The sequence below is a fragment of the Marmota monax genome, unplaced genomic scaffold, assembly GCF_021218885.2.
Source record: "Marmota monax isolate L192 unplaced genomic scaffold, Marmota_monax_Labrador192_F-V1.1 WCK01_AAM20220418_F8-fsc00145, whole genome shotgun sequence".
Taxonomy (NCBI): Eukaryota; Metazoa; Chordata; class Mammalia; order Rodentia; family Sciuridae; genus Marmota; species Marmota monax.
Window position 1 is genome coordinate 1,729,838 of NW_026695201.1, and position 72,089 is coordinate 1,801,926.

Here is a 72,089-nt window from a genome sequence, read left to right on the forward strand (position 1 = left end):
GTGGAAAGTTTAAATAACACAGAACCTGGTTTTTCAACAAACAAATTGTAATGAAAACTAAAAATGGAGAAGAAACATTCAGATTTAAAAAAAAATGTATCTGTTTAAACAAAAACACTGGATCAGGATTCAAAATCTTGTACTGAAGAATAAATATGAGACTAAATCACTTCAGGAGACAGGTGTTGTCTAGTATTGTAAACTATATCATTCTGGCTCAAACATAGAAACTATTATTAAAAAAAAAGAGTGAAGGATAGTACTTTCCATGTCCATCAAAAATAAAACCACTTACTGTGTTCTACTGTGAACATAAATATTCTAGAAATGACAGATGTTGAGTTTGGAACAAGAGATTGAGGGAGTATCCTTGCTCTTGAAATAGCATCCTTGCTGGAGAAGGTTGCAAAAAAACATGAAGAATCAAAATATGTGGGGGTCAAAGCTGAGAAGGGAATGGTAGCCATATCCACTCAGGAGACCAGGGCCCTGGGGGATGCCTGTGTGATGTTCTCTGCCTAATGAATGAGCTAAGCTGAGGATGTGGAAGACCTGATTAAGTGGAGCAGCATAAACTGAAACTTGGATCTGGGCCTCCCAGTGCACCACCTGCAGATTTGCAAAGATACCCGTGCACACCTGCCCTGGAGCCTGTGTTCAAAGGGAGCAGCATGGTTGAAGCACAGGGCTGTTTCTTCAAATTACTTACAGAAAGTACCTGGAGATTTTTGGAACTTTGACTTTACCCTTAATTTCTGAGAACCATTTCATCATCTTTCCTCATTCACCATTTTACCCACTCTCACTTTCTTCGGCAAATGATCCCATCAGTTAACTAGTTTATCAAGATCAAATCTTCCTTTGGATTGTGTCGTCATTCTTCCAATATAGCCAGGCACCAATGCCTCCTTATAAGTTGTCTGACCTTTCTCTCCCTTTATGATGCTGATCCAAGTGTGAACACCACTGTCAAAAATGGAACTCAAATTATTGACTCCTTTATCAATGATATAGTAATGATCCCATATTGAGCATAAACTCAATCATTAAAGCAAATGAGAGGTATCTCTTCTTTGGTTACAGCTGATTGAATAATAAAATTATTTGAATGGAGCCTCTGGTAGGTCAGATACTCTTTGCATACCTATTCATATCAATGCATGTTGTCCTTCTGATGATCCTGAGCAGGCACTATTATTCCCATATGAGAGATGGGGAGACAAAGGTCACATTACTACCAAGTAGTGAAGGCAATATTGCTCCAAAATTTCTTCTTTCACTATTATACTATACATCCAACAAATATGTATGGGAAACCTGTTACATGATCAGTATTATTACAGGTAATGAAATACAGCAGAGACTCAAGAATAATATACCCTATTTTTACAGAGCTTAAATTAATAGTGGAGGAGTATGGGAGACAGATAGTAAGTAAACAAAAATATTACATATGAGGTGGTGAGATATGCTTCGATTGAGAACTGAATCAAGAGAGAGGAACAGAGAGAAACAAGGGCCATCATTTTAAAGATCATAGACAAATGGGCACAGAGAGAATGTGGTATTTGACAAGAGACCTCAAGGAAGAACAAGAAGCAATCTGTACATATCTGGGGGAAACAGAATTCCAAATAAAGGAACAAGAAACGAAGTGTCATTATGTTGGGACTTTTCTAAATGTCATGAGGATTACAGTAGCTGCACTATAATTGGACTGGCATAAGTGATGAAAAACTTGGTAGCAGATGAGGCTGGTTAGTTGGAGTCAGATCATTTAGGGACCTTAAAGGCCACTGCACAGGTATTGAAAATTCTTGCAGGGCAAAGGAGATGAGTTCTTAGAAGCAGAGAGCAGAATCATGGTTTCCAGGGGTCACAGCAGGGAAGAAATACTGGGGGAGGGATGGTTAAAGGGTGCAAAGTTTCAGTTATGTATAAATAACATATTCTGGACATGTATTAGACCTCATAGGGTGTGCAACTAACAAAACTGTAAATTGGCTGAGAGGGTAGATCTTATGTGTTATTACCACACACACACACACACACACACACACACACACACACACACAATACTACTATAAATAATAAAGAAAGAAGAAAGAAATCTTAAGAGGTAATAAATATATGTGTGGCTTTGGTGGTGATTATTTCATAGGTATATCTTCTCAAACTCATTGAGTTTTATACAAGATGTATAGAGTTTTTTTCATGTCAAGTAGTTAAAAAAAAACACTAATTCTTAAACACAAGTATCACCTAGATTACAAAATGGGGCATGATTATATCTACACCAAAATCACTATGATCCCAATCAGCTTATCTGCACCAGAAGAAATTCAGAACCTCTAAATATTTCCACAACACAGCCTTCCAGCAAGTTACGAGTAGCACCTGCTCTGTGTTCTCTCGCCAGTACATACTTCCGTTTGCCAACTCTGTGCTGCCTGCAGTGCTCCTAACAGAGCTATTGTTATCCATGATGAGAAAGTGATATCTATACCAGGGGTTGCTACCAACTACTTCTTTCAAAGTATCTGAGCAATTATTAGGTGACTTTATGGAGGGATACTTCATAGGAAGACATGAAATATGGATTACTCCCCAGTTCCTAGCTCAGTTTGAAAACCAGTTCTAGGAGCTGCCTTGCTTGTGTTTAGTTTTCTGAAGTCTCCTAAGTGCAAGAGCATCAGCTTCTGACTCTCACCTATGTCTTGGGATGAAACAAAGAATGTCTTCATCATTTTCCTTTAAGCCGTTGGCTGGCCAAATTAGCTAAATTGTGGTAAGAAATCGAACAGATTTGAAAGGATTTGCATAGACTCGTTTGCACATGAACTGGATATGTTAAAAGAACTAAAAAGTATTTTCAATTTGTTATTTCCAAAACACTAGGAGTGGCATCTTTGTTTGCCACTAAATGCATATGTATTACCTCAGCAGGCAGATTTTACATTTAAAGGAAAAGGAGAAATTCCTTTTGGGAGAGAGTTGGTTCCATTATTTTTGGGGGGTCAAGAAAGCATTTAGGCTACCAATAGTTTTCAAATGAAGAACAATAATAATTCTCAAAATATGAAAGCAAAATAAACACTTTTTTAAATACAAAAATTCTAAAGTGTGTTTAATGCTCATCCTTTTTTTATCTTTCTCTTTTCTGTGTGTGCCTGTGTGTGTGTGTGAGTGTGTGTTTTGTATTAAGAACTGAACCCAGGCCTTTTGCATGCTAGGCTTATGCGTACCACTGAGCTATATCCACAGCCCTTTTTAACTTTTTACCTTCAGACTTAGTTTTGCTAGATCGCTCAAGTTGACCTTGAAGTGCCAATCCTCCTGCCTCAGACTCCCAAGTAGCTGTGATTTCAGGTGTACATCACCATGCCCAGTGATATTTATTGATTTTAATAGGACTTTTGCATAAAATATTCTAGTAATTATAAATTCATTTATATGTATGTTTGTATAAGCAGGCAAGACTAAAGAGAGGGAGAAATATAGTTAGTAGTCATAACAAAGTATGCATTGAATCAAATGCAGGAGGTTTTTATCCCATTTATTTATCTATGTATTTAATAATTGTTATTAGAGCACTTTAGTTATACACAGAAGTTTGGTGCACTTCAACAAAATCATATGTTCATGGAATTTAGTTTACTCCATTATAGACCTTATTTACCCTCTTCCCTTCCTTCCTCCCTGCCCATATTCTCCTTTCTCTACTAACCTTCCTTTTAATCATTTATTTATTTTTAATTGATGCTTTCTTCATGTACATTAAAGTAAATTCCTTATGGCATATGTATGTATGTGAATAATGTGATTTTTGTTAATTTGATTCCACATTTTCTCCCCTTTGCCATCTCTCCTCCCTCCTTCCTCAATCTCCTTCTTCTGCTCCACTCTTCTTTCCTATATATTTATGATATTATGTACCCTCCTGTCTTCTTTCCCTTATTTTATTCTAGCTTCCACATGTGAAAGAAAATACCTGGCCCTTAATTTTCTGTGTATGACTTATTTCACTTGGAATAATGCTCTCTATTTCTATTTGTTTACCAGCAAATACCATAATTTTATTCTTCTCAATGGCTCAGCAAAACTCTATTGTGTATATAAACCACATTTTCTTATTAATTTTCTGATGGGCATCTGTGCTGACTCCAAAATTTTCTTATTTTGAATTGTGCTGCTATAAACTTTGAAGTGACTATATTTCTGTAGTGTGCTGATTTTAGCTCTTTTGGATAAATACTGAGGACTGGGATAGCTGGGTCATATGCTGGTTTTATTCCTAGTTTTCTGAGGAATCTCCATCCTTCTTTCCAGAGTGGTTGTACTAATTTGTAGTCCCACCATCAGTGCATAAGTGTACCTTTCCCCTCACATCCTCACCAGTATTTTCTATTTATTATATTCTCGGTAATTGCAATCTAACTGGAGATGAAATCAAAATGCATTTTGATTTGCATTTCCTGGATTGCTAGAGATATTGAAAATTTTTCTTATATTTGTTAGATATTTGTGGTTTTTCTTTTGAGAAATGTAGGTTTAGTTCTTTTGACTATTTATGGATTGGATTATTCTTTTTTTATTAGTGCTGTTTCTTGAGTTCTTTTAAGATATTTTGGACATTAATCCACTGTCAGAGGAGTAGCTGGCAAAGATTTTATCCCATTCTGTAGGCTGTCTCTTCACATTCTTAAATACTTGCTTTGCTATGCAGAATCTTTTTAATATGATGTCATTCCACTTACTGATTCTTGGTTTTATTTCTTGATTTTTTACTTGTGGAGGAAGTTGATACCTGCACCAATATTATGGAGTGTTAACCCTCTGTTTCTTTCTAGCAGTTGTGATGTTTCTGGTCTAACCCCTAAGTCTTTGATCCATTTCGACTTGAATTTGGGACAGCGTGATAGATAAGGATCTAGTTTCATTCCTCTACATATGGATGTTCAATTTTCCCATTTGTTAAAAAGGCTATCTTTTTATCGACATGTATTTTTAGTACCTTTGCCAAGTACCAGATGTCTGTAGCGGGTCTGTCTCTGTGTTGTCCATTCTATTCCATTGGTCTTCATGTGCATTTTGATGTGCATACTACGCTGTTTTTGTTACTGTAGCTTTGTAGCGTAATTTGAGATCAGGTATTGTGATGCCTTCTATATTCTTCTTGCTCAGTATTGCTTTTGACTATTTTTGATCTCTTATTCTTTCAAATAAACTTTAGAACTTTTTTTTTAGTTCTGTCAATAATGCCATTGGCATTTTGATGGGGATTACATTGAAACTGTATATTGCTTTTGGTAGAATGGCCATTTTGCAATTGATTCTGTCTATCCAAGAACATAGGAGGTATATTATTTTACCAGTAATAATTATTTATTTTACAATCAAATAAAAAATAAAATAATAAAAATGGACTTATATTGTTTATCATATATATGGTCCCTATAGATCAAAGCACCACATACCAGTTTCAGTAGCCAGGAAAGGGATCTAACTACAAGGAGGATATCAAACATCATCACCATGACAACCACAGGGCATAGCAATCCAAACATTTTTGCCCATTGCATCTTGTTATCAGTTGCCAAGGAAACACAACACAGTTAAGCACTGGCTGGAATATTTTTTTCTTACATATAAAATAGAGAGTAAAATTAGCTTCAATTAGGTGCAGAAAACCCCTATGGCCAGTGGGTCCATCTCTACAATCAGTGCAGAGCAATTGACCTGGACACACTTCTCTTATACTATCCCAGTGGACCCTGTCCTCTCTCTCGGGGATTGAAATACCAAAAGCTGAAGATGTGCTTGAAGACTATTGATGCACATGCTTAAACACAGTGAAGGATCATTTCTTGCTAAGAAAATGCTCTAGGATTAAAGACATTATTCATTGGTCAAGTGGGGTAGTCAAAAGACCATGAGTATGAGATTGTCTTTGCCAAAATCTGGCTACTGAAGCAGGACATGAAGCATATCAATCCCAATATAGGACTTTGCCCACCTGGATTTGGAGGTGAAATTGCATATGGTGTTATTTTCAAATAACTCCTATGAATATGGCTTGCTCGAAGAGCCACTACTATTTTGAGTCACACTCTACTGGAGTGACAAAGAGAATAAAACCTAGTAGGATGGGCAGTCCTCCCTAAAGAATAGTTCTCATCCAGGCACCCCAAGTGCCTGTAATTAGGCAACTGAAGAGATGAAAAACGAGTCTAGGGTGACTATGGGCATAAAGCTGACATCCGTCACACCTGAACATGGATTTCAGCTAGATTATCTGCTTTCCCTGAATTTTGATACATACACAGCAAAAAGTCTTGCCAACAGGTAATTGAGGACTTTTTGATTATGCATCACCATCATGGTTACTGAATTTAATGAATCTTGTTGATCTTGAAGAGCTCGGGCAGTAATATTAGCTCTCTCTTCCACAGTCAGTAACACACAAATAGAATGCAAATAGTTTATCTTTCTGGTAGAGTGTCTTAGGTAACACTGCAATGTGTTAAAAGTTATGCCTTTTCAATTTGGAGTATAATTTTGAACAGAAACTCAAGTATCCTAAATTCCTATGTAGCATACCTCATTTGAGGGTGGCAGGAACTCCAGAACCCAGTATAACCACAGAGGAGCACATAACCCATGAACACCTCTGTAGTCTAATTGTACAAAGCTTACATCTGGTTTTACTCTGAATTAGGCGGCCAGATAGAATTGTACCATGTAAGAACATATCATCTGCAAAGTTTATATCGGCCTGTTATTTTATATCTAAGTTAGAGGTAAATTTGATATATGGAGTGGTAGGTACTCTATGAATCTTAACCTGCGCTAACTGTGTCTCTCTCTTATTAAAACCATTGAGAGTTGTTGGAATGCCTGTCATACTGGTTACAGGCCATGTATGAACTATTGTCATCTGGAAGGAAATGCCCTGACTACATGTGTGGCAGACCCAGCAAAACTTCAAACCTCCACGTATTGCTACTGCCGTGCCGATCTTTACCAGTGTGTTGTCAATCCAGGCACCACCAGGTATTCTTAAGATACAAAAGTGGGAGGGATTAGTTTCCCTAATGCCTGCCTCCTTACCAAACTTCCAGTGATTAGAGACAACTGTTTATATTACTTGAGGTGCTATGTCCAATTATCAAAATTTATGCTATTTACCCCAGTTCTGAGGCTACTAATTCTGTGGCCACCCATTGTCCTTGTTGTGGCTTGACCCAGACCTTTTGGATTTGGTTTTCTAGTTCGGGAAGGTAGTTCATATATTATGGAAATAACATGTTGGTTTATCCATCAGAATGGAAGAATTAGATATCTCAGGGGACACTTGAGAAATTTTAGAATGCTGGTCCTTCTTGCCCCATCCCTCTTCTCTGTGACATCTCAAAGAAGAGAGGTACCCGGGAGAAGAATTTCCTCCAGATAAGAGTTAGAGTTCTCTTTCTGGTACTATTGGTGGCTTGAAGCACAATCCACCTGCAAGACTTTTCCTCCAAAGGGGAAAAAAGACTAAATGATTGTGTATTCTCAGGTTGGGATATAGAAGGCATAGCCTTTTGAGGTGTCTGCCTGGTCCATTATGCCTACCAAGATAGTATTTCTCAACATGCGCTGCAGTTCTATTTCCGTGCTCTTGAGTACAGTTGATGTGTACACTGTGCTGGTCAGATGGGGTCACCACCACTGTACTAGCAGGCTTTCTCAGTGTCTGTTAAGTTGCTGTTTGAGTCCACTGCTTTGTTGCTCCGTGTTTCCATTGACTTCCAGATCATAAAGCACATGCAAAGCCCATCACTTTTGTGAGAATGTATGCATTGTTTTATGGCTTGGACAGTAAAATATGTATATATTGTTAAGTTCAGAACAAAGTCCTATAGGGGTTCTCTAAAAATGTGGCATAAGTGCTTTTGTGTTCGCTTGTTGAACTGAAATAATAACACCTCAGCCTGAGAAGGTGTCAATGAGACACCACCAGTGCTCATGGCTAGGGGCCAGGGGTCTGATGTAGTCAATCTGTCAGACTCAGGTCCTAGTCCTCATTAATGTGTATTCAGCTTCTTTTTGTATGATTTCGGTCCATTGTCAAGAATCAGAATTGTCTGCATCCTTAGTCTTGACATTTTTTAAGATCATTCCTTGGGTCTTGGCCCATTTTTAGATGAGGTGGATATCCATAACCAGTTCATTGATGTAGCCATTAATTATTGCTATCTCTTCAGCATAAGCTTGATCAGCAGAAGTGTTTTTATTTTAAAGGTGTTAGTCTTGGAAATTTCCAAGATCATCTCTTGAGTTTTGGCCAAGAGGTTAACATTCATGTTCCATCCATTGATGTATTCAGTGAATGATTTTTGCTACCTTTTGTGACCTATCATGATTCATGCTTGTTGAATGACTTCTAAGACCTGTCCCATTTGGAATGGGTAACTTTGAAGGCCACCTTGATAATGAGGACCAAGAGAACACACAGGTGGGGTGTGTTCTGTCTTTAGTACCCAAAGAGGGCCTCTAGATTTTGGTCTTCCTCTTTATTAACTGAGTGGAAGGTCAACAATTTTTGCCTTATTACATTGAGAACCCTTTTTTGGCTTCCTGCCCAAGTGACGCTTGGAATTGTAATTTCTGTGCCAGAATCTGGAATTTATCTGGATTCTTAGCCTTTATCATCCAAAATATCTTAGACTGGGTAATTTGCAAACAACCAAAATTTATTTCTCACAGTTCTGGAGGCTGGGAATTTCAAGATCATGACACAGCAGATTTGGTATTTGGTGAGCAACTGCTCTTTAGTGTGTTCACATGGTGGAAAGGAGAGGCTTCTTTTTATAAGCACATTAATCCCATTCCCCAGGGTTCTACCCTCAAACTGAGTCTTCTCCCAAAGGGCCCACCTCTTGATATCAACATGTTAGAGATTAGATTTTAAAAACACAATTTTGGAGGTACACAAACATTTAGACCATGGCATCTATCTTTGCCCTCCCTCACCCCCATATTCTTGTCCTTCTTACATGCAAAATGCATTCATTTCATCCCAATGGCCTCAAAAGTCTTTGTTCAACCATCAACTTTAAATCCTCATCCCAAAGTCTCTAAAGATCATCTTAATCAGATATGGAGGTAACTTAAGGTATGATTAACCCCAAGCCAAAATTCTTTATAGTTGCAAAACTGTAAAATCAAGCAAGTCTTGTGCTTCCAAAATATAAGGCTGAGATAGGTATAGGGTAGACATTCCCATTCCAAAAAGAAGAAGTGGGAAAGAAGAAAAAGAATAGTTTCCAGGTAAATCCAAAACACAATAAGAGAAATAATACTGAGTCCTGAAGCTTGAGAGTAATCTTTTTTTTTTTTTTAGTTTCATGTGAAACCAAGGGAAAACCCAAATAAACCTTTTAGCTTCACTAGCTTTCAGTTACATACTTTTTTAACCAATGTTAGAGGTCATCTAGCTAAGCAATGTCATAAATAACTACTTGGACATGAGGGTCACAACAGTAACTTCCCTAAGTTGTTTTTTCAGGAGCTCAACAGATTTTTTTCCAACTAAAATTACTTGAAATTACTTGAGCCTGTGCAGGTAACTGATAGATGACCTGTTTTAAAAGTGTTTTTTATTAATGCATTTTAATTATACATATTGGGGTTGGTTCATTGTGACATTCATATATGTACATAGTGAAATTTGCTTCCTTTTTGGTATCAGAGACCTAAAAACTATACCCTGAGATCACGCTAAAACTCCAATATTTTTAATTTGTATCCTATAAATAACAACAAATTTGATTATTAATGTACAGAGCACTGATTATTTCCCTTTTCATTACTTACAATCACCTTTCTCCATACCTCATACAATCGTTTTTTTAAATGCCATAAATACCTCTAAACCCTATCCTCAGGGAGTCCGATGTGAGACTTGAGTGTTCTGTCTTCTCATATTTGGACAACATGTGAATCAACTCCTTCTCTATTGCAGTTTTGTTGTTTCATGCTTATTACACAGCAAGCAAAATGGCCTGGTTTGGTGACACATGTTCTATCTTCTGTACAGGGAAGGGATATAAGGTCTCCAAGGCTCCAGGAATCCCTGCCCCAATGGCTTTTGGTGGGGGAAGTCCTAGTAGCATTTATCATGTTTTGGAATTACAGGCCAGGGATGGTGTTCCCAAGCTGAAGGTGATCAGTAGTGACTCTTCCAGTCTTGGGTTGTCTTAGGGGTAACCTTGCCCTCATGATTCCCCTGGGCATTACCTTAGTGAGGACTTTGCAGTGGCCCTGTACTTTTGACTATTCTTTGCCTGGGCCCCAAGGCCCTGAAATCTAGGTGGAAGAATCCATGCCTCCATAGCTCTTGCACTGTGAGCCTGCAGAGTTAGCACCACATGAATGCCATCAAGGTTTACTACTTATACTCTTTTAAGGGGTAGAATGAGCCACACATGGACTCGCTGGCGCTACAGCAAAATTGGTTGAGAAGCACTGCATTGGAGTATGTGGAATAGGGTCTCGAAATCTGTCTCCACCAAATATCTAGTATACTTGGTCTGCAATGGGCCAGGCAGTCCCAAAAGCCTTTAAAGTCATCCTCTCATTGTCTTGATAAATAGCACAGAGGATTCTGCCCATCTATACCAATTTCCTTATCAAAGAGTGGGCAATTTCTTTTGGGCCTCAGAGTCTGAAATAGGGAAAGATAATTCCACCAAACATGGTAAACATGGCAGGGAATGTGTTTGCTCTTTACCAGTAAACAAAGACTTAAATCTCATATGCATAAACTTACCTTTCCCAACAGGTTACAGAAAATAACTAAGCAAAAATTAAGTTCAATAGTTGCATTCCAAAATGATGAATTAGTCGAATATTCTACAAGGAATAACTATGCAAACTTAAGTCTTTGTATTCCAAGGAGACACACATTTTACTTGATCTTAATAAATATATTAAACTATAAGAATTTTTGTGTAATAACTGTAATGAATACTATTATGTACATTATGAATGTACATAATAGTATTCATTATAACTGTTATGAATACTATTATGTACTAACAATCACAAAGTAGTAAGTAAATATAGCATAATTATAGTAGGATAGCTAAGACACTGCCGGATCCTCACATTTTTAATGAAAAATGACCAAAATAACTGGGACTGTAATTCCAGTTGAAGCACAGGATTGAAAGTTGAGGCCTCAAACTTGCAATCCTATCTCAAAAAATTTGAAGGGCTGGGGATGCAGTTGAGTGCTGTGTTAGACAGCTCTAACACATCAGAGTACCTGGATTTGATCCCCAGTGCCGCAGCCCAGCTGGGACGAATAACTTGTGTACGTTGATACAGCAGGAGTAGGAGCCGTTTATTATAGGACAGGATCAGTATTTATACATTCCACACAGCTTATCTAATTAGCATAAACTAGATACATCAGTCAACCAATAAGAAATCCTCGCTGGCGTTACTTCACAAACCACTCCCTCTGGCATTTTGCCAGGCGCCATCCAGACTTGTTTACAGACTCTAACACCCCAGCACTGTGAAAAAGAAAAAAAAAAAGATGATGATTTTTAGAAAAGGCATGGTGTTTAAGAATTAAAATGATATGGAAGATATATTTAAATTTTCATGACAAAAATTAGAATTTTATTCTCAAACATGCTCAGCTGAATCTTTATTACTTTAGTTCTTATTCTCAATTTGTATTTTTATTCTTAGTTTCTCATAGGAGAAAGTAAAAAGAAAACTTATTTTGTTAAAGCACATACATGTATATAATGTTGTAACATAAAAATAAGCATAAACATATTAATATAATATAAAAGCTACTTAAATTCCTAGTTTATTTCCCTCTAGAAGTCGCCTTTCTAGTGTTTCATTAATTTTACCTGTTTATTTTCTATATTTTATAATTAGTCATGCCTTTTTTGTAAAAATGTATCAAAAAAAACGTGTTTGATGTTTGAAGAAATTCAGTTTGACATATTTATGTGTTACAAAAAATCACATGGAGCAAACTCACAAATATTAGTGAGTTTTCTCATCCACACACACAAAAAAACTTTATTGGACAATAAGCATATGCATCAACAGGTTCAAATTCTGTCCAAGGAAGTAGTCAGGAATACATGTGAAGGAGTTGATTCACATGTTGTCCCCTAAACATTCTGTCCAGGAGGACGGACTGGAATGAGGTTCTAAACATGTGAGCCTTCAGATAATTTACAGTGCTGTAGGTTACTTTGAGACATATGCCTTTTTCTTTAAATAGAATGGAGTTATTGGGAGGTTTTGATCTGAGAAGAGATTTATCTGCCTTCATTTTAAAGGATCATTATGACTGCATTGTCAGGAGTAAATCTGGGAACAAGAATAAGGGTGGAAGCAAATTTACTGTAATGATTCAAGAAGATGAAGACAACAGTAAACCATACAGCTAGAGGTGGATTGTGGTAAAAGGCAGTGAGCTGTGTGTGCTTTGAAAACAAGAATCAGCTAGGTTTGGTAGGGTGCACCTGAGGTCTCAGCTACTAGGGAATTTGAGGTAGGAGGATCACTTGTGCCCAGAAATTTGAGGCCAGCCTGGGCAATACAGCAAACCCCTTCTCAAAGCAAAGCAGGGCGTGGCACAACATAACAAAGCAAAACACAAGTCAATAGAATTTGATGATAGATTCCCTTTTCCCTGTTAGATAAAAAGAAAAGCTTAAAATGACTCTTAAGTTTTTGTTCTGAGCAACAGGAGCTATTTGGAATTACAAGGAACTGAGATAACACTGTGGAAGAAACACACTTGGAGGTAGAAGGAACAGAAACAGATTTCTGAGCATTTCACTTGAAATGCCTCTTACGATTTATAGGGGAGAGATAAAGCCGATTTTAGGTGCAGAACTGGGATACATTCATTCAGAAGATGCTTATTTGGAAAAAAAACAAGAAGACTGCAAACTATTTTGCAATGGTGGAGTTAATCATATAAAAAATAACTAGCAGACAAGGTTAGGGTTGCTAGTCAGGAGCAAGTGTTTGGTACGGCAGGATAGGTAAAGGCCCTATGGCAAGGGGTGGCCACTTCTTCCTGTTTGATTATAAAACAGGCTTCAGATTCAACTTAAGCTGACAGTTGACTGGTGATGAGCTAAGCGCACTCATGACAGGTCTCCAAATGGAGGAATTAAAGGCACAGAAGTCAGGTGTGGTACCACACACTTGTAATCCAGATACTTGGGAGACTGGCAGGAGGATCTCAAATTTGATGTCAAGCTGGGCAACTTAACAATAATCTTTCTCAAAATAAAAATAAATAAATAAATTAAAAGGTGGGGATATAGCTCAATAGTAGAGCACCTCTGGGTTCAATCCTCAGTACCACTTAAAACTTAATTAATTAATTAAAGATAAAAGAGATTGAGAATTTTCCAATTTTGAATGTTGGGGTTCTAAAGATTTGGAAATGCCTACAGCACAAAGTGATGTTTAAGTGTGATCCAAGAAACAGAGACAGACTAGGAGGCAATAGTTATTCATTTATGACCAGGATAGAAACTGAAAGTAAATTGTTAGAAACTTTATAGAATTTCATCACTATATTTTTTTTTGCATTTTTCTCTTATTTATTTTTACTTTATCAATTGACATAAATTTGTTTATATTTACAAAGCAAAGGATGATGATGAGGTTTTGACATATTGTATACATTGTGGAATGATTAATCAAGCTAATTAGCATATGAACTCACATACTTTGCAATTTTGTGATGAGAACATATAGAATCTACTCAGTAAATTTCAAGTATAAAATACATTTTTTAAAATTTTTTATTTTTTTTATACATGACAGTAGAATGTATTTAATTTTAGGTCTGTTAATCTAATAGTCAAACAAGTAAAGGCCATGTAGGTCCTGTTTTCTTTCTTCTTAAAAATAATTTGTTTTCATTGTATTTTACCAGGACTGTAATGTATTTTGAATGGAAGAAACAAGCAACTCAGTGAGGTTCCACAAAAAAGGGGGGGAAAATGAGGAGGAGGAAGCCAAATACAAGGCTAGAAATAAGGGTTGGACTTATAGGCTTTTGTATGTCATGCTACATTATTTTGATATTCTCTAATAAGAAACAGAAATCTACATGTTTATAAAATATTTAGAAAACTTTATATAAAGAACTTGTTGAAATGTACTAACATGTTAGCAAGGACATCAGCAAGCTGATGAAAACACATTTTTAAAAGTTCAGGTTTCAGAGATTGAATTCAATATGGAATTGAAATCGTTATAAATGTTTTTGGAAAGCCACATAAAGTAACAGTGCTTATAATTTCACCTCAAAGGTTCTTAAAAATATCATGGCCATGTAATATCATTTTTTCTATTTTTTACCCACAGAGGGTTTGTAAAAGAACAATCTGAGATGCCAGGTGTACAGACATTAGATAAGAAGGAAAAAATATCGGTGAATAAAGACACAGGAGCAAATGTGTCTAAAATTGAAACAACATCTTTTCATTCCCCAGCAACTAACATGATTCCGAGTTGAACAGAGTTCTGATTTCAAGCTTGCCTTTGCTAGAGAATTTATTTTTTCTTTGCCTGAACTATACACAAATACGCTATTGACTCAGTTCTCCCATTTTTTTCTTTTAGTGATATTTTATCATATTTTTGACACATGGAAAGGTTTTTCTAGGGAAGCTATAATATTTAAAATTTAGACATACAACCGAGTCTGCAATGCAGAGGATAGGTTTAAGGATGTTAAAAAAGACACATTTGCAGTAATCATGATGCAAATTGAGAAAGTACTGAACTAAAAAATAGTGATGATAAATCCTTGGTTACACAGTCTAAAATGCTAAACACTCTCGAAATTAAATGATACATCATTGAAAAAATGCCACATTACACCAAGATCAAGAAGAATTATTTTCTATGGATTTTATGTTCTCTCATTCCTGAAATTTGGTTGAAATCATACTGAGAGTTGCCATATGCTCACAGCAGTCACTGTGATGGAATTATGGGAAGGCTCTGAGACCGTACTTGGGCCCACAGTAAACTCTGCCTCTGTTTATGGAAACAACACTACTGAAGAAGAATTTGTCTTCAGGGGCCCCAAGATGACAGTTTTGAAAGTACCAACAGAAACAGCAAAAGGTTAAAGATCACTTGGGACTTTGCTTTCATTAAGGAAATAAAAAGGGAAATAAGACATTGGTGATGTGTTAAAAGTAATTTTCCAGTTACTTCAATTTAAGTCTTGCTTGTGATAAAGGTCATGGTCCCTATTCTCAAGGAAAGTTTTACAAGGACAACAGTACTGAACAAGGACAAGTGCCCAACAAATGGGCTGTTAGGAATAGGTGTATCAGGGGAAAATGGAAAAAGAACTAACATGTTTCACGTTTTTCACATAGAAATGAAAGAAATACAAAACACCAGAAAAGAATTGGTTACTAAAATGGATGTGGAGGCATGTGCCTATAATCCCAGCTACTGGAAAGGTGAGGCAGGATAACGAATTGAGTCCAGACTGGATGGTTTAGCAAAATCCTGTCTCAAAAAAAAAAAAAAAGAAACAAACAAACAACAACAACAATAAAATCTGGTTTCTGAAATGAACATTGCATATTTGTCAATGGTATGAAGACATGTTAAAGGTGCTAAGAAAGGAGTCTATCTTCATATCTTTAAAGTGGTTCCCATCCAGTCGGTGCGCCCTCTCACCCAGAGCTTTTGGTGTCTGCATTAATTCACCTTCTAGAGCTTTTTCTCCAAAGAATTTTCACCCATGGAAAGTTGCCTGTCGTCTTGAAACTGAAGACATTTTTTGCCTCAAGCTTGAAGAAGTTTTGCCTGAAATTCTTGTCTGAAATGACCTACTCCAAAATGAGAACTTGGATAGAAAGTCTGTTGCTTAACTTGGAATTGGGGGTGGGGATTTTTAACTTTTCATTTAAAAGGTGGTTATCTAAAATAACAGAAAATCATTTACTTGACTTCACTTTGGTCTTGTTTAGAAAATAGTGTCACTCTCTACAGTTCTTCGTTTACTTATTTGTAAAATAAAGCCACCTAGCAAAGTTCAGAAAATGTTTTGGAGGTTAACACATGCATGTGCATGCGCGCGCGCACACACACACACACACACACACTCACAAAGTGTATGCTCATGTACCTATACATACAAATGAACCACAAAAAAATTAAATAAGGCCACATAAGATAGTCTTTATTTTACAAAAGAGAAAAATAAAGAATCTTTCCTTTTTCTGAGAGTTGCCATAAAGGATCTTATGAGTGTGTGGTATTTGTGTGGTGCTGGAGATTCACAATACTTTTTAGTGTCTATTGAGTTAAACTCAGATAATTTACTTGTTACTTGTAGCTGGGTAGGAAAGTTTTGTTACAGGAAGATGTAAAGACATAAGAGAGAGGAGATGAAGAGATAACTTTGAGGTCTGAAGACCTGAGTGACTTAATCAACAGCCTTGACCTGGTTGACATAAACCTGGTTGCTCTTCGACACAGCACAGGGAAAGACAACATCCTGCGTCATTATACCAACCCTAACCTATTTAAAAGAATTGAAATGATATGAAAAATACAAACAAACAAAAAATGATAGAAAATTTCAGGAAAATCCTCATACAGTTCAAAATACAAATAACCCCTGACCTAAAGAAAATGCGAAGTGAAAGTTGGAAAGCATTTTGGAATGAAAAGATTGAAAAAACAACATATCCAATTTGTGGAATAAAGCTAATGCAGCCCATAAAGGAAGATTTAAGACTTTAAAATAATTAGGAAAAAGAAATATCTAAAATCAATAAGCTAAACTGCCAATTTTAGAAACTATAAACAGTAAGATCATATTATTGCTAATATTATTTTTCCAGTGCTGGGGATTCAACCCAGAACCTTGTTCAACACTATACTACCAAGTTATCCCTCCACGCCCAGGAGAATATATTGAATAATTAAAAACAAAAAAATGAAAGGAAGAGTATATTAAAGACAGTAGAGGAAATAAATGAATGTAAAAATGTTAGAATTAGTGCTGGGGATTGAACCCAGGGCCTTGTGCATGTAAGACAAGCACTCTACCCACTGAGCTATATCCTCAGCTGAGAGAAAATTAAATCAAAAGATAACACTTTCAATAGATTAATAAAATAGAAAAACCTTCAGACAGACTGATTTTTTTTTTAAGTGAGCTGGCATGTTAGCACATTCCTGTAATCCCATCAACTCAGGAGGCCAAGGCAGGACACTCTCATGTTCAAAGCCTGCCTAAGAAAGTTGGCAAGTCCCTGTCTCAAAATAAAATAAATAAAAAGGGCAGGAGTTGTTGTTAGTGGTTAAGCACCTACTTTGGTTTCAATTCCATGGTACCTCCTAAAAAAAAAGAACACACAAAGTTCTAATATCAGGAATGAAAAAGACTTCATAAAAATGATAAAGAGGGATAACATAAAAAACTTTATACCAATAATTATGCAACTCAGATTAAATAAACAACTCCTTCAGAGAAAACAACAAAGGCTCCATCAAAAACATATACATAACTTGCATAAACTTATATCTACTGAAAAATTGAAGTTCTGATTAAAATACTTAACACAATGAAACTTTATGTAGAGATGATTTTTTATATACCTGACAGTAGAATGTATTTTGACATATTATACATACACAGAGTATAACTCATTCAAATTAGGATCCCGTTCTTGCGGTTGTACATAATGTGGAGTTACATGGGTCGTGTATTCATATATGAACATAGGGAAGTTATGTCCAATCCATTCTACTGTCTTTCCTATTTCCATTCCCCTCCCTTCCATTCATTCTCCTTTGCCTAATCCAATGAATTTCAATACTTTCCCTCCCCACCTTCCTTATTGTGTGTTAGCATCTGCATATCAGAGAAAGCATTCAAACTTTGGTTTCTTTGGATTGGTTTCTTTCACTTTGCACAATAGTCTCCAGATCCATCCATTTACCAGCAAAAGTCATAAAGCCATTTTTTTATGGTTTATGGTTTACATGTATATATACCATATTTTCTTTATCCATTCATCTGTTAAAGGATACCTAGTTTGGTTCCATAGCTTGGCTATTGTGAATTGAGCTGCTATTAACATTGATGTGGCTCTGTTGCTGTAGAATGCTGACTTTAAGTTCTTTGGGTATAAAATGAAGAGTGGGATTACTGGGTCAAATGGTGTTTTCATTTCAAGTTTTTTGAGGAATTTCTATTCTGCTTTTCAGAGTGGCTGCATTAGTTTTCAGTCTCACCAGCATTTGTTATTTCTTGTATTCTTGATAATTGTCATTCTGACTGGAGTGAGATGAAATGTCAGTGTAGTTTTGATTTGCATTTCTCTAACTGCTAGAAAAGTTGAACACTTTTTCATTTCTTGTTGACCATTTCGATTTCCTCTTTTGTGAAGAGCCTGTTTAGTTCTTTTGCTTATTTATTTATCAGATTATTTGGCTTTTGGTGTTGAGTTTTTGAGTTTTTTATACATATGGAGATTAATGCCCTCAGGTGCTAGTGGCAAAGATTTTCTCCCATTCTGTAGGATCTCTCTTCATATTCCTGATGGTTTTCTTTGCTGTGAAGGTTTTTAGTTTGATTCCATCATATTTGTTAATTTTTAAATTTTATTTCTTGCACTTTAGGAGTCGTGTTAGGAAAGACAGTTTCTAAGCCGACATGATGTAGACTTGGGCCTATTTTTTCTTCTTTTAGGCATAGGGTCTCTGGTCTAATGCCTAGGTGCTTGATTCCCTTTAGTTGAGTTTTGTGCAGGATGAGATGGAGGTTTAATTTCATTTTGCTACATATGGATTTTCAGTTTTCCCAGCACCATTTATTGAAGAGGCTATCTTTTCTCCAATGTATATTTTTAGCGCTTTTGTCTAATATGAGATAACTGTATTTATGTGGGTTTGTCTCTGTGTCTTCTATGCTGTACCATTGGTCTATGTATCTGTTTTGGTGCTAGTCCACGCTGATTTTGTTGCTACGGTTCTGTAGTATAATTTAAGGACTGGTATTTTGATGCCTCCTGTTTCACTTACCTCTCTAAGGATTGCTTTGGCTATTCTGGACCTCTTATTTTTCTCTATGAATTTCATGACTGACTTTTGTATTTTTATGAAGAATGTCATTGAAATTTTAATATGAATTGCATTAAATCCATATAGCATTTTTGGTAGCATGGCTATTTTGACAATATTAATTCTGCCTATCAAGAACATGGAGATATTTTCATCTTCTAAGGTCTTCTTCAATTTCTTTTTTATTGTTTTGTAGTTTTCACTGTAGCGGTCTTATACCCCTTTTGTTAGATTTATCCCCCAGTATTTTTTTGAGGGTAGTATGAATATGGTAGTTTTCCTAATTTCTCTTTCAGCTGATTCATCTTTGGTGTGTAGAAATTCAATTGATTTATGGGCATTAATTTTGTATCCTGATACTTTGTTGAATTCATTTATGAGTTATGGAAATTTTCTGGTGAGGTTTTCTAGGTCTTCAAAACATAGGATCATGTGGTCCTCAAATAAAGATAGTTTGAGCTCTTTTTTTCCTATTCATAGCCTTTTAATTTCTTTCTTCTGCCTAGTAACTCTGGCTAGAGTTTTAAGGACTATGTTGAATAGAAGTGAAAGAAGGCATCCCTGTTTTCAGTTTTTAGAGAGAATGCTATCAGTTTTTCTCTGTTTTAGAATTATGTTGGTCTTGGGTTTAACTTACATAGCTTTTGCAATATTGAGGTGTGTTTATCCCTAGAATTTCTTGTGTTTTGAACATGAATGGATACACTATTTTATCAAACACTTTTTCTGCATCAATTGAGATAATCATGTGATTCTTGTATTTAATTCTATTAATGTGGTGAATTCTGTTTATTGATTTTCATATGTTGAACCAACCTCGAATCCCTGGGATGATCACCACTTGTTCTTGGTGCACTATCTTTTGAATGTGATTTTATATGCAATTTGCCAGTATTTTATTAAGAATTTTTGGATTTATGTTCATCAGGGACATTGGTCTGATGTTTTCTTTCCTTGATGTACCTTTGTCTGGTTGGTGATTCTAGTTTAATGAAATGAGCTTGTAATACACTTATCTCATATTAGAAAAAGGCACTAAAAACATACATTAGAGAAATGTATGTTTTCTATTTCAGGAGTAATTTGAGGAGTATTGATGGAAGTTCATCTTTGAAGGCCTGGTAGAACTTGGCTGAGAATCCCTCTGTTCTGGGATTTTCTTTCTTGGTAGGGTTTTGATGCTGTCTTCAGTTTCATTGCCTGAAATTGATCTGTTTAAATCTTCTGTATTCTCCTCATTCAATTTGAGTAGGTCAAATGTCTCTAGAAATTTGTCAGTGTCTTCAAGATGTTCTATTTTATTGGAGTACACATTTTCGAAATAGTTTCTGACTATTGTCTGTATTTCAATAGTGTCAGTCACAACATTTCCTTTTGCATCACAAATTTTTGGTTCTTTGTTGAATGGTGACTGGTCTGAAGATTTTAAATCAGTGCACCTCCAGGGCCCATCACTTGCTGTTCCGTTCTGGAAGACATCCCTCAGGGATCTCCCCTGGGTTCTACTCATGTTGTTCAGGAGCCAATCCTTAGTCCCCTCTGTCACCTACAGACCCTCTGTTTCCTGATCTCTCGTATTCAGTCTCCAAACTCAGCTCTCCAACCCCTGCCTTTTAAATTCCTAGCTGGACATGTCTCTCCCAGCTGGTCCTGAGAACCACAAGACTGTAGTGGGACAGAGCCAGGTGGGTTTCCATGACCTGTATTCCCCTGTGTAAACTCCTCTCCATGTTTGATTTTCTCCTGGTCATTTAGGCACACTTTATGCCATGAGTTGTGGGTTTGCCAGGCCTGTATTTTGGGCCAACCTTGATTTGCCAGGAACTGGTTCCCCTAGCTGACAGCCCGTCCACTGTGGCTGCCAAATGGTTCCTTCCTCTGTCCTCTGAGGGTAGCAGAGAGAGATGCAGCTTCTTTCCTCAACAGTACATTGTCTAGCACGCCTGCCTTTCCGTTTAGTTGAGCAGTGCCTTTGGTCTCTGATCTCACATACTGAGACATTGCTCAGGCCTCCTAAAAATGCAAGTTCCTTTCATTCCCTTATCCTTCCCCCTTTTCTTTTCTTTTCTTTTTTTTTTTTCTGTTGGGGTGGGGGAACTCTCTGGCAGGTGTCACTGGTGTTGGTGCTGGGGATTTCTTTTTTATTTTCTTATAACCTATCTCCTGAGTCCCTAATCTGTTTTGAATGTCTAGAATTAATTCTTAGTAAAATATCTCCACTTATTTTCCCACCCACCACAGAGAAGCTGCCTGTCTGATTTCTTGGTTTCATGCCTCAAAGCAATCAGGAAAGTCATCTCCTTTATTCTGTCATCTTCCAGGATCTTTGAGATGACTTTAATGTTGAGTACCACTAAAGATCTAAGAAAGAAATAATATCACTGGGTGTGGTGGCATGCACCTGTAATTCCAGCAACTTGGGAGGCTGAAGCAGGAGGTTTCCAAATTTGAGGCCAGCTTCATTAACTTAGCAAGGCCCTAAGCAACTTAGCAAGAACCTGTCTCTAAGTAAAAATAAAAAAGGGATTAGGATGTGGTTCAGTGGTTGAGTATCCAGGGTTCAATCCATACTACTACTACTAATACCACTAATATCAATTCTTCACAATATCTTCCAAAAAGACAAAAAGAGGAGGGAAACTTAACAAGAAATGTGTCACAAATTTATCAAAATGTATAAAATTATAAACATTCTACAGAAAAACAGTTTTAGTGATTTTGAGTTCCACAAAGTTTTTTAGATAAAAACAAAGAATAAGAAAATTTAAAATGTGTTCAATTAGAATTAATCAATATTAAAAATATTTGCTCTCCAAAGGACACTGTTGAGAAATAGGAAATACAAAATACAGACTGGGATAAAATATATGCAAAATATATAGCTTACACAGGGCTAGTAGCCAGGGTATATAAAAGCACTCTTACAAATCAATAACAGACAAGCAATCCAGTAAAGAAAAGCATGGCAAAAAATTCGAACAGATTTTTTTTTCCCAAAGAAGATATTTAAATGGCTAATAAGTTCATGAGGAGATACGCATCATTAGTCATTAGGTAAAAGTCAATTTAAACATCCACACTAGAATGATTAAAATTAAAAAAAAAAAAAGTCTGAGCTTGGGCTGCTATACTATATCAAGGAACTGTAAAATAGGCACTTATAAACAACAGAGATTTATTTATCACAGTTCTAGGGCTGGGAATTCAAATCAAGATGGCAGTTTGATTGGGTCATAGAGAGAGTCCTCTTTCTTTTCCATGAGAGAGAAAGAGAAGAATGAGGAGGAGGAGGAAAAGGAGGAGGAGAAGAAGTGAACTCTGGGGTCTATTATAAAATAATCTCATTCATGAAGACCCTCCCTCATGACCTAATTTCCTGCCAAAGGCCCCACATCTAATACCATCACACTGAGTATGAGAATTTCAATGTGTGAACTCCAGGAGGACACAAACATTTGATCCATTGTGACTCTTGTAGTACCCCACAGAAATGGTATAGCTCTTTCTGAAAACAGTTTTGAAAAGCGTTTGGTATATCTTCTAGAATTAAACACAAACTTAACATGTGACTGAGTAATCTCAATTCTTGTTACTTATTTAAGTGAAATGAAAACACACGTTCAAAGAAATGTAGGTGAATGTTCTTAGAACTTCACTCATAAAAGCCACAAACTGAAGAAAATCCAAATGTCTTCCTGGAAAACTTATAAATAAGTTAGAGCATATCCATATCACAGAATACTTAGCCATAAAAAAAGAAAAAAAAATACCCCAAACTGCTAATATTCCCAACAAAAATGGATTAATCACAAAAGCATTATGCTAAATGAAAGAACTCAGAGGCAAGAAACTGTACACTCTATACTTTCATTACATAAAGTTAGAAAATGTCTCAATTGTGACAGCAGATTGATAATATACTGGGACCACCAATAGGAAGAGATCCTTAAGGGTATGTGGGAACTTTAGGACAGCAGAAATGTCAAAAGACAAATTTAGTCTAGAAATTTTAATTGACTTTTACTTGTGATTTTAGAATTGGACATCTCACTGTATACAACAGAATGAGGCGTCAAATGTCTTGCAGAAGAGTTTAGCTTTATAGACAGAAAAGGCCGGAGGAAAGCAGAGAGACCCAAAAGCAGGTTGGTGATTTTGAAGTTATTCTTCCTGTAAAGGTGACAGCGGAGGAGTTTCCCTTAATATGCCGGTTAAAACTGTCTTGCCTGAGGATTTCTATGTCTCACCCTCCTGATTTCTTGGAAAGTCAGATTAACAACTTGACTTTCGGCTTGGTGGCATAGGACTATATCATGAGCGACTGCGTCTGCTAGGCCTGGTGTGATCCAAATCAGTGACAAAAGCTCTATATTTTGAGTGTGGAGTCATTTACACTTGCCAAAATTCAAACTTTACACTTAAAATGAATGAATTCTGTGTACTACTGCTATCAACTGAAAAGAGTAAATTTTGAATCTCAAGGTGAATCAATAATTCTTTTCTTTTGAGTAAATTCTACCTTTCTATTTGATCAGTGGATGCTCTTATTGAATATTTGAGTAGGCACAGATGAATACTGATTAACAATAAAAATGCATCTGAAAAAATTAGATGTCATTCCCTGTACAATATTTGGAGTTGTTTTTCTTCTCCATTGTGTTTAATGGCTGTGTGATATTAAATTATATGGTTATTATATAATATATTTTAAATATAATCTCTTGGGCATATTTAGTATAGTATTGTCTCTTATTTACTTTAAAATACTTTTTGCATAGCATATCATATTTGCAAATTAATTTTAGTCTACAGCTTAAAGACAGATATTTACCAATTCAATCATTCTAATTAGGAATACCATCAGCACTTATTAGCATTTTGAAAAATCTTATTGAGAAGTTCACATTACAGAGGAAGATTTGGTAATGGCAAGAACTTAATTGTACTGCTACCTAAATCTATAGAAAGCTTTTCTATTAATTTGTAACTTAAAATAACTTTTTTTTTTAATCGGGAATGTACTCAGGGGTGCTTTACCACTGAAATACATCCTCATTCCTTTGTATTTTTGATTTCAAGACAGGGTCTTATTAATTTGGTTAGGTTGCCCTTGAACTTGTGGGATTGTCCTGCTTAAGGCTCCTAAGTTGTTGGGATTTCAGGATTGCACCAATGTGCTTGCCTAAAATAATTTTTAATATGTGAAATAACTTTTGTTCCAATGTCAGAATGTTTAAAAACGCCTACCCAAATTTGTGGGATGATGCAGGAGAATTAGGGGAGCTTGAAACCAAACATTTTTATGAACTACCGTGTCAGGCTTAGGATATCTTCAGTTCCATATTTTACTGGATAACAGAATTTGTTCAATTTATTACACTAGAAGTTTGACTGAGCCTTGAGGTTACTAGGTTGTCCCATTTGTCTTGAGAGAACCTTTAAACATGACAGAAAGTTTACATACACTGACTGCAACAACAACAAAAAAATGTATTTATTTCTCTTTCAAGAAAAAGTCCATCCAGAGGGAGAAAACTCATGACAGTTGGCATAGCTTCTTTTATTTTTAGGAGCTTAGATTCATGATGTTTTATCTTCTGATAGACTTCACATGCACCTTCCTCCTCTTGTTTTAAGACCACTGTGTTTTGACCATCTGGTCCGCATGTTAGTTGAAGCAACAGAAGGATACATGAGACTGTGTCCCTCCCACTGAAGACACTTTCTGGTGCACATGATAATTTGCTTATATTCTACAAGGTGTCACTTAACTTCCTGGGAAATATCTTTATTTGAGTTCATCATTGGAACAATTAAACATCAAAGGGTTTCCTCATTAAGAAAGAGGAGAAATGAGACGTTTATAGACAACTGAAAACTTATCCCACAGTACAGCTATTGAAAAAAAGAACTACAGTAAAATTCATAAAAAAATAGGATTTCCCTAAAACTGATAAAGGTTATAAACAAAAAAAAAAATTATAGGAAATGTCATACTTACTGGAGATTCACTAGATGCGTTCCATTCAATATTAAGAATTAAAAAAGGATGATACTCTAATATGCTATTGGAAATCCTGTCAAACAATTAATATAAGAAATAAATATATGAAAATAATTCATTATTGTTGGACAGCTTGATCGTTTAGAATTGACTAAACATAATCAATAGATAAATGATTAGACTCATCACTTGGCAAATTGGCTGAAAGCTGTCAATCAACAGAAATAATATGCATTTTATGTAATAATACCAACTAGAACATAAGATAAAATATCAATATTCCTAGAAAACAGCAACACACTTAATTATCTAGAGTTTAATTTATCAAAGAATTCACAACCATTATTACATAATTATTGTTAGGCAAGACTATATTAAGTGGAAAGAAATGATTTGTGGTTTTGGATGATTGAGTTTAATAATTGAGTTTAATAAATTCCTCTAGATTTCAAGTGACTAATATATATGAGTGTGTGTGTGTGTGTGTGTAACTTGACAAATTGAAACTTAATTTACAAAAGAAGATACAAAGTAAGAAATTATTCTACAAGATACAAGATATACTGCAAAGACTTCACAATATAAAACAGAGAATGGAACAGCAGACTGGGAAGAACATCACAAATCTGTGATTTATAATTCAAATGATAACCTATCCTAGGGAACCATGCAATATCTAAATTCCTAACAACTTAATTACATTCAAATTTTTTTTTCTAAAGAAAATACTAAACTCAGGGGGTGGCATGTAGTAAAGGAATATCAGTACAATTTGTGGTTATTGCCTTCATATTTATGATAGCCAAGGGGTGATAGCAATCCAAATGTCCATCAATGGTGAGGTGATAAAGAAAACATGGATTTTACATACAATGTTATACTATTTGTAAAAGGAGAAACTCCTGTCACATGCATCAACAGGGATCATTCTGGAGGATTTTGTGCAAAGTAAAATAAACCAGTGAACTAAGGACAAGCACTGCACAGTTGCATGTACTTGGGGATTAAAGTAGTCAAAACTCCAAGAAATAGAGCAGAAGGGTAGTTAACAGGCTGTGGAAGGGGGGGAAATGGGAGTTGCTATTCCACGGGTTTAAATTTCAATTATGGAAGATGAAAAACTTCTAGAGATCTACTACAGCATTGTGCTTATATTTAATAATAATGTGTTTATCATAAATGTGTCACAGGTAGATCTCATCACATACATTTTTTTATCACAATTAAGAGAAGACATATTCACAAAAGCTGTTTCTAGAAGTGCTCATTATTCATCATATCAAGCCAGTGTTATTGCAGGGAATGAAGGTATTCACCACACTATACTCCACATCATTAATGACATTAAGGGACAAGTACAAAGGAAAAGAAAAAGGGATATGAATAGTTATAGATAAATAGTTGGCATAATTTTCATTCTTTTCCTTTTCAGAGTAAATTTAGTCATAAACTTTTCCAAGGACTATAGAAAACTCACTAGAAGAAAACATAGAGATGTGAAAACCTTCCGACAGCCTATTTCTCTGAGGTTACAATACTGTATTAACATTCACGCACAAACTCAATATTTAATGCCATGTAAGTGAAGAGAGAGAGAGAGAGAGAGAGAGAGAGAGAGAGATTTTTTTTTTGTGTGTGTGTGTGTGTGTGTGTGAAATCACACACACAAAGAAAAGCTGAATGCTCCAAATGACTGCAAAGTAGAGGTTCCCTAGGTGCTTTTTAAGTTCTGAAAAGGTATCTATAATTGCAAGGTTGAGGTAAAGAAAGAAATGAAAGAACATACAACCTGAGACTAGGGTACTTATACCAAGCATGAGGAAACTGACACTGGCTGAATGATGTATACACAGAATTTGAATAGATCATTTATTTGCTGGGGTATTTATTTATAATTGTGATGACAGTAGTAATTACTGGTGAAATAGAATTATGTGTTAAGATCTCAGAAATGACTTATTTGAAGCCAGAGGGAATGGTCACATCTGTAATCCCAACAACTTGGGAGGCTAAGGCAGAAGGATGGCAAGTTTCAGACTAATCTCAGCAACATAATAAGATCTTGTCTCAAAATTTAAGAAAATAAAATAAATAAATAAAAATGGCTGGGGATGGAGCTTAGTGGTAGACTGCCCTTGGGTTTAATTTCCAATATTGTAAGTAAAGATGAAATAAATAACAATAAATACATAAGAGAAATTACTTATGACTTATTTGTATCTTAGTTCTCTATCAGAGTATGTAGATACATTATATCAGGATTTAGTGTTAGAGTCTCCATCCTGGTGTGCTTAACTGATTCCATAATTGAGATTTATATACTGACACACAAATGGAAATTAATGACCAAATACTTGCCAGTGGTAGAACTTGCAGGCTAATTAATTGTTATCTAAGTTTAGATAGCAATCACTTGCTATGTGAAATTAGATAAACAATGGGCTCATGGGAATTTGAGCTTTCTACTCCTCCTTTTGGATTTTATGTTACAAGATTTAACAAATGTGAATAGAGAATGTCCAATTATTTTTGCATTTCAAATAGCAACTATTATAGTGTAAGTATTTCCCATATAATATTTGGAGCACACTTATACTAAAACTATTGTGTGTTTTTCCCTGAATCCAAAATTAATTGGGCATCTTGTATTTTATCTGGCAATTCTACTTTAGTCCCACTTGGGAGTATTTTTATTTCTGTTTATTTATGGTGCTGGGGATAAAACCCAGGCTTCATACATACTAGGCAAACCCTCTACCACTGAGCTACATCCCCAGCCTTGGGAATAAAATTTGATTGCAGTCATTTTTGCTGGAAGAAAGAGGATGCCTGGCTACAAGCTAGTTCATTGTTTGGACAGCACTAATTGAATTCTAGATCTGTTTGAAACAGTATCACTTTAAAATCTTTCTTATGGTGCTTCCTTGTGGTTTATCTAGTTATTTAACACTATATAAATTATGATTTTACTGCTTTTTATGTTCATAATGGTTATAACTATTTTATCTTAATAACCACTTTTATAATTGAATAACTGCTTATAAATTTTATAACACAACAGTAATTAAAAAACAACTACAACAACAACAAAAAACTTGAAGCCAGGTGCAGTGGTACAAGCTTGTTGTCATCCCAGCAATCAGGAAGCTGGGCCAGGAGGATCCCAAGTTCAAGGCCAGCCTGGGCAGTTTAAGGAGACCCTGTCTCAATTTTTTTTTTGAAAAAGGATTGTGATGTCACTCAGTGGTATAACACTCCTGGGTCAATTTCCCACTGCCCACCCCCAAAAACCAAACAAACCAAAAAACACACACAAAAAAATTAACAACCCTATAATTGTTTAAGTGCTAGAATAAAACATGAAAAAAAAAATTCTGACCAAGCCCAGCGGTACAGGCCTGTAATCCCTGCTACTCAGTAGCAGGAGGATTGCAAGTTCAAGGCCAGCCTTGATAACGAAGTAATATATAGTCTCAAAATAAATAACATAAAATAAAATAAAATAGTAAAAAGGACTTTTTTTTTTTGCGATATAGTTCAGTGGTAAAGCACTCCTGGATTCAATCCTCAGTATTCTACACACACATACAAAATTCTTTGACCTTTTTTTTTGAGTTAGAATACTTCTCAACTTCCAGTTTACATTACTGTGGAGACTTTATGGTAATACACATGGGGAGCAAATAATTTGTACTCTTTCTTTCAATAATATCAACTTTTACTGGGGAGATTTTGGAACATGTTTTCTTAAACTTCTATGCTCTTAAAAGTTTTTTAAACATGTTTCCTTTTATCTTGCAAGAAAATAAACTTTTAATAAAATTCAGGAATAAAAATATGTTAATGCATGGTAACTGACAGAGATATTTAGTACTTTAATGTTCAAATTGCATACAATTGCATAGCTATTATATAGAACTCTTCAACACTTGGAGTAATGTGCAGGATCAAGGTAAGAAGTTTGAGCTTTGAAGATTAAAACAGACCTTGGAGATTTTAAATTACTTTTTAATATTTAATATAAGAAGATGAAGGAAATGGATGCGGCTATGCTGAACTAATGTGCCAGACATAGAGTAGAGAAAATGATGAAGTGAACAGAATATAAAAAAGTTTAAAGATCAGATGTGGGGAAGTGGGGAACGGCAGTTAATAACAATTGTCCACACTGGAGAAGCAAAGGAGAAAACAAATTTTAAATGTTTGATTGTTAAATGAAGATTGAGCTGGGCACAATAGCATATCCCAGCAGCTCTGGAGGCTGAGGCAGGAGGATTGTGAGTTCAAAGCCAGCCTCAGCAAAAGCAAGGCACTAAGCAACTCAGTGAGACCCTGTCTCTAAATAAAATACAAAATGGGCTGAGGGTGTGGCTCAGTGGTTGAGTGTCCCTGAATTCAATACCTGGTACCAACTCCCAAAAATATAGAAGTAAATAAAGATAAATATATTCAAAGTATACAAAGTTATGATTCCATATACATATATATTATGTAATGATGACCACAATCAAATTAGTTAACACACCCATCATATTGGTGCTGCATATTAGATCTCCAGAACTTGTTCATTTATAAGCTGGAATTTTGGACTTTCTAACCAACATCTCTCCATTTCTGCCACTTCCTATGCCCTAGCAAGACTCTTCTGCTCTTGGATTCATGAGTTTGTGGTTTTTAGATTCCACAAGCAAGTGAAATCATACAATATTTGTCTCTCTGTGTCTGGCTTTTTTGGCCTAACATGTGCTCCAGGTTCATCCATGTAGTTGCAAGTGGCAGGATTTCCTTCCTTTAATGGCTGGATAACATTCCATTGTGTATATATACACTTTTAATCCATTCATCCATGAATGTTCACTTAGGTGGTTTCTTCATGTTTACTATTGGGAACAATGCTACAATGAATACCTTTGAGATATTGGTTTCACTTTCTAGGGGTGGGTGTATATATCCAGATAACAAGAACCCAACTAAAAGTGGGCAAAAGAGCTGAACATTTTCTAAAGAAGTTATACAAATGATGTAAAGGTATATGAAAGCTTTTCAACACCAACAGATCAACAGGGAAAGGCAAATCAAAACCAAAGTGAGTTTTCTAGGAATTCTTCTCTCTGATAACGTGGGCCTGAATGGACACTCTTTACTCTGTATTTCTTCATCCTATCTCATAATAATTATATGAATATGAAGTTCTCTAATTCTGGGAAGTTCTATCATATTGGTGGGGGAGGTGAAAGTAAGGAAATTATCTTAAATCTATGTGGATTTGGAAGTTGGATGAAAAGTGAACACTGAGATCTTTATCTATGAATCAAGTCTTCAATGGGATGTGATGGAACTAGGCAACAAGTTAAACAACTGTAGTAAGTTTTGGTTTTCCCCTGTCCTTTGTTCTATATCTTTTTCTGAGTATGTTGTAATTTTAAAAATCATCAACTGAGTAACCTTAGCTACATCATTACTACTTTCTTTCATTCTCTTGCCACGTTCTGAGAAAGAGGGGATATGAGTTCGTTGGAACTCAGAGTGACATATTCCCCTTGGAAAAACTTAGAGATGAAACATTTGTTAAGATCCTACAGTTTTAGCTGTTTAGATAAGTGATTCTATGTGACTTTTGCAAGAACCTTTAAGGAAAGTGCTGTATTACCATTTTATAAATTAAAGAGCGGTGCAGCAAAGTTAAGTAAGTTTATGACAGTCACAAAATCGAGAAAAGACAGTGCTTGGGAGTGAATATAGTCTGTGTGAAGCACAGTACTTGTTCATTTAACATTTGACTGATAACTTAAGTGGAAATGAAATGATTTATATTGTGGAAATTAAAATACAATTGTTTACACACACACACACACACACACACACCAATCATCCAAATTTGACTAGCAAGATAATTTAAATAAGCTAAAATTAGAAAAAAAAATCACCCATTAGTAGGGCCAAAGGTAGATGATGGTCTTTGACTGATTTTAATCCCCAGGATCCAAAAAATGAGTAAATAAATAAAATGTAGGGTGTTGGTTGACAGACAGGAAAAGTTGGTAAATGTGTACCAAGTAATTGATAGGAGACATAAGTTCTGGTGTTCTGTTGCAAAACAGGGTGACTACAGAAAACAATAATGTACTACTACTGTTTTTCAAAAAACCTAGAAGAAAGAATTCTGAATATTTTCATTACAAAAAACAATAAATGTTTGAGAAGATAGATATGCTTAGCTTGCATAGAACATTAAACAACTTACACATGTATGGAAACATCACATGTTACCCCATAAGTATGTATGATTTTTATGTGCCAATTAAAAAGTTTCAATTTAAAGATTATTTACATTAGTATTCTGTTCTATATTAAATACTTTTTAATGCATTATCACATTTAGCTTTTTTAATAACCTTCAGAGGTTGGTACTTTGTTCCACTTTAGCTTTGAGGAAATGATAAATTTGAAGGGATAAACAAGATCATAATGAAGAAACAAATAAAAAAAAAATAGGCAGAATTAGAATGGAAACTCTGCACGAATTCAACTCAAAGTGGATCAAAGACCTAGGCATTAGACCAGAGACCCTGGGCCTAATAGAAGAAAAATTAGGCCAAATATTCATTATGTCAGCTTAGAAACTGACTTTCTTAAAAGACTCCTAAAGCATAAGAAGTAAAATCAAGAATCAATAAATTGGATTGTATTAAACTGAAAAACTTCTTCATAGCAAAGGAAACAATCAACAATTTGAACAGGGAGCCTATAGAATGGGAGAAAATCTTTGCCAACTGCACCTCAGATAGAGCATTAGTCTCCAGGATAAATAAAGAACACAAAAAAACTTAACACCATAAAACAAATAATCCAATCAATAAATGGGCAAAGGAACTGAGCAGACACTTCACAGAAGAAGAAATACAATAGGTCAATAAATAGATCAAAAAATGTTCAACTTCTCTAGCAATTAGAGAATGGAATTAAAATGACACTGAGATTTCATCTAACTCCAGTCAGAATGGTAATAATCAAACATAAAAGTAACAATAAATGTTGGTGAGGATGTGGGAAAAAGGTACACTCATACATTGCTGATGGGATTGTAAGCTGGACCAATCATTCCAAAAAGCAGTATGAAGATTTTTCAGAAAATTAGCAATGGAACCACCATTTGACCCAGTTATCCCACTCCTTGTTTTATACCCAAAGGACTTAAAATCAGCATACTATAGTGACATAGCCTCATCAATTTTTATAGCAGCTCAATTCACAATAGCTAAGCAATGGAACCAACCTAGGTGCCCTTCAACAGATGAATGGATAAAGAAAATGTGATACATACACATTGGAGTATTACTGAACCATAAAAAAATGAAATTATGACATTCACTGGTAAATGAATGGAACTGGAGACTATCATGCTAACTGAAATAAACCAAACTCAAAAACCCAAGGCCGAGCGTTCTCTCTGATATGCAGATGCTATAATAAGGTGGGGTGGGGTGGGGTGCTGGGGGTTGAAATTTATTGGATTAGACAAAGGGGAATGAAGGGAAGGGAGAAAGGACAGGAATAGGAAAGACAGTAGAATGAATGAGACATACATTTCCTACGTTCATATATGAACATATGACCAATTTAACTCCACATCATGTACAACCACAAGAAGGGGAAGTTATACTACACATATGTAAAATATATCAAAATACACTCTACTGTCATGTATATCTAAAAAGAATGAATTAATTTTTTTTTAAATAGAAACCCTGCCTGTCTGACTGGAGAGACTGTTTTCTTAATAATCCAAGTATATAAATTATTTTGTTCACTTGGTGCTTGGTAGGAAGCAGAGACTTTGAATTTAAATTGATTCCCACAAACTTGCTTTAGGGAAAACCTTGAACTATCTTGTCTTCAAACTCAAAAATACTCTTTGTAGAGCTTTTTATCTAGATAAATCTGCTTCTCCAAAGGAAATAAAAAATAGTTACTTTTAATAATAATAGAAAAATATTTTTCACAAAAGATGTTAGGTTTCCTTGGTTACAAGGTACAGAACAAACTGTTGGGAGACAATTCTCCATGGGTCTTTCGCTTTTCTGCTCACCTAGGGAGAAGAGGCACCTTTGTTCCAGAATATCCTCTTTAGTGTTTCTGTGGTGATCAGGATTAGAAAAAAAAAGATATTGCCTTTACAGAGACAGCTATGCTTATGGTCCCTATAAACTCTTTAGACTGCCTATGTGGAAGCAAAAATTGTGCTAGACAATGTTAAACAGGAAAGAGAGGCTTTATCTAAAGGTATTACAATAGAGGAAAGGCAGAACTGTCTGAAACAGGCAACTCCATCCAAACAAAGGTTAGAAAGTTTCTTCCTTCCTCTCATTCTGTTCTTTCTTCTCTCCTTCCTTCCCCCCTCCCCCCGCCCAGCACAGTTGCCCAGGCTGACCTTAAACTTGCAGTCCTTCTGCCTCAGCCTCCTGAGTCACTGAGAGTATATGAATGTACCAAGAAGCACAGATCAAAAAGTCTTTAAAGGCTAGGGTAAGCCCGTAGGAAAGTACTGAAAGACATGAAGCCATTTGTCTTTACCAAATGACTTTATAGAAAGGAAAAAAAATAAATTTTCAATGTCTTTATGATACAAGGTAGCTTTGTAATGAAAAGGTCCGGCGAACGCTGGAGGAAAAGACCACCAAGAGACTGTCTCATGCAACAGCAAAGGGTTTATTGGGGGTCCAGCATGCTGGGGCTCAGAGCTCACTTCAGAAGAGCAGAGAACAACGAGCCCCAAGAACAACTTAAGCAGAGTTTATATACATTCTTTGGAGAGGGCAGGGACTCTACATACATCATAGCCTCCCTTAGCAAATCACTGTACACCTCGGGAAAATCAAATAACAACTCTTAAACATGATTAGTACATTCACTGGCGGGAACAGGTCGGGCGGGGGTGATAGGTCAGTCCTAAGGAGGGGTATACATTCAAACTGATTGGTTTAAGCCCTAAGGTGTATACATGCTGAACTGCATGGTCTCGGGGAGGAGGTGGTTAAGCTACTAGGTGGTCAGGGGAGATTTCCACACACATCTAATGGGCAGTTCCGGGAATTGTTTTAACTGCCACAGGAATTTCAGGTTCTGAGTGCAGCTTAGAAACTACAAAACCTGGTCCTTTACATTTTAATTTCAATTTCTTTTATCCTTTCAGTAACTGGTAGCAAGCATCCCACTGCAAGTTAGGATCCTACCCTGGCAGAGATAAAGGTACTATCTTCCTGGATGGTGACATTTCAAAGGGATGGCTCCTGGGTGTTTGAGGAAGACTCCTTTAATTTTAAAATTAACAAATGGTGTTCAGAGAGATTTGCATCTTTCTAAAGATGAGAAAGAATTTACAGGTATAAGTTTTTAAAAGAAAATGTTGTGAGAAAAGGGAGATCAGGAGACAAGAACCTGGAAGAAGCCTGTCTCACATTCAGGGAGCTATTCAGGTTGTCATGGCCACTCAAGCTCTGTGTGCCTCTCCTGAGCACACACGACTGGATTTACAAGTGTCACTCAGAACTTTCCGTGTTTCCCTTGAAGAGTTGAGACTTAATCCAAATTTTGACACTCTGGCTACTGCTATTAACTGTAAGAAATAAACCATCCTTTGACTTTGGCTGTAGAGACTTCTACCAATGTGCATGAACTGGTAGCAGAACAATTTCTCAACTTGCAACAAATGTAAAACCTCACACTCTTTATAGTTCTTGACACTAAACATGTTGAATTTATGTAAACAAACTAGGATACTTTTTGGAAGGTTTCTGGAAAGCTACTGTACTTGAAAAACAGCTTCATAATTGATGGTAACAGAAACAGATCCACTGCAAAAATATCTCAGCTGTAGAATCTTGTTAATTATTTCTTTGGGGAATTAACATTAGATGATTTCCAGTTCTTTCTGTTTCTTCTCCAAATTTTAAATCCTAGATGAGAGAAAATGATTTGTCTCATTGGGGTTGCAAGCTTGAACCTGTGGTCAAGGTGATAAGTTCCTGTAGTTCACTGTCCTGCACTGGGTTAGTCAGAAAAAAAAAATATCTCTGAAAGAGGGATACTGAACAAATTAAAAACAATAGATCTCCTTTAGATTTCATTGCTGGGTTTTAAAGCATGTGTACCTATGCTTCAACATACAGAAATATATCTTCCTTTACATGATTCCACCGATGTCCATGCTTAATCTAAGTAAACACTACTTAATTAGTGCCCACACAGTATGAGTTATTTTTCTAGTCAAAGGAACCATGGATAAACAAAAGTAAAGAATCCTGCCTTTCCAGGATTTGGGGGAAGAGGTATACTCATACATTGTGGTGGGACTGCAAATTAGTACAGTCATCCTGGAAATCAGTATGGAGGTTCCTCAGAAGACTAGGAATGGAACCACCATATGACCCAGATATCCTACTCATAAGTAAAATAAGGAGTCCAGATTCAGAAAATCAAGGGTCAAGTGTTTTATCTCATATGTGCAAACTAGAACAAAGTAAGGGGAAAAGATGGGGGTCAGATATCACAATGATAGAGGGAGTGGAGTAGAATAAGGAGGTTGAGGGGGAGGATAGAGGGAGAGGAAACGGGAGAAAACAGAATGAACTTGACAAAATCATACTGTGTGCATGTATAAATATACCACTGTGAATTCCACCTTTATATGTATCCATAGAGTACCAATTAAAAATAAATAAATGGGTGGAAGGAACACCAGTAGAGGAAAGGAAACAAGAGGAGGGTAGGAGGGAGGAAAAAAGTGGGAAGGGGGTTCTGGGACTGAAATGTAGTAAATTAAATTTTATGCATATGTGATTATGCAAAAATGAACTCAACTATAATGCATAAATATAATGAATGCACTTATAAAATTAAAAAAGGAGTCTGGCTTTGTTCCATAGTGCACAGAAAGGGAAAAATTACACAGGATAACACAGAATAAATTAATAAGTGATGTCTAATATATTAGAAAGTAATACATGCTATGGAAGGAAGTGGAGCAAGTCAAAGGGAGTCGAGGTGATGGAGGAGACAATTCTAAATAGGATATTCAGGGAGGCTGCACCAAGAAATGAGGCTTGAAGCATAAACCATGAGCATTAAAGGAACATGAATGAGAAGGTTAGCAGTGGCACACATATCTGGGAAGAGAGGTTTGATTGTATACTGAATAATCAATACAAAAGCCCAAAGTCTACTGCATGCCTAAGGTGTTCTTGAAATTCCAAAGAAATGATGATTCTAACAGTAAGTGCTAGCAGAAGGAGTTAGAAGTTTCTAATCCATGGGGACTTATCCATGGACTTATCCAAGGTGACCAGCAAAGAGGGTGCTGAGCTATAGTAATCTAGGCAACTTGTAGGTTTAGTACAAGAGAAGAATAGAGAATTGACTACTGGTTCAAGTAAAATGAAGTCAAAGCAAAACATATTTATTATGCCCGTTGGGTGATCTTCCTTCTTAGTTTTTGTCATGGTATCATCTCAACATTATAAGTTACTGGATCAAGTGTAAAAATCCCAGCACAACCATCACACTGTTAAACAAAATAAAGACAATACAGAAGCAAGGAAAAGGGATTTTTTAAAAAATTGAATTACCATTAGAAGATATAATCCTCAGTTCTGCTATTGATATAGCAACATAACTTCTGCTTATTTATATTTGATTGATTCACTTGCTTTTATCATGAATTTTTATTTTATTTAGCTCAAAGTTATATGGCACTTATTTACAAATCTCATTCTTGAGAAACCAAGAACTCTTGAAGAAACAACCTTTCAGTGTCTTCCTTTGTTTCTAGGCATATTGGTGCAAGAAGGCATGAAGAAAAGATGCCCAGCATCTGATCACATCTTCCAATCTGCATAACATGTCTGATCTCTGGTTTCCCTCAGACAGTGATGCAGGTCAGACAGAGCAATACCATATTCCCATTGTTTTCTTGTTTGTTCAATAGCTTGGCAAAACTGAAGTTGCCAATTGGTCTCATTGATTCCATTATTGAAGAAGTATTCTTACTTTGGACCCCAAATCCTATAGACCAAATGGAAAGAAAAGATGGGGAAGATGATGGTTTGAACCTGGATATTACATATTGAGAGTTGATCCCTCTAACCTCCTAGGATTTCCACAAGCCCACCACCATGTAGCAACTACACTTTCAGGCCCTGTGTTTCTTCCACTAGAGGGCATACTTCTCTTTTATCAAACGCATCACACTGAATTCTCAGTAGGTCATTTCAACAAGTGTATGGCAGAACTGGGACAAAGAGGGAAAAACAAATAAAAACTCAGGATTAATGGATAAAGTAAGAATCTATTAGTGAGTGGTAAAAGCCAGTGGGCATTTATGAGGCACATAGAGAGCGTCTACCACAGCCAACGTGGCCACTGTGTTCCATCAGCTGGCTTAATATACACTGGGTTGGCTATGAAAGTGAGGGAATGGTAGGTAGTCTTGTTATAGGGCTAAGGCTGAGATGAAGCTGAGGCAGCCCGAAAGATTTCAGATATGTTGCTCAGAGTAATAGGTATGAGTTTTTGAGGAGGGATGGGAAAAAGGCAAAAAGGGACACTCTCAAGGGAGAGAATAGGTCTTCTTAGAGAGGAGAGGGACAGTGTGTCTCTCACTCTCCAGTCTTATTGGGGGAGTGTGTCCCAGGAAACTTCCCAGAGAATCCTGTCCAGGTCCACCTCTTGACTTTTGACTGACAACAAGATAACTTGAGACTTTCAAGTCTCCACTACCATGAAACCTCTAGGTCACTTTGGCTCATGCTGACCTGTTATAATTGCAACTTGTTCTTTCAGATTTTATGGGTGTGGGGAGGGGTATCTTTATCTCCCTGAGTTGTGTGATCTGGTCTGTGTCAGGGTCACAAAAGCCCCACCCCCTTCAGGATAACTCAGATTCTTTTTAGGAACAGCACAGGACTGCGTTTTTCCTGCAGATAACAGGTTGTTTGCTGGGGAATGTAACATATTCTGTTGACTTACGTTTGGCTGGAGGTAAATTGCTGGGGGTTTTTTTGTTTGTTTGTTTGTTTTTAAGCCTGTGCGGATCAGCCCAATGAGCCCAGTTTATAGAATTATTAGAATTATTCCCTTAACCTTATGTGCCCATTGCTTGTGTCTGTCTCTTTCCTATTATCCTCAGAATACGTTACCATAACTACTGCATTATTAAAGTCACTTTGTGCTTTGAGGTCCCACTGAACATGTATGTGGATACAATTACATTTACATTCAACGACTGTTCTTGCAGGTTTTTCTAACTCTTTTCCAAATGTCCTTGCTACCAATGTCTGATGCTCCCCCCAAATCTCCCCCCCCCCCAGGTTTCTGATCATTTGGCAAGGCCAGAGGAATTTTCCTGGATTTTCTTCTGTCTGTCTGCTTCCTCTGTCTGTTCCTCCTTTAAATCAGATGGAAAAACATTCTGTTTGAAGGTTTGTCCTCTGATGGTTCGGACCCCTTTCTGAGCACTCAGAGTCCATTTATTGGTACTGATATATCAAGCAGAACTATCTGTAAAGCAAGCTTTGGGTTTTCTTGCCCTGCGGCAGTCTGGCTGGGCACAAATGCCGCAGTCTGGCTGGGCACACAATCACGAGCCACCACACAGCTTGTAGATTCAAACAGCAACTCTTTATTCCCGAACTCACACCAGCCGTCTACGATCACGTTCTGGGGAAATCCACATTCTCTTCCCAAATCCACCTCCACTGGGCTTCTATCTCCAAAATATACTGTCTGAATCCCGTGAGAACTCAAGGGGAACTCAGGCAGCAGGATACGCCCTATTCCCAGCAGGAATAATCTTAAACCTTAAACCTGGAACCTAAACTGGGAACGCCCTAAACACGATTATCTTAAACTGGGAACACCCTAATCCGCCTTGGTCCTTGAGCAAGGTCACCTACATTCAATGTCACTGCAACATGGGGTACACTGGCAAGGAAATTGTCATACCTACTTAGCTAATGGCTCCCAGCATTGCCCAGTCATGTGATCATGGGGAACTCCCTTTAAAACCACAGTTGCAGAATGAAAAAAAAGAATAGAGGTACAATCTAAGAAAATGTGCTTTCCGGTACGAGTCATGTGCTTATATAATGTACTTACTTGTGTGTTTGGGATTTTCTATCCCAGTCACCTATACTTCCCTCAGTTAGTGACTGACAGTTCTCTGGACACCCAGTTTTGTGATTATATCTCTGTTGGTTTCCCTCAGCCCATTTAGTCTCTACCCAAAACATAATAATCCAGGGGTTCTTTATTTTATGAAAGAAACCTCATGTTAAAAGGGCCATGATCTTATTCTGACATAAGTGGGGTAGTATGAGCTTTTATAATTAATATTTAGATTGTTTAGTTTACTCATTAGTTTTTAAAACAATTAACTAATTTTACTACACAAAGGGTAATGTTTTATTTTTAAAAAAATTAAAATAAATGTACTTTGGGGATAATAAAATATCTCAAAAGAATCTTTTATATTTCAAACTGTTGGTGAAAACAATTCCACATTTTTAATGAGAATATTATTTAATATTTATCTCAATGTATGATTTCAGGGAAAAACATAAAATTTGAAATCCTTACAAACTCCCTGATAAGAAAACCTGATATACACTTCAAGTCAAAAATAAATAAACAAGTAAAACAAACTATGATTTTCCCTCTGGAGATGTGTAATACTAATTTCTTAGGTTACTTACGGAAGACAACAAATGCAACATGTTTCCTTTAAAATAATCACCAGGTTGCCGGGTCTAGTGGCACATGCCTATAATGTCAGTGGTTCAGGAGGCTGAGGCAAGTTCAACGTCAGCCTGAGCAACTTAGCAAGGCCCTAAGCAACTTAGCAGGTGCTGCCTCAAAAATAGATAGATAGATAGATAGGGCTGGGCATGTGGCTGTGTGGTTAAACACCCCTGGGTCCAATCCCTGATACCCCCCCCAAAAAAAAGATCACCCTCATTAAATGTAACATTTTATAGAACACTTCAAATCATCTTCCTTTTCAAGCTACAATTTGTTTATTATTGAAAAGATAACAGCATGTATGAAGAATCCTGCCAGAAGTATACTGACAGTTTTACTTTTCAGACTAATTGGACAGGTTTGGTGATGCAGGCCTGTAATCCCAGTGATTTAAGAGGAGGCAGTGTAATGCCAGATTTGTGGGACCCCAATAGACCTCCAGGATGCAATCACAGGAGAGTCTTTATTGCAAGCTTGAGCCTGGACTCACAACCTTTCCAATGCAGCGGTCCCAGGGAGTGAGTCCCACTCCTTTGTCCAGTGAGATTTTATAGGTTTTGGGGGGATACTGAAGCCAGATTTAAAGTTAGGTAGTCAGTGTAGTTAGGTAAATCGGGTCTAATACCGAGTGAAATCTAAAATGGAGGCCATGCTGACAATGATTCCAGGTGTTGGGAAAAGTATAAATGGCAGCCATACCCCAGAGAAAAAACCCCAACATGGCGCCTAAGCACCTCTTCTTCCTACCTTCTTCTTTTCTGCAGTGGCGCGAAAAGTTCCCGCCCCTGTGAACTCTCCCGCCGGCGCCAATTTCAAATCTCACTGGCGGGGAACCTTAGCCCCAATGAGAACTAATTCCTGGGCTCCGGAGCTGATATCTGAAAGAACTTGCCCATAAATGGGTTGCCTGCCATTTATCTAAGCCCTACCATCTCCCCCTTAGTTCTATATAAGCACACTGCTTTTTGCAATAAAATTGGAATTCTCCCGAGGAAGTGTCTTTGCGTGGGGAATTCTTTCATTTGGGAAACATAGTGTTACCGCTGTTGACCGGTGACGAGTCCTTGCTTCCCCAATGTTGAAGAATAACACCAAAGAAGCACGCCGAGGCAAGGTCAGAGTAGAAATTAGAAGTTTATTAAAGGACAGCAGAAAAGACTTCTCCCGGAGGAAGAAGGGGACCCAAGAGGTGGAATCCGTGGAAGGGATGTTGTCTCCCCTTTTTATAGTTTTGGTGATGGAATGTAGGTTGGAAGGCCCAAGGGGTGGGACACAGGTGGGCCAAAGAAGTAATCTGGTCAGGAAGGACTTCTGAGTCAGCACCTTTTTGCTGGGGGCTGTTCATTAACATTTCTTTGAGGTGGACTTTGGCCTAGGGCCTTTTCGGGACTTCCATGAGTTGTCCTGTGTTTTCCCTGAGTCATTCTCCACATGGTCTCCATTTTAGATTTCACTCGATATTAGACCGATTTATCTAACCACACTGACTACCTAACTTTAAATCTGGCTTCAATAGGACAACTCATGGAATGTTAATGAAGTCCCAGAAAAGCCCTAGGCCAAAGTCCACCCCAAAGGAATGTTAATGGAACCCAGGAAACAGCCCCCAACAGATTTGGAGATAGCCCATCCCAAAGAAGTGATAATGAAGTCCTTCCTGCCCAGATTACTTGTTTGGCCCACCTGTGTCCCACCCCTCAGGCCTTCCAACCTACATTCCATCACCAAAACTATAAAAAGGGGAGACAACCGCACTTCCATGGATTCCACCTCTTGGGTCCCCTTCTTCCTCTGGGAGAAGTCTTTTCTGCTGTCCTTTAATAAACTTCTAATTTCTACTCTGACCTTGCCTCGGCGTGCTTCTTTAGTGTTATTCTTCAACACTGGGGAAGCAAGGACTCACCGGTCAACAGTGGTAACAATACTCTATGTGTCACAACATCACACAGCAAATCATTTCACACCGCAGGAAAATCAAACAACAACTCTTAACATTGATTAGCACATTCAATGGCGGGGACAAGTTGGGTAGGGGTGATTGGTTAGTACAAGAGGGGGATTCCTTTGAACTGATTGGTTTAAGCCACGAGGGGTGTACGTGCTGAACTACATGGTTTCCCAACATGTTATCAACCACCATAAACTACTTGGGGGTCATCTGGCATCCCAGGTATTTTCCCTGTCTCATGCTGATTGGTGGTTGCTATGGGGTTGCTATGGGTCCCCACCTAGCCTGACTGAGTCAGGGACACCTGGCGCAGCAGCTCTCTCCTGGTATTTGTAGACAAACAACTCAGCAGGGTGGGTATGTGCTTAGGAGTGCTCTCTGGGTTTTTCCAAGGACAAGGGTCACGCCCCTTCCTTGGACAGGCTTTGAGGTAGAAGCTGTTTTCAAAAATGGAGTCAAATCAGTTTTTCAACAAGAGGATCACAAGTTCAAGACCGGCATAGGCAATTTCAGGAAACCCTGTCTCAAAAAATAAAAAGGTCTAGGGATATATTTAAGTGGCAGAAAAGTGCTCCTGGGTCCAATCCCTAGCACCAAAAATAAACCAAACAAACAAAAAACATAATTTGACTTTCCTACTTTCCTAGTGAGAAAATTGTTACTGCCTGCTTCCTCGAATGCTGAAGTATAACACCAGAGAAGCACGCTGAGGCAAGGGTAGAGTGGAAAGTGAAAGGCTTAATTAAAGGACAGCTTTAGAAAAGACTTCTCCCCAGAGGAAGACAGGGACCCAAAAGGCGGAATGCGTGGAAAGTGGAGGTCTTCCCTTTTTTGTAGCTAAGGTCTTCTTTTAGTCCTCCCACACTCCTGTCCTTTGCAGGTGGGAAGGTCCAAAAGGTGGGAGGTAGGTGGGTTGGAGGAGTAATCTGGGCAGGAAGGGCCTGGGGTGGTTTGATTAGCATTTCCCTGTTTGCCGGGAGCTGTTTCATTAATAGTTCCTTAGTATGGGTTCCCAGCCTTGGGGACATTAGCATTTCAATTTCCCCAAGTGCTGCTCTGGCTTCCTGAACCCTATTCTCCACAATGGCCTCCATTTTCTTTATCTGACTTGATATTAGACCCGATTTACCTAACTACACTTGAAAGACCCCAGCCCAATAACTTTAGGCCCAGTAATAAATCACCAGGGCTTGCTTCCGCACCTGCACAGACGTCAGATGTATTTTTCAGAAAATCAGTTAAGTGTAACCGATTAAGAAAGGACAGGATGGTTGGGAAAGGAGCCGGCACGGTTGGGCAAACGGGATCATACAATGAAAAACCATACAATGAATAACAAATGGTTTTTATGTGGTTTTTCCAGGAACCTATAGTGAAAAACAAGTTTACCCTTTAAGTGACCTATATGCTGGATTCAAAAGAGCCAATGAGATACCTGTTACTGTGCTAGGAGGAAAACTGACCACTGTACCCTATAAAAGATCTGTACCCCAAAGCCCGGTGTGCCAGTTCACCGAAGCTCCGGCTGAGGTTTCGCTGAGCACCCGCAGGCGCCTGTGTATCAATAAATCGCCTTTTGCTTTTGCAGCCAGTGCCTCGTGCGTCTTTCTTGGACAGGGAATCGGCAGGTCTTTCATTTGGTGAGCCAGCCAGGAGAACTCCTGTAACCCCATCCGGATCCCTGCCCGAGGAACACCCGATAACCACTGGGAGGTAAGCTGGCCAGTTCGTGTCATTTTGTGTCTCTCTCTGTCTGGTTGTTATCTTGTTATCTGTTCATGCGCAGCGTCTGTACGATTACGCGTAATTGCTCTGTATTCTGGGCAGCTTGAGAAGGAGTTGACGAACTCGGACTTCTCCCCTGCCACCCTGGGAGACGTCCCAGGGGCTCAGGGAGGCCCATCTTGGGGGGGCCTCCAATGTTCTGTAGAGTACACTGTACTCGTGGGTGACGGAGGTGACGGTATCCCTCCTCTCCCTAATCCGTCAGGTACGTTCGGTTTGTGCTCGAGCCGCGCAGCATTCTCTGTGTCCAGTCTGATATTTGTGTCTGTCTTCTTGCCTTTGCACTTTCTCACTCCATCAAAGACTAACATGGGGCAATCCATAACAACTCCTTTGAGTCTCACCCTTGACCATTGGCAGGACGTCCGAAATCGGGCAGACAACCAGTCAGTAAAAGTTAAGAAAAAAAAAAAAGCGGCTCAGGGGCACCCGGCCCTCTCCCTCCCTCGTGGGGGTAGAAGGGAACGGGTCCCCAAACCTCCCGAGTGTTATCACAGGGCCAAGGAAGCAAACGGGTCTTCCTGGAGTCGGGCTGCTTGGAAATGCAGCCCAAGGCAGATGATAAATTCCATCTAAGGCTGAATACTGAGACTAGAGAAGCAATGTTTTCTTTCCCCCCCCATAACCGGCTTGAGTGCAAATAGAGATGCCTGCTGGGGATTTAATAACTTTGACATCTCGCTTTGACTTTTCTCAAAGCCCTGTCCTCATTATTAAATTGGTGTTAATTGGTTTTAGAGATGGGAACCAAATTTTCAGTCACAAATTTTGACACTCTCAAGGGGACTTTTAAGGAGTCCCCACTCTGCTTTCTTGGGGAAGCCTAGCACTCGAAACAACTGCAAGCAGAGGATGGACTTTTTGGGAGCTGGCTACTAAAAAGTTAGGAAAAAAAAAATGCCTAATGCCTAAGGTCAAACCAAACTGGAGGAACTGATCCTATGGGTGAAAGATAGGATTAAGGGACTCCCAGCAGCTGCCAGAGCCATTTAGCTCTGGGGGGTTCCCTGGGTCCTTATCTACATCTTAAGGATTATGCCACCTCTGTTTACTTAAAAAGAAGGGACACTGAATGCAGTAAAGCCAGTCACACTGAGACCCTTGATTTTACACCTATAGTTGCCCCTACATGAAAACATCTGGTCCACTCATGGGAAAGTCTATGGTGCCACTGATGGGAGTCATAATTAAATGAAAGTTTAAAACCTGGAGAGATATTTTCTTATCTGGTTGTCTGATTGTTTCTTAGGGATAATCTAGGTTAAATGTGTGTCTAAAAAAAAAAAATATTTTTTTATTGTAACAATCTGGTATCTAAATGGGTTTCTAAAGCATTGCACTATCTTGCAGTTAAAAGTTGGGTGTAAGCAATTGTTTAGTTTGATTTCAGATAGTTCATGCTAGAAAACTTAAATACTTGGGATAAAAAAAAATTAAAGAGTTTCAATTTTGAACTGGGTAGCCTGAAAAGAAATTAAAACGTTGGTCTGGCTCATAAAAATGACATTAGATAATTAAATAGCAATAGTCTTAGAAATTTTCAAAGCTTAATTTCAGATATATATGGTAGTGTGTGGACAAATTTAATGTAACTCAATGCTACTTTTGGAACTTCAGAACAAGCAAAGTGGCTTAGAGGTACTAAAGAAATTTCTTCTGATGGTAGAGGTCCTATTTCCAGTTTTATGTGAACAAGTTTTTCTAATGTAAAAAGATATGAAATTTTAAATTTTGGAAATTGCTTCTTAAATTTGTATCATAATTTTCAACATCTAAACCTGGAAATATAACTTAAGGTTAAAATGCTTACCTGAACTCAAACTAGACCAAACCAAGAAGTAAATTGTATGTTATTTACTAACTACTGGCCAGTCATCTTTTTTTTAGGACTCTTGTTTTTTCTTAGATTCTGTATTTTTTTTGAGCTCGTGATTCCGATCCTGCAGACCTAGGTTAATGTTTTTCTGATCAGTGAAGTTTTTTTTAAAAAAAAAAAAAAAAACACAAAAACATTGCAATGGAGATTTCATCTGCGAAAAGCTACGAGGCCTTTATTAATTGTTATGTGTGCACACTCTTGTTATGTGTTATATGTCGGTATGTCTGTATGTGTATATGTCCATATATCCTGCAGTGATATAACAATTGACAGATGAGGAGCGCTCATAAAAAAAAAAAATTAAAAATAGATCCAAATATCTTTAATTCACGTGATTCAAACGGTTCAATTTAGATTGGGTAAACAGATAAAAGTAAAGGTGTCCTCAAAATTAAGCTTATAAGTTTCTCTAGGTGTTCAAAAAGGCCCTAATAAAATGTTAACTCTGCTTAAATTTAAAAGTTTACAAGTATTGTTTCAAAATGTGAACAAAAGGAGGTTTATGTAATTATGGTGTTATTAATGTGTTCATATCTTCCAGGTATACAAGTCTGTAAGGTAGAAGCTTCAAAAGAACATTATACCAAGCTGGTATTCTAAAGTTGTATGGTAATTTTAGGCTTAAAAAAAAAAAAACATGTTAGAGATTCAATTATATCATTTGTGTTCTATAACTGAACTTGTTATCAATAAGATATGTACTGTTCCATGTTACTTTCTACTCTAAGATACAATTTATGTATTTTTAAGTTAATAAGAGCCTAATCTGTGTGAAGGTTTTATTGCAAAACACAAAAGTACATTACTACTTTTCTACAAGAGGTTAAAAGCTTTCAGCCTTTAATTCATGTTTTAAGTGTGATATTATGTTGTGTTAGCTAAAGTTCATGTAAACTTGAACAACAATTTATGTAAACTTTGTAAAATGATCAGCTTCAAAACTATAGTACTTGAGATTTATAAAGAGCCCTGCCTTACTTGAGATAGGGCTCTGTCCCATCTCACTACATGTGAAAATGGCTATAAAAGAAGTAAGCCAGATTTCAGTACAGTTAAAGTTGTGTCCAAAAGTAGGTTTTTGCCAAGATTACTAGGATCTCAAACAGGAAATTATGATGTATAACCCTGCCAGAATTCAAGGTAGCTATTATATAAGCTAAATATGTTTTTACCCTAGCTAGTTTTGTTTTGTAGTTTGCTTATAGATGGTTTAAGGATTGCCTGTTAATGTTTTAAAGAGATATTGCTTTAAGAACACAACCTGGGTCAACATAAGATAAAGAGTTATCACCTACAGGATAGAGAGATAGACATCAAAGCCCAGTGCTCTTAATATAAGGCTGTTAACTTATTTGCTGGATGTTTAAGATCAAGTTTTTAAAATTAGTTAAATTAAAAGGGCCAAGAAAACCAATATTCGGCTCTTGCCCTCTGAGTCAGTCTGAATCAGGGAATAGGGGACTTCTTCAAAGGGCTCAGCAACTCTAGGCCACATAACCTCCTGAGCAGGGAGATTAATGAGACCAGTGGAGGACAGAAAGCCAATCGGTGCATTTGCTGTAAAGAGGAGGGTCATTAAAAAAGGAAGACATCCCTGATGCTTCTGAGGGAAGCCATATGGTCAAGCAAGGCCTGGACCCATCCTAGCGCAAATGGCACTAGCAGAACTGAAAAGCTGCTATGAAGTTCCCGAGGACTCCCAGGATAACTCAGCTGACTGTAAACAATAGGTAGAAACAAAAGTCAGTTTGACTTGCTTCATCTTAAACACTTAGCAAAGACAGTCAAAGCCAAAGCACAGCTGTTCCTGGACATCTTAAATGATAATAATAGTTAAATGTAACTTCCATAAATAAGTAGACTGGAGGCTACAAAAGAGATTCTTAGACAGAAATGCCTGATAACTGTCAAAGGGACTGCTAGAGTAGTTTTAGTCTAAGGCCTTTATTTCTAGCCAACGCAGGTAGGCTTGATGTTTGCTAATATGGTTATCCAGCCCTAAGTAGCAGAATGAAAGATTTCTCTATTAGACACAGAGGTCATACTAGTAAAAGGATTTTGCAGGATCAGATGGCATTAAATTATTAAACTATATCTTAAAGAAAAAGACATCTGTAACCCTACATGTTAGTTGTTGTGTTGACATCCCTGACATTTCTGACAATGTGACAAATATCCTTAAAGATTTACCTGCTCAGATGAAAGCCATGTCCTCAGCAACTTTTTCGTGGAAACAATATCCTAGCTCCTAGTTCCTGGTACTGCCTGATGAAAAACATTGTTAATCTTTGTCTTGGCCATTATACTCATTGGCATATTCCTGTGCTGTGGCATTTATTACTGCATCAATATGGTTCCAGTGCTAATAAGTTCTTGTTTCTCTTATAGACCACCCATCACTCAAATGGCCCTCCAGCCTATTACTTCTCAATTACACTTTCATCATGGACCACTCGATAGACCCGATATTTTTAAGGAGGACTCCAAACTGCTTGCCCCACGCCGTCCCTTTTCAGCCTGAAGAAGCCAGAAAGATTCTCTTTGTCCCCCTTCCTCACAGCAGTAAGGAGTTCCCAAATTAGGGAAAAAAAAAATGAAGCCAGATTTAAAGTTAGGTAGTCAGTATAGTTAGATAAATCGGGGGTCTAATATCAAGTGATCAAGTCTATCACTGCCTTAGAGAAATCTCTCTCTTCCCTCGCAGAAGTCGTGCTACAAAATAGGAGGGGATTAAATCTGTGATTCCTTAGGAAAGATGGTCTCTGTATGGTTTTAAAGAAACAGTGTTGTTTTTATGCTGACCATAAGGGGGTGGTCCGGGAAACTATGGAGAAAGTCACTAAAAGGTTGGCAAAAAGACAAAAAGAATTTGAAGCACAACAAGGATGATTTGAACATTGGTTTAACAAATCCCCATGGTTAACTACTTTGCTATCCACCAGAGCGGGACCTTTAATTATTTTGCTGATAATCCTGACGTTTGGACCCTGCATACTCAATAGATTGGTGCAGTTTATGAAAGAAAGACTTTCTGTAATCCAGACTATGGTCCTTACTCAGCAATACCAGTTGCTTCAACAACAGACAGGGTCACAAAGGAGCTTAATCCAAGAACCTGAGCAAGCAGGACAATGGATATAAGATTCTATCCATGATAAAGAAAAAGGGGGGAATGAAAGACCCCAGCCCAATAACTTTAGGCCCAGTAATAAATCACCAGGGCTTGCTTCCGCACCTGCACAGACGTCAGATGTATTTTTCAGAAAATCAGTTAAGTGTAACCGATTAAGAAAGGACAGGATGGTTGGGAAAGGAGCCGGCACGGTTGGGCAAACGGGATCATACAATGAAAAACCATACAATGAATAACAAATGGTTTTTATGTGGTTTTTCCAGGAACCTATAGTGAAAAACAAGTTTACCCTTTAAGTGACCTATATGCTGGATTCAAAAGAGCCAATGAGATACCTGTTACTGTGCTAGGAGGAAAACTGACCACTGTACCCTATAAAAGATCTGTACCCCAAAGCCCGGTGTGCCAGTTCACCGAAGCTCCGGCTGAGGTTTCGCTGAGCACCCGCAGGCGCCTGTGTATCAATAAATCGCCTTTTGCTTTTGCAGCCAGTGCCTCGTGCATCTTTCTTGGACAGGGAATCGGCGGGTCTTTCACACTAACTACCTATCTTTAAATCTGGCTTCAAAATCGTCTTCAAATCACTGGAAGAAGTTGTTATAGGTAGACACACTTGAAAAAGGTACATAGAGGAAGCCCTTGAGTTGCAAGGGTATTTTGCCTTTGAAGAATGGGGTAACTTGATGTCTGAGACACCTGCACAGCAGAAAAAAATTCTCAGTATTCCTGAAACGGCTGGTGGTTGGGGACACGGCTCTGGATGGGAATTAAAGAGGGGCAGGGCTTCCATCTGAGGAGTGCCTGTGTGAAGAAATCTCATTTTTTTCTGAAAGCAGTAAGTTAACAACCTTCAAAGAACCATGCCACTTGGGAATGTTGCTGTAGAGAGTTGGATGAAGTGCACTGCCTTGCAGCCCTTAGGGACAGCCCTGATAGTGACAGGAAGGAACAGCAGCCCAGAGTAACCAGCCCGATTCTGCTTTGGTGTGGAGGCCACTCTGAATCCCTTTTGAATATGTAAATCCCCAGGGTTTCTGAAAAAAACTCCAGGATTAAAGAACTTCAGAAGGAAACAGTCAATTTTCTTGCTAACCTGGCAAGAGGGGTGGAGTGAAAACTTGGAAAAATAAGAGGTGCCCCTGCACATGTACCTTGAGTGACACGGCAATTCATAAAATTATAAGACTTCAAATAACTTTTTTAAGATAGAATTAATCAACCGCACACTCATTGATATTGCCTGTTATCAGTGACGAGTCCTGCTTCCCCACATGTTGAAGTTTGAACATTAGAGAAGCATATGGAGGCAAGCATATAAAGCAGGGTTTATTTTAAAAGGGGTAACATAGGCTTCTTCCGGGAGGAAGAAGGGGTCCATAGCTGGTGTCCTGGTATCCCAAGAAGCGAGGTGTTCTGCCCTTTTTATATGTTCTAGGCTTCCTTTGTTCTCCTGCCCTCTTCCCCTATCTTTCTCCTCCCTGCATAGGTGACTAGGCCCAGGAATGCTTGGTGGGACGGCTGAAAGGTGGGAAACAGGTGGGCTGAAGGGGGAAGGGCAGGATGCAGCAGCCCAGGACACATTAATTAACAACTTTATAGCTCCCTGTAGTGTGTGGGGGGGGCAACTCCTGGGCCAGGTTACCTTAGCAACAGGCTGGAGCAGGGGGAAGTTCTTGATAAGGGTGGAGGAAGGGCTCTGAAAGAATTAACATTTCAGTCCCTCAGGGGACAGTCTCCAACTTGAGGGACTCACTCAAAATCGCCCTCCTTGATCCAACCTGACTCAATTTACCTATCTATACAGACTATCCATCTAATTCTGGGTTCTTCATCACTTTAGCACATTTAACTTTGGTTTTGTATATTATATCCTTTTCTCATCATATATATATATATATATATATATATATATATATATATATAATATATATCTTTTTTTTAATGGTTGAAAGCATATGATAGAAACCCTCTCATCTGATCTTACAAAGTCAGGTTACTTTGTTGGTTAATTTTAAAAAAATGGTTGAGCTGAAAATCAAAAAAGATGACTTTTGTATAATGAAAACGTTTTGCTGCAACTCAAAACACTGAACTACACATGTTAACACATATTGATTGATATTTTTATATACATATAAGGCTTTTTATTTTGAGTATTGAACTACATGACTGGAGTTCTTCAGAGTGGTCCTACTTAAGTCCACCCACAATACATTCCCTAAATTCTGGTAAATTTATTTATTTAGCAGCACTGGGAATTGATTTAAGAACAAGCAGGAACTTGAAGACAATTGCAAAATAATTCAAATAAATCACACTTTTAGATTTTTATGATTTTATTTCTTTGGTCTGAATTCACGTTTCCCAAACACTTGCCTTAGGTGAGTAAGTAACAAATAATCTTTGTGCCAGCATAGTAAAAAAAAATAAATAAATTTCACAAGTAGAATAAATAGAATAATAAATACAATTTCTATAAAGGGTTTTGAAAAAAAGTGCTATGGCTTGTCAGAGGTGAAATATGCAGGCATATTATCAAGCAATCTATTTGATGTGTGTTCATTATGCTCTGGGAATCAGGCACTTTACAGAGGGAATAGAACATGCTGCTGAATATGTTATGTAACATATTGTCTTGTTTATATGTTATTTTCACAGTTAAAATATGATACACCAATCATCAGTGCTGAGTCCTGCTCCCCCACATGTTGAAGTTTGAACGCTAGAGAAGCATTCGGAGGCAAGCGGATAAAGCAGGATTTATTTTAAAAGGGGTAACATAGACTTCTCGGGGGAGAAAGGAGGGGGCCATAGTTGGTGTTCTGCCCTTTTTATATGTCCTAGGATTCCTTTCTTCTCCTGTTCTCTTCCCCCTATCTCTCTCCTTCCTGTGTCCCTGAGGAGACCCAAGAGGTGCTGGGTGGGATGGCCAAAAGGTGAGAAGCAGATGGAAGGGCAAAGGGCAGATGGAGCAGCCCAGGATAAAATAATTGACAACTTTAAAGCTCCCTGGAGGGAGGGGCATTCCTGGGCCAGGTTACCTTAGCAACAGGTTGGAGCAGAGGCAGTTTATACCTCGATGGGGTGGAGGAAGGGCTACTAGGCATTTCAGTCCCTCAGGGGGGAGTCTCCAGCTTCCTGATCCAACCTCACTGAATTTACCTATCTGTCCTGATTGCCTGATTCTGGCTTCAGTTACACAGTCAAGCATAATATAGTTTTTCATTTGTGTGATGCAACATCATTTTAACAATTCACAGGGTTTTATTCCAATATGAGTTGGATTGTTGGGCAGGAAAAAAAGGAAAAAAAAAAAAGCTCTATATTAGCTGGATATTTTACATATTCTCTGAAAAGGAAAACCAAAACAAAACCCAAAGTTCAAGACTCATCTGTTTTAACAGTTTTAAATACCATGTCTCAGATCACACAGCTTGAAAGGAGTAGAGTTAGGATTTAAAATTAATTCTGTTCAATGTTTATATTCAAATTATTTTAAAAAATGCTAGATTCACATGAGTGTTGCATTACTGCCATCACAGTTATGGTCTGTGGAAAGATGGTGGCCTTGTCTGCCTCCTTAGAGTGCTTTGTTCATTTGAGCATCAAGCATGAGGGTGTCATGATGGAGTTTTTGAAAGAATTCCCCATGCAAAGACACTTCGCAGGGAGAATTCCAATTTTATTGCAAAAAGCTGTGTGCTTATATAGAACTAAGGGGGAGATGGTAGGGCTTAGATAAATGGCAGGCAACCCGTTTGTTGGCAAGTTCTTTCAGATATCAGCTCCGGAGCCCAGGAATTAGTTCTCATTGGGGCTAAGGTTCCCCGCCAGCGAGATTTGAAATTGGCGCCGGCGGGAGAGTTCACAGGGGCGGGAACTTTTCGCGCCACTGCAGAAAAGAAGAAGGTAGGAAGAAGAGGTGCTTAGGCGCCATGTTGGGGTTTTTTCTCTGGGGTATGGCTGCCGTTTATACTTTTCCCAACAGTTTTTAGTTCATTATTAAATACAATTATATTGTCTTACAGACTTAGACATACCACTACATAAAAATAAAGCACAACTATAAGCAAAAATGTAAAGTTTGCTTTCTAATTAGCATAATAAAATTCTAGTATAAAGTTTAAAAATCAACAAATCTACAATGTTAACTAATGTTTTTTTTTTTCCACTGGAAAAACTCACTTTCTTAGTATTCAAATCTTTTTCTCGCTTTAAGACTCTACTTCAAATTTTCTCTTCTTTCTTCTCATCCCAGTTATCCCAAACCTTTTTACCTTTCAGAAGGAATAAAGATTCATTTTATTTTCATTTTTTGATTCTTATAAACATTTATTTATATCCTTTTAATAGATCAGAATATCTTGCATTATAATTTTTTTTAATTTTTGTCTTTCAACCTACCTGCTGCTCTCCCACCACCAAACACTATGGATTTATTTATTTTTTGGTAAAAAGGATTGGACCCAGCGGTGCTTAACCACTGAGCCATATCCCCAGCCCTTTTTTTATATTTTATTTAAAGAGTCTAACAGAGTTGCTTAGGGCCTTGCAAGCTGAGGAGGCTGGCTTTGAACTCACAATTCTCCTGCCTCAGCCTCCCAAGCCACTAGTATTACAGGCATGTACCAACACACCTGGCGACTGTGAATTTATTTACCTTGATTTTTCCTATTTGGGGTTGGGGTGTGGTTCAGTGCTAGAGCCTTTGCCTTAGCATGTATGTGACCCTGGATCAACCCCCCCCCCCCTCAGTACTGATAAATAAATAAATAAAAATATTAAACATTTCAAAGAAGAATTTGGGGATTTTTAGCTCTTTGCACAGGACCTGGTACAGAGTGAATTTGCTATATTAATGGCCATGACCTGACAATGCTTTTAACCACCTCAGAGTTTTTTTTCTTTTATCTGACCAGAAAAGTAATTCTTGGCTTGATTTTCATTTTTGGTTGTGTCTTCCCTCAAAAGATTCTCACCTTTTCTCTTTTTGTCAAGTGTGAGTTCCTTTCCTTCTCTTCCCCTTTTGAACCGGGCATTGGACAATGTAGGAAATGGACTTGCTTCCTTCTAGGAGGGGAGGAACTGTTCAACTAGTGTCCAAAAAGTCAGAGAAAGATTTTAAAACTTTCATTTCTTCTGTGACTTTCCTAGTGAATTTTAAAAATTCTTTCCTTAGCTCATCTTGGTAGCTTTAGGCATTGTCAGAACTCTTTTCAGGGCACTCTTTACTTCCTGGTTCCTCAGACTGTAGACAAGAGGATTAAGCAAGGGAGTCACCACTGTGTAGCTCACGGCCACCAGCTGATCCTTGTCTGAGGCTGACTTGGACTTGGGCCGGAGGTAGATGATGGATGCACAGCCATAGTGGACAAAGACCACTGTGAGGTGGGACACACACGTGGCAAAGGCCTTTCTCTTGCCATCGGCGGAGGGAATTTTGAGGATGGTGTTAACTATGAACCCATAGGATATGAGAATTAACAGAAGAGGCACCACGATCACCAGGATGCTGAGGCTGAAGAGAGCCAGCTCTTTGACCTGGGTGTCAGTGCAGGCTAATTTGATCACGGGTGCCATGTCACAGAAATAGTGGTTGACCCTGTTGGGACCACAAAAAGGCATGTCACAAATGAGGTTCGTGGCCACCAAAGCAATAAATAACCCAGTGACTCCTGATAGAGAAACCAACCCCAGTCCTAGCCTTCTGTTCATGATGAGCAAGTACCTCAGGGGGTGACAGATTGCCACGTAGCGATCGTATCCCATCACAGTGATGAGAAAGCAATTGGTACAGGCAAAGCCAAGGAAGAAGAAGAGCTGGGTGGCACAGGCCACAAAGGATATGGTCTTGGTGGCTGAGAGCAGGTGGGCCAGCAGCTGAGGGATGATGACCAAAGTGTAGCAGGATTCAGAAAATGAAAGGATGAAGAGGAAACCATACATGGGAGAGTGAAGAGTCCGGCTGACGCGGATGACGGCCATGATGGTCACATTGGCCACCAGGATGGTTAAGTACAGGAGCAGGAAGATGACAAAGAGCAGCAGCTGGAGCTCCCCAAGGCTAGAGAAGCCCACCAGGACAAAGTGGGTCACCACGGTGGTTGTGTTGAAACCTCGCATCGGGATGACTTGATCCTGTGAATGGATTTAGGGGAGACAATGACAAAGGTCATCAGAATATAAACACTTTCCCAGTGCCTCGACTTTAAGTATATTGCCAGGCTTGGAAGGTTACTCTCTTTTTCTCTCAATCTCTCTAGATAAAAAGATGATTTTTCAGGTAATTTTTTGTTTGTTTTTACAAGAAACGGTTACTCTGTACAATAGGGGAACCGATCCTGTATTATAGAAATAGCGAAAAGTTAAAAGGAGCCATTTAACATGTTTTTTAAAAACTATTCAATGAATGAAAACATTTCCCTGTTTAACCCATTATGTCCCATCTTCCTATACAGAATTGAAAACTTAGGATTAATAGGTTAAGAATATTAGCTTCAATAAGCAAATTAAAAAATTAAAATATTTTTCTTGTCCTGCATGGTTCTCCGCTGTTCTTGCATGTCCAGGCTCCTAGCACAATGATTTCTTTCCCTTCCATCACAACCCATTTAGTTATCCCTAGAGTATCATGACCCCAGTCCTGAGCTCGGAAGCTAGAAGATTGGAGTTGGAACCTTGCCTTGATCAACTTTAGACCTATGAACTTCAGTGTGATTGGTTTTTGCCATTTGTAAAACATGAATAATAATAGAGTCTCACAAAGAAGAAGAATTAAATTAAGTAAAATGCTTGAAACAGTGCTTCACACATAGTAATCACAGTCCCTTTCTTAACCATTTTTACCTTTATCTCTCACACCCATTACCAAAATATTTGAGAAGAAAACATCTGATATTTGCTATCCCAATGCTAGAAGACCCTCGATCTCTGAATCAGAACAAAGTTGTCCTGCATTTGACTCATGTTTTCTATTTTTTTGCACTTCTTTGCTTTATTTTAATTAAGTGAAGAAATTTAAATATGTAGGGTTAAAAGATTATCATTTTTCATATTTGTTAAAATAAGCTTTATTTTATTTTTAATGGTAAATCATAATTTTATGTATGTATGGACTTCAGTGTGATTTTTTTTTCTTATTCTTTTCTTTTTTTTTGTTTTTTTGTGGCACTGGGCATTGAACCCAGGGCCTGACACACGCTAGGTACCTGCTGCATCACTGAGCTAATACCCAGCCTTTTAAAAACTTTTATTTTGAGTCAGAATTTGTGATCCTTCTGTCTCAGTCTCCTGAGTCGATAGGATTACAGGCATGTGCTACCTTGTCAGGCTTAGCATGTGATATTTTGGAACATGTAGACTTTTTAGAATTGGTCAAATCAATGGCTCTTCAATGTTTCTCTCTGTTTCTCATCCCAGGGGTTCTCGGTTCTCCAGATTTTGACTTTTCTTACCCGATTTGACTACAGTTGTGCTCTGTGTTTATGGAGTTTGGGAAGCAGAACAGATTTAACATATGGGTCCCAGGGCTAGGGCATTCCTCCCTGTGAAACAAGAGGCCTTGAGGATACTTGGGATGGAGGCAGAGCAGGAAATACTAGGCTAGGATAATGCAAGAAGAGGAAATAGAATGCACTTTGAATTTAGGGGCAATTAATAGCCAGAAAATGCTAGTGTTCAGGAAACAAAAACAGATTATCTCAGAAACCTCCTATTATCTTACTGTCTAGGACTTCCCTCCTCACAAAGTCCTAAGCATAGTTACTCTCACAATTAGTGTAAGAGATTCAGGAGAAATCAGGCATAGTATCGGTTCTACTCAATATCTCCCGACTTGTTGGCTACTTTATTTTATGTTATTTAATTTTTTTGAGTTTTAATTTTATGTTAACTGATACATAAATTGTACATGTACATAAGTTGCATGTATACATTGTACCTGTTTATGGGGCACCTTGTGATGATTTGATGCATAGCTAAAAAATGGAAAGAGCTGCCCCACAGGACACACTTGTGCGTGCTCACTTCAATCATGCCTGGCATAGTTCATTTGCTTAGAAAGCTCCCCACACCTGCTACAATACTCTTTCCCTTATATCAGACTTTACAGAAAATAAAATGCCTTCATGTAAGCTACCTCGTTTTGATCCAAACAATCTGGTAGATGCCACAAGTGTTTTTGTCTTTATTTCTCAGGTTAAGGCAAGTATACTATGACCTCTCTCCTGAGCATGGTAACCTAAGAGCATCCTCATTGTTTTATTTAACATGTTAAATTGAATTCATGTCCTTGTAGTTTTGGCTTCTTTTACAGAGTATAGGCTTTTTAAGTACAGGAACAAAATATGTATTTTGTTTTCCTTACTTTTATTGAGCCCAGAGGTGCTTTACTACTGAACTACATCTCCAACCATTATCATTATTATTATTATTATTATTATTATTATTATTATTACTTTGAGACAGGGTCTCACTTAGTTGCCCAGGCTGCCCTTGAACATGCAAACTACTCCTACCTCAGCCTCCTGAGTAGCTGGGATTTCAGGTGTTTCCCATTGTACCTGGTTGTTATTTCACTGTTTATTTACCTTGAAAGAACATTATCTGCCCTGTACCTTTTCTAAAGAACAAAAAATGTAATTGCATAATGTTTGTTCAGAAAAAAATAATCTTAGTATTTCTGACTCTTCTGGCTTATATGCTTGACACATTTCTTTGCTATCATCAAATCTTATAATACATGTACAAGCTTTATTCTTTCATACTAAAATTAGGGAGATAAGAAAACAGGTCAAAAGAGTAGGAGAGTAGGTAAGTCAACTGTATGGTTGGTGAATGCACTCAAAGGTGAGGAAGACCAAGAGGATATTGTTTAATTGCAACCACAGTTTTATGAATCAAACAGCATTCAACATAATCATCGCCTTACTTTTGGTGACTCAAACAAGAATTTGGTGATATACAAGGTATCCTTTGTTTCAGGTCACAATCACAGTACTATTTGTATACCTTTTTCAAGCTGTTTCACATATATGTGATTTCCACACTCAAATCCCCTTCATGTGTATGTCTCCAGTAAACCTTCCCTGATTGCTAGAACCTGCAGAGATGCTCTTCTTTTCATAACACTTAGAGATGTTAAAACTATGTTTATATGATGAGTAGTAGCCTTGTATTAGTGTATAATTAATTTATCTCTACAGACATCTGTTGTCTGTTATAAAATGTTTTATATGGATACATGCAATGTACTCTAATGATCTGTGCAACAGTATTGGGACATAATAGATTTTAATTAAATACTTAAATGATGGTGTGGCTTAGTTTTCCTTGTGTTGATGAGATATCTCACAGACCATGATTTTTATCTATTCAAAAATTTTCAATTTTTCTCAAAATCCATCTTTCATTAAAAAGCAAAATCTACACTTGAAAGCATTTCTACCCATTGTTTACTTCTTTTTCTTATTCCTCAGCTTTCCTATTCAATATATTAAGGTGTGTTTTTTGTCTATTTATATTTCTATGTGTATGTGTACTTAGAGTGGAGGCTTCTTTCATTACAAGAAAAGAGGAGATAAAGTTTTAGCTTGGTGCAAAATAGCTTTTCAGAACAATAAAAAACTACGTGTGCAAGTTTTTTCAAATTTGAAATCTTATGAAAAATGTTTCTTTCATCAGGTAGTAACTGAAAAAGAATATATACTTACCTACTTATGTCCAAAAAATCAAGGATGCTGACATGTGACTTTGAGTTCGATGACTGAGTCTCTTAGGACTTCTGGATGTTGAATGAAGGAGGCAGCAGAAAGCCAATAGTAAAGCAGTGACATCTGTCCTGGAAGATTAAATGACTGGAAAAATACGTACTGACACATTTCAAAGGGTTCATTTGGACGCTTAGATGTCCACACCTTAGTGTTTTAAATAAGAGGCCGAAAATAGCCCACTCTATGTTCATATGCCAACTCATATCCTATAATTGGACTGGAGAGTATTTATAGCCTTTTGGGATTCTAAGGACTAGGGACCTCTGAGATTTAAGGAGAGCTCAAAAAAGTGAAAATTAATGCCTACACGTGGACAAGGGCATCTCATTTACAATCAGAAGAGATACTCAGATTGCAAAGCAAACCAATGCAAAAAACCTTTCCATGTGTAAATGAAACACATAAAATTCAGATAAATATTCTTTTAGCATGGGAGAGTTAAGCTACTATTCTCACAAAAAAGGTTACAAATGGGTTTCTTTTCCTATGTATGAGAATCCAGAACCTATATTCCAAACTGCCTTCTTTGCCAGGCTCTTAGAAGGAGAGACATTGTTTCCCTAATCACCCAGAGCTGGCATCAGACAACTAGGGGTAGCCTTGACGCCCACTGAAATGATTCCAACGAGTCAACCCTAAATCTGCTTAGCCAGCTTTCTCTGCCTTGCTGGATCATTCCCTGGAAAGCCAGTCTTTCCTGACTTTCCCTTCATTCTCTCCACCTTTGACCAAACTCTGTTCTGCTTTCTCTCCCTGATGCTTTCTGGGTGGTGTGGTGTGCTCCCCTTCTCCATGTGGGAACTGTGAGTAATAAACCACCTGTCAATGGCAGTCTTTTTCTGACCTGTTGGCCTCAGCATTCCTTCATAAATATAAATAAAAAAGGTTGTATGCAGTAAGGTAGGAGTTCAAATAGGTAAGAAACTTCCAATACAGTTATCAACATAGTCAAAACATGGATAAAAAAAAAAAAAACTAATAAAATTGGTTAATCTGCAATGACACTGATTAGAGAGAGAAACCCAAAAAACATCAAAAAATAATAAAGGGGATATAACAATTCATTCACAGTCAACTCATACCATTACTCTAGCCACGGATGCCACAGAGTAACCAGTTAATAAGGACAGACTGAGAAGAATATCTGGATAGATATGTGAAATTTAGATGACAGTCAATAAATGCCAAGTAAAATAAACCTTAACATGATTCATTCTGAAAGAAATTGAGTATTTATATAAACATTATGCAACTTAATAATTTTCCATCATGTCATTCAGCAAAGAAACATGGGTCGCAATAGCTTCAACAAAAATACTGTACATTCAATAATTCATAAGTTGTTCAGAGACCATAAAGAAAGGGAAAATCCCCAGCTCGTTCTTGAGAAAAATAGTGAGATCAAATCTTAATAAGAATTGTGAGAGAAAAGAAAATTTCATATCATTTCCACTGAGAACACACACACAAATATTAGCTTATAACAAATATTAGCACATATGGCAAAAAGATAACAGAAAAATGGAGTAAATTAAGTTCAATTCCCAAAATGCAAGTGAATCTTTGTTTGGCATTATAAAAATTTTACTGTAATTCCTTACCTTAACTGATTAAAAAGGACAATCATGATCAATTATATATGTATTTTTTTAACCAATCAAGAATAAAAAGCTACTTTATTAATCTGAGGACATTTGCTTACAAAGAAGCTGGAACAAATATTAAACCTAAAAGTAAAATATTGAAAGTTTTTCCTTTGAGATGTAAACAATAGCCCACTAGTACTCCTTTTCAATATTTTACTTAAGGTCCTGGAACATTATAAGTTGATTTAAAAAATAGCCAAAGAAATAAAAATTTTGAAAGACAAATCAAATTTTTATTTTTTTTGTTATTGTATTTGTAGGAGTTTAAAATAATTTTTAAAAATGTATTTAAATTGATCAGTGTTTAGTAATCTTACTAGATAGAAAATTTGTAGTAGAGATTGTTTTTCTAAATATCACAAGAAAAATTTTGAAAAAAATATAAAATATACTACTACAAAAGCATTTAAATAGAAATGAATATATATATGAACCCTATAGGAAAATTTCAATATTTATTGAAAGAATAGAGATTTACTTGAATGAAGACATAGATCTACATATATTACAATACAGAATTGAGTAGAAATTGTATTTCATATTAGTTGAGGAAAGGAGAGATTATAATACAGATGTTGAGGGCAAATGGCTAAGATTTATAGAGTAACACTAGTTATATTTGCATAAAATATATTATATTCAAGGCACTATTGTCACACAAATTACAGTGCAAATATTAGGTCAATATGACCCTCACTTTTACTTATTATTGACATAATATTACATTACAATTTAAATTATGGTGTAAGTGATAGACAAAGAAATTAAGTAACCTGCCCAAGGTCACACCGCTAAATTAGAGTTTAACTCAGGCAGAAAGTTTACAGAACTCATACTCTTTTACTATGCACCATTTGTGTAAGTTATGAAAAGTATACTAGAAATATAAACTAAAATAAGATATTTGTGTCTTATTTGATTGGTTCAAAAAATAACAATCTTTTTTATGTTTGGCAAGAACTGAGAAATATACTATTGTTATGTTACAGGGAGTGGACAAAACTGATACTTTAAAAAAATTATTTTGAAAATTATTTAAAACATGTCTTATTCTTATGTTTATTAATTCCACTTCTACTATTTAATTCTACAAAATCACTTATAAAATTATGCGAATGCATACATGCAAAAATTTCTTCATTGCTGTTATATTTATATTGACAAAATGCCCTTGAAGAGTGAGATGATCAAGTCGTATATTTATTTAGTAACTCTGGAGTCATATACTTTTGATGTCATTATTGGATCTATTTCTTTCTATTATTTAATCATGGGCAATTTACTGCTCTGTTCCTTAATTTCTTTATTAATAAAACAGAGATAATAGAAACACCAGAGAAAAGGGTTATAATATGCGAACAAAGATATCTTGTGAAAAGTTGTCAAAATATGTTATCTACTCCTATTATTATCATTATAGGTGTTTTACAGAGGTTTAAAGAATTAAGTTCATACCGAGTGTGGAGGCACATGCCTGTAATCCCAGCTACTGATAAGCTGAGAAGGATGAGTTAGAAGGACCCCAAGTTCTATAGTCTCTAGCCTAAGCAATTCAGTGATATACTTTTTCAAAATGAAATATAAAAGGCTGGGGATGTAGCTCAGGGGTAGAGTTCCCCCCTGTTCAATCCTCAGTACTGCAGGAAAAAAAAAAAGTCAGGTTCATAAAAAGAACCTAAAAAGAAAATAGATAAATTAAATATAATAGTTAAAACTATATGCTTCAAAAGATACTATTAAGAAATGAAAAGACAATCCACAAAATGGAAGAACATATTTGTAACAAATGTCTGATAAGAATCTAGGATTCAGAATATACAAAAAACTTTTACAACTCTACAATTATCACCACATAGACAGGACAAATGTTAAAGGTGAATGATATGCTAATTACTTTGATTTAATCATTATACAATGTGTTGAAACCATTGTACAACAGGTGTTGTAACCATTATACAGGTGTTGAAACCATTAACATGTGATATGGGTCAATTGAAAATGAAAAAAAAAGCAGTTAAAAAACAAACATCCCAGTTTAAGAAGTGGGCAAAGGATTTAAACAGACAATTTTCACACAAATGACCAATAAATGTGGGAAAATATGGTTAATATTATTGGTCATTAGGGAAATGCAAATTAAAACCACAATAACATACTGCAAAACATTTACAAGGTTAATATACTAAGAATAGTAACAATATGGAAAAATATGTTGCCAAGAATGAGGGAAAATCAGAATTCTTACATCCTGCTGGTGGCAGATGCTGGGGACAGCAATTTGATATTTTCTCAAGACCCAGTAGAGATTCAGGGCTGAGAGTGAGAAATGTAGGTTTGGTTGAGAGAATAGGAGATTGACCATATAGATCAAAGATTTGGGAAAAGATACATGAAAGTGATATTTAGAGTAGAATGTGACATATTTCATGATATATGTCACTTTTATATCTCTTTAATTCTTAGTAAATAACTTTTTCAAAAATTAGAGCATTACAGTTACCCAGAGTAGCTGAGTTCATCCTTAAATGACTTTTTAAAAATAATGGTTTCTTTGAGGGTCAATATGTCTGTCAGCTTTGTGTTGCCATGACCAAAATACCTGAAAAGAACAATTTAGAGGAGGGCAAGTTTATTTGGGCTCACAGTTGAAGAGTTTTGTCCATGGTTGGCCAACTCTGTTGCTCTGGGCCCAGGAACATCATGGCAGAAGGGCTTGGTGGAGGAGTGCTGCTCACCTCTTGAGGGGCCAAGAAGCAGAGAGAGCAAGGAGGAGGGGCCACAGGAAGAACAGCCCTTGCTGTCCCAGGCTCCTCCAGGCATACCCCCACCTTTCTATAGTTACCACCAAGTAAATCCATTCAAGCAAAGGTGGCTGATTGAGTTGTAGCTGTCATAATCCAAACATGCCTCTGAATACTCCTGCATCAGCACAGGAGCTTTTGGGGGGCACCCGGTATCCAAACCTTAACAGTATAGATACTGGGTTAAGTAGGGAGCTAGAAACAGCTAATGTGTAGGCTTCCTTCTCCCAGGTACAAGTTGTACTTGCTAATTTACATCAGGCAATTGATGAGCTTGCCCCCTTGTGATTGTTCAATTGTGATCAGTCTGTTTATTGTTAAAGGTTCCCAGAAAATGTGTCCTAATATACGAAGTCAACCTGTTAGGCTAACAGTATTTGTGGCCTAGGAAACAGGATTTTTATAATCTTACCTTGGTTTAACCTTTTCTTTTTAACACTATGCTTTCAAAATGCATAATACATATGGTGAATGGAAAATCAAACTACCAATTTATTATTATTGATTGAGTTTATGTCTGAAACTCAAGTGCAGATTTCCCTGTGAACTTGGCTGGATTATGTGGCCTTTAAAGGACGTCACTCTCTTGGTCAAGCCAACTCCAAATCTCCAAATCTTATCACTCTTCTACAGGTTGCATTTAGAGAGGAGAGATGAAATTAACCACAGTATGTGTGGGGTGTGTGTGTGCGTGCGCCTGTGTGTGCGCGCGCCTGTGTGTGCGCATTTATGTAAGAAAAGAGGAACAGAGTGAGTAGGAAGTCCAGTTTTAACCAATAGGAGAGTGTGTCTGAGGTCAACTTAGTTTTTCAGTCATGACATTAATAACAGGAAGGATAAAATGTCAGGAGAGTCATTCTGACATTCATGACCTTTCCACACACAGTGATCTCGCCCACTTGCCAATACTCTGGCATGTGACCCCAAAATAATAGCATCCACAACTCTGAAAAAGAAACAAGATTTGAAGGCCATTTGTCTAATGTTAAGAGTGCATCTTTTCCACTGGTGTCACATGGCTTAGTCTTGCATTATTAAAGATGCATACTTAAATGTTCTGCTCTTGCAAAGTCCCAGTCTTTGCAAGGGGTCATATGTGGGTATCGTAGGCGTTAACTAAGGAAGCAACTCCTGTGTGCTCAGTATCGGTTCTGTTTTTCAGTAGGAAAGTCATTTCATTCTCCAAGTTTCAGTTTCTCATGTACACATTTGGATCATAATATGTACTACCCAAGGCTGCTCTCCAGTGTAAATGAAGTAGCATTTTTAAATAACAGCACAGTGCAGGTGTAAACAATTAACACATTAAATGGATTCATGTTAGAGGTTATCAGTTAATTTCCCTTTCATGAGACAATTTGATAGGCTAGGGGCCTGAAATAGGCAAGGAAGCCAAAACAAGTGAGAATTTGGTGACTACATAAATGATCTTGCTTTAGTTTTCATTATCTCCACATCCTATCCTCCGCAAGTCTCAAGCTTCATGAAAGAAAAGCAGTTGACTGAACTTGCTGGGAGACATCCTTGTCATCAACCAAAAACAGGGCCTCTGAGCGAGAGGTCCAGCTTTATTCCTTCTTGCTTCATTGGTGAGGAGATTTGTGGAAGAAAAGGAAAACATGGAAAATCAAAGTTAATCAATCAGGAGACCTTTATTTATAAGTGGGTCTTGAAAAGAAGTGAAATGTGAGGAGGCATCTCTGGCAGAGCTTCCTGTTTGCTCTCACTCCTGCAGGCAGGAGGGCTCCTAAAATGTCTCACTAAAGTTCTACACACACACACACACACACACAGACTCCTAAGGTGCATGAAAAACAACAGAAGACTGGTTTCTCTTTACACAGTTTCCCATTCTGTGAATGTCTGAAGAAATGGATTTCAGTTTAGCTTGCCTTTCTTGGCCAATCTGTATGATTTTTAGATTTTTTTCTCTTTAACATATGCTGCTAGGAATATCTTCAAGGTTTGCCCACCAAATTTAGATATGTTCTAGTGCATAAAAAAATTAGAAAAATATCATCTCCTGTTAATCCATTAGAAACAGAGAAAGTGTATAATTTTTTTACTTGAGAATTAATTGAATATACTTTATGCACCAAACTTTGTAGCATGCATTTGAAAATTGTTATGTCATTTAAAGACTGAGATGTAGAAAATATTCAGAAAGAGTGCAAGGGAGAGGCAGGGATTTACTGGGTTCCTAGAACAGAGTTAGGTATCTGCTTATATTTTCCAGGGTTGGTTTCTAGTTTGGTTGGATTGTGATAGTATTTTCCAGACCTAGAGTTCTGAATGAATGTATGCTTTCTTATAGTTGTCATCTATTATTTTTCATTCAATTGAGAAGAAAACTTGACATTGGAAATAATTCATGTGATCAAGTCAAGATGTTTTTTTAGAACTTTGTATTTGGAAACAGGGGAGTAATACTCTCTGTCCCTGAACATGGTGCTCAATTGCTTGATCAGTTTCACTTTGGGGATTATTTCCCCCTGAATGAGAGGTCCACCTTAATTCTAACCTTGTGCTTCACTGTTTAGAAAGGAAGGATCCACATTAATGTGGCAGAGAAATTGTTCTTCCCACAACTCTACGAAGCGCTGATTTGAACTCTTTATTTCTTAAACTGTAAATCATTGGGTTGAATAATGGAGTTAGGATAGTGTAGGATACTGATATCAGAGCATCCTGGCTTGATGAGTAGTTGGACTTAGGCCTTAGGTAGATAAAAGAGGCACAGCCATAGTGGACAATGACAATCATAAGGTGTGAAGCACAGGTGGAGAAAGCTTTGTACCTGCCCAGTGTGGAAGGAAACTGGACTATGGCTGAGATGATACGAATGTAGGACACCAAGATTAACAACAGAGGAGCAACCAACACCAATGCACAGAGCATGAAGATGATAATCTGATGGAAGTGGGTATGGTAGGATGCCAGTTTGAGGACAGGAGAGATGTCACAGAAGAAGTGATGCAGTTGGTTGGAAGAGTGGAAGGGCAGGTGAAATACCAAAGATGTGATGATCTGAGCCACAGTGAAGCCACAGGCACAGGCAGCAGCCACTAATCCCAAGCACACCCCGTGGCCCATGAGCACTGTGTAGCGTAGCGGGTTGCAGATGGCCACGTAGCGGTCATAGCCCATGGCTGCCAGCAGGAAGGAGTGAGAGCAGCCCAGGAAGAGGAAGGTGAACATCTGGATGGCACAGCCCAGGAAGGAGATGGTCTTCTTCTGAGCCAGCAGGTCTACCAGCATCTTGGGCACAATGACAAAGGTGTAGCAGGTCTCAGAGCAGGAGAGGACTGAGAGGAAGAAGTACATGGGGGTATGAAGGGCTCTGTCCAGCACAATGGTGGACATGATGATGGCATTGGTGCCCAGTGTGAAGAGGTAGAGGAGCAGGAAGACCACAAAGAGCAGCTGCTGCAGCCCAGCCAGAGCAGAGAAGCCCAGGAAGACAAACTCTCTCACCACGGTGTCATTGGTCCACTCCATGGAGGGTACATCCTCAGAAAACAGTACAGGAGAGAGGAAGAGAGACTGGCAAAAGAGCTCCCTGAAAATTAGTAGAATCACTGGAAATTAATCACTGCGGAGCAGGTATTCTCATATTTGGGGTTCAAAATACATCATTCCTTCTCCCTTCTAATTTTTCAATAAATGAAATACCTAAAATTGAGTCAGTGAACATTAGCTTTTAGGTCTCCTTGGTCCTTCTAACACCACAGCCAAGAAGTTCTTGCCATTTCAGATTCAACCATGTCCATGTCTCCATCCCCACAAGGAGGCTGACATTTCAATTTTTCCACTTGTGCATTTGACACTTGTTCATTTGGTTTTCTTGCATCCACACTATTTTAGGGAAAGATTTCCCACAGTTGCAAAGAAAATAGACCATCTGAAATTATATATATATGTATATATGTATATATATATATATCTTCATATTCTTTTTATTTGTATTTCCTTATATCAAAACTCCTACTCTTAAACTCTTAAATTTAGTCTCTCCGTATCCTCAAACTATATTCTCTTCTACACTCCTTGCCTTACTTCTTGGCAGGAATCATTATTTCTATTTTCTCATATTCTCTTTATGCTGACTATTGCCTCTGTATTCTTATTCTGTTCCAACAGCTGGAAACATTCACTTCTTATTTACGTGCCTCTAGCCCAAGATGGATCAGGGCATACACCCTCCAGTGCAGGTCTGAGAGCCTTTTCTACCACAGCAGAACCACAATCTTTTTTCAGGACTTTTGTGCATGTCCATCACTCCCCTTAACCACTACAGAAATTATGTTGTGGCTCTCCTGCCCACTACTATTCACATCTCTTTCATTTATCTTTCCCCTGAAGCCATATAAACCTTCTGGTATATAAATTGCATGACAGTTCTCCCGTCCTCAAAAATTTTACTCATGCCTGTTGAATAAAGTTCAAACCCTACAGTTTTTCAAAGTCTTTCATCCGGGAAACCAAACAATATTTCTAATATTCTTCTGTACCATTATGTGTTAATATTAGGAAAAGAAGTTTTGGCCTTCTTTGTCTTTATTCCTTGCTCAAAATTGTTTATTACCCATTTATACTTGTAGATATTATATAGCTGTTCTGAAGTCACAGCTAGTCCACACTTTCTGGAAGTTTCCATGGTTCTGGTAAGAGAAGTTCTTTCTTCTTCAGAACTCACATAAGACATCAAAAGACAATTTAATAAGACATTCACTTAATTTTAAAGTATTAAATTGAATTGTTCTCATCTCTCTCTTCTCCACTAGATTTTGTACTGTTGATGGAAAGAGGGGAATTTTATGTGTCTTCACCTGATTTCTATTTAGTCACTAGTATTTAATAACCTCTCAATAATTACTAGGTAAATAAAAAAAACTAACTTGTTAAGCTATTACTGATCTCATTGATGGCATCAAATTCATGAAGAAAGAGAATCCTGAGTGTTACCCTGGGAATGAAGATTGCTCAATATCAAGAATTTTTAGGGATCTATGTACCACATGTCCTAGTGATGATTCATCCAAACCTAAAAAAAAGATTTTGGTTTAAAATAAGAAAATAGTTCTGAATAGGATAGCTGGTCATTGGAACTCCATACACCTAATATTATCCCCAATTTCTAGTACATTTTCAGCTCTCTAAAGCATATTGGAATATAGATATTATAGAAATAACACTTTATTCATCCCCTTTAAAAATATCACTAATTATTACCTTAATTGATAGTAATAACAAAAACTTTGGCAATGTGTTCTACCTTAACACAGAACAATTGTCTCAAGAATATCAGTCAGTACACAATGAATATTAAGCAGTATGATTATAATCATGTGTGAGGAGCTGTATGTGATAATGATACACATATAAATAAGTCCCAGCCCAAGGCTTCATGTTGACTTTGGTTCAAGAATCAGACATATTCAGAAGAGATTATTATTTAAAATATATTGATTTACATGATTGATATTCATTTGGAATTATATGAGTACTATTAAGACAACTCTTGTATATATCCGTAGAAAAGAATTTTTAATGATTTTATTAATGCTTTATAGCTATACAGAATAGCAGTGTTCATTTTGACCTATTCAGATATTTCTCAAAAGAAGAAATAAAATGCCCCATAAATATAAGAAAAAAATGTTCACTATTTCTATCCCCAGCAATCAGGGAAATGCAAATCCAAATTGCATTGAGATTTCTTCTCACTCAAATTAGAATAACAATCATCAAGAACACAAATACTAATAAACGCTGGTGATGGTATGAGGGAAAAGATACAATCATATATTGCAAATTAGTACAACCACTTTGGAAAACTGTATGGAGATTCCTCAAAAAACTACCCCACTCTTCGACATTTAGAAAAAGAACAAAAATCAGCATTTTATATGTGATACAGACACATCAATATATATCACAGTGCAATTCACAATAGCCAAGTTATTATGGAAGCATAATATTATGGAAGCCCATCAATAGATGAATGGATAAAGAATTTTTAAAACTTATTCCTGGGTTTCTTTACATCTGTTATGGACAGGGTGAACTAAATAATGCTTGGCACAATATCACGAGAATGGTACTATTGAGTTTCTGTGAATTTAAATTCAGATATAAGCACCAATATAGGCAAGCAACTTTGCTTCTCCTAAAGGAGTGCTGCCTGATCTCTGATGTTTCTATTTCCATAATTATATTTAAACTTCCCCAGCTCTGTGAAAGGGACAAATATACTCTTCTTGCTCCATGTTGTTTCTCTGGTTATTTGCCAAAAACTAACATAAGACTTTTTATTGCCTAGTAAGTTCATAGATTTATCACAGACATACTGTTATCTTTCTCTAATTTTAGATTCCATAATTCTCAATACTAACTAATGAGTTTCTACACATGTGATCTGAAATTTTCCCCTAAGAAGCCGGGTAATGCAGGGATCAAATGGGTTTTGAGTTGAGACAGATGTAGGTTTTAATCGAAATCTATAGTGGTAAGGCGTTACAACTTCATGGACCATTTTCTCCCTTCTATGATGAGAAGAGTAATTTCTGCTTCCCAGGGCTATTGGAGGGGATTCATTGGGATTCACTATATGAAAGAGATCATTTTGATAATCAGGAAGTGCTTACTAAATACTGCCCTTTCATTACTTTATTATTATGTTTTATGTACTTTCCCAGATAGGGGAAACTTAAGAGGGATCCTTGTTCTCTGAGGTTCTCCAACCTAAGTGTAAATAACTTCGTTTTCCATGACGTTCTGGTCTGCATTTGTAAGATGCAAGCGTTACCAACCTTGAAATACCACACAAATACTTTGGTACCTGGTTGTTCTGTAGGTAAAGTCCTATATGTAGGATATTTAGACTCTGGTCGAAGGCAAAGGAAGTCTCCTGTTTTCTACTTTGGGGGCAGGATGGGAGAAACCACAGAAGTCTAATTATAAGTATTCTTAGACACATACATCAGTTTCCCCTTACAGATGTTTTGTAATTATCGAGCATGCATATTATACAAAGCTGGTTTTATCTACATTTGTAGACATAAACTTCAACTGTTTATCGAGCTCCTAAAGATTGTCTAGTAATTCACATGTTTTATGGTTTCTCTTATGTTCTAAGTACTAGAGATATAAAAATAAAATTATTATTAATTTTGCAGGGAAAACAGAAGCAAATGGCTGTCCAGAGTATAAGAAAACTATCATGAATCTTATTTAATATGGTTCAAAGTCAACAAAATGTCCTGGAAATCTTGAGGAAAAAAACAGAAAACGTCAGGGAAGGCTTTGAACAACAAGTGATATCTTAATACTACATGTGAGCATTTTGACAAAAATATAGACTGAGTCTAAATGACATCACAGATGTAGACAATTTGACTGAATTGATTAATTTTTTTATTAATATTGATTGGCCCTTTGGAATTGAAAAGAAAAAATACCCCACTGTTTTACTGCATGTGCACATTTATAAAGGAAAAGCATCACTTCACAGAGGCCTGTGAAAGGCATCCATTTTCTCCCTTTCCCTCTTCTCTTTCCTTACAATAAACTTCATGATGAGGTCACAGATTCACAGATAGTGATGATGTATAAAATACAGTAAATCAATACATTGTATTCTTAGAAAATTCTAAGAGCGTGAGTGTTAAATATTCTCACTACAGACAATGATAACTATACGAGTTAGTGCATGTATGGATTAGGGAGCTGTAACCACTCCACATAATATTTATACTTCAAAACATCATGTTGCACATGATGAATACGAACAGTTTTATCTGTTAATGGAAAAATAAATAAAGAAAAATGCTTCAGCAAGCAAATGAACAAAACAAACCATAAGTAAATTTAACCAACTTCTCCAAGGAACATCATTCCAGGCTATCGGCCTATTGATATTGTTTTTGATGTTTCCAGAAAGAAGAAAAAATAGGACAAATTTTGTACCAATTTGTTAATTAAGATTCAGACTTATTTTACAGAAAAGTAACATAAGCTAATACTTATTATATGTTCTTTATGTTCTGAGTAGGGTGAAAATACTGTTATGTATGTTGTCTTAGTTGGTTCTCTCAATGACCTTGTGAGGCAGTTATTTTTTTGTTCAGTCTCTCTATCATTAAGATGAAAAACTTGAGACTCAAAGATATCGGGGATGCCCTTTGGGTTTCCAGGGCTGGTGGAACCTGCACTAGACTAAGGTGCAATCTCTGTGTGTGAACACACGTTCGTGCACACAAGTAAGGAAAAGAAGCATCTGCCACCCTCCTTCCACACAAAAAGGTACTTACAGGAAAAAATTCCAATGCAATATATTAAGAGTTCAGGTCTAAGCTTCATCATGTTTTAACTTCCAAAAATTCTTTAAAATGGACAAGACAATGTTTTTGCAATGGTTAAATATCAACACAGCTATTAGTTCTGAGATGATAACTTAAGAGTTGAAAGGGGCTGGGAGAGCTGAGGGTTTTGAGACGAGGACTTTCACACTGTCTCTTGCATCTCCATTGGTTTGGGGAAGGATTTAATTAGATAAAGATGGTTTCCCTTTGCACGACAGGAAAGGTATGGTGTGCTGGTCCTCATCACTCACCCAGGTGGAGCTGCAGAAAGCCAGTGTGGCAAATGTTACAGCTGTAGATGATCTTAAAGATCTAGCCTAGTAGTCTCCATTGACAGATGAAAAACTTGGGCTCAGAGAATTCTAGGAATATCCAAGACCAGAAAGCAACTGAATGGATGTTTAGTTAAAAAAAAGAGAGAGATTTCTTGTCTTTCAGATGAATGTGGTTCCATGACATGATGCTGCCTGAAAAAAATAACTTCTCCTTTTTTTTTTTTTTTTTTTTTTATAACTTCTCCTTTTTGCATAGCACTCACACCTGTGTTTCTCCCTGTACCTACCTGCTTTCTGCCTGCTCTTGCTAGTGGTTTTGCCAGACTGATTTTGTGTTCCCACAAGGCAGGGTTTCTTTGTGTCTTTGTATCCATCAACTGTATTTGCAAAGCAATCACAATCAGCCCTGTATTAGGTAGTATAACTTTGTCTACTTTGTACTAATAAAGCTCTTTCTAAAAAAAAAAAAAAAAAGGTCATTATTTAAGATTTTGTAATTAAAATATCATTAAATGCCCTGCTAAGTTAGAACCAAAAGCATCT

At 37.2% G+C, this 72,089-nt stretch overlaps 2 protein-coding genes and 1 long non-coding RNA gene across 3 annotated transcripts; 1 reads left to right on the forward strand and 2 right to left on the reverse strand.

The window, feature by feature from the left end:
- The first annotated feature begins 43,039 nt into the window (after nt 1–43,039).
- LOC131423608 (uncharacterized) lies at nt 43,040–49,178 on the forward strand. Its single transcript, XR_009225365.1, has 2 exons — nt 43,040–48,120; nt 48,955–49,178. It is a non-coding gene; the product is annotated as an uncharacterized LOC131423608 (long non-coding RNA).
- Nucleotides 49,179–53,866: 4,688 nt separating this feature from the next.
- On the reverse strand, nt 53,867–54,814 carry LOC124082469 (olfactory receptor 10T2). Its single transcript, XM_046428873.1, has one exon. The coding sequence runs from the start codon at nt 54,812–54,814 to the stop codon at nt 53,867–53,869; it is 948 nt and encodes a 315-aa protein (XP_046284829.1).
- Nucleotides 54,815–65,038: 10,224 nt separating this feature from the next.
- Nucleotides 65,039–66,406, reverse strand: LOC124082458 (olfactory receptor 10K2-like). The gene is made up of 3 exons (XM_046428856.1): nt 65,706–66,406; nt 65,583–65,600; nt 65,039–65,081 (listed from the first exon to the last, which is right to left on the reverse strand). The coding sequence occupies exons 1-3, from the start codon at nt 66,404–66,406 to the stop codon at nt 65,039–65,041; spliced, it is 762 nt and encodes a 253-aa protein (XP_046284812.1).
- Between the last annotated feature and the right edge of the window lie 5,683 nt (nt 66,407–72,089).

Excerpts from the sequence above, each read along its gene's own strand:
- LOC124082469 (XM_046428873.1), bottom strand. The coding sequence starts at position 54,814 with ATGCGAGGTTTCAACACAACCACCGTGGTGACCCACTTTGTCCTGGTG.
- LOC124082458 (XM_046428856.1), bottom strand. The coding sequence starts at position 66,406 with ATGGAGTGGACCAATGACACCGTGGTGAGAGAGTTTGTCTTCCTGGGC.